This window comes from Culex quinquefasciatus, chromosome 3 (genome assembly GCF_015732765.1).
Source record: "Culex quinquefasciatus strain JHB chromosome 3, VPISU_Cqui_1.0_pri_paternal, whole genome shotgun sequence".
Taxonomy (NCBI): Eukaryota; Metazoa; Arthropoda; class Insecta; order Diptera; family Culicidae; genus Culex; species Culex quinquefasciatus.
The window spans coordinates 101,250,873-101,322,961 of record NC_051863.1 but is presented as its reverse complement, the minus strand read 5'-3'; the positions used below and the strand labels follow the sequence as shown (position 1 = coordinate 101,322,961).

Genomic DNA, 72,089 nt, shown 5'->3' with positions numbered 1-72,089 from the left:
AAGAATGCTTTCAGGCAATTTGAACATCAATCACGTAGAAACATTGAGTAAAAAAAACGGATAGGAATTCCGTAAATCCGGGGCTGCATAATCGGAGTAAAGTTTTTTTTAGGAACCCGGAGTCGAAATCTAAGCCGTTAAATCTGAGAGGATGGAGTCGGAATCGGAGATGCGTCCCTAAACCTGCTTAAGCCGGAGTTTGAGTAGGAGCCAGCTTATTTTTGACAACCTAATATGGGAGTTGTTGTCGAAGTTGAAGTCTGGATGGAATCAGAGTTGATGTCAATGGTGTCGGGTATTTATGGAAAGCTGGTGTCGGAATGGCTGCAAATGCTACCCGACTAAAGCCACCCGGAACCTGCTACAGCTTACTTTGGCCAAATAACCCATATTGCTATGGTTAGTAAAACTTTCCGAATCGGCCAATTCCCCCGGGGCACCCGGAACCTGCTACAGATTACCACTGGCCAATTACAGACTCGTAAATGTGTTTTGAGACTTGCCCATGAAAAAACATGAAGTTTGATACCCATATTGCTATGGTAAGTGGAACTTTTCGAATTGGCCACTTTCCCCGGGGCACCCGGAACCTGCTACAGCTTAGTGAGGCCAATTAAAGAGCCGTAGTTGTGTTTTGAGACTTGCCCATGAAAAAACATGAAGTTTGATACCCATATTGCTGTGGTAAGTGCAACTTCCCGAATTGGCCACTTTCCCCGGGGCACCCGAAACCTGCTACAGATTACCCCTGGCCAATTACAGACTCGTGAATGTGTTTTGAGACTTGCCAATGAAAAAACATGAAGTTTGCCACCCATATTGCAATGGTTCATCGAAGTTGCTATAATAACTGTGGCCAATACGTGTCCTCCCGGTCCGATTTTACGGAAATGGCCATATCTCTGCGGATTTTCAACGGAATTCAATGCTTCCGGTTGCATTCGACTGGTTATTAGTTGTACTTTCAGAAAAAAATATTGATTAAATAAAAAGCTCACCACAACTAAAATGGCACGCCGCAGAAAAACTTGCTTTTTGACATGACCTGGGGAAATCCGGAACATCTCCGGTGGCCACGGACCGTACCCTTAAACGGGTCCATTTTCTAAAACTGGAATAATTTCCCTTTCACCTGCTTCTTGAATCATCAAAATCGGTTAATTTTTCGAAAAGTTATGAGCATTTGAATTTTGACAAAAACTTGCCTGTCCCGACCATTTTGTCCAACCCCTGTAGGTGTAAGGGCAGTGCGTGTTCGTCGGGAACCTGGTGCATAAGATCGGTCAAGGCCCGTTCTTACACTGAAAATTGCGAATTACGAATCTATTGGTAAATTATTCGAAAGAATAATTCTTAATAGAATGATGACGCACATTGATGAAAATTAAATTTTCGCTGATGAGCAGTTTGGATTTCGCCTTGGGCATTCAACTACTCATCAGTTGTTGAGAGTTTCGAATTTAATTCGAAGCAACAAATCTGAGGGCTATTCTACTGGCGCTGCTCTTCTATATATAGAAAAAGCATTTGACAGTGTTTGTCAGAAAGGTTTGATTGCGAAATTGAAAAGGTTTAATTTTTCGATTTATATCGTGAAAATTATTCAAAATTATTTGACGGATCGTACTCTGCAGGTATGTTATCAGAACAGCAAATCTTATCAACTACATACGTGCTGGCGTCCCTCAAGGTAGCATTTTGGGTCCAATTTTATACAATATTTTTACTTCTGACTTGCCTGATTTGCCCCCAGGATGTCAAAAATCACTTTTTGCTGATGATACAAGCATCTCCGCCAAAGGTAGAAGCCTTCGTGTCATCACAAGAAGATTACAAAAAAGCTTGGATATTTTCAATTCTTATTTGAAAAATGGAAAATTACTCCAAATGCTGCAAAAACTTTACTTTTTTTTTCCTCACAAACCAAGGGCTGATTTTCTTAAACCAAAAAGTCATCACATTATAAAGATGAATGAAGTAAATTTAAAGTGGGAGGATCAAGTGAAATATCTTGGACTTGCTTTTGACAAAAACCTTACTTACAAGGATCACATTGAAAGTATACAGGTTAAAGGTAACAAATATATTAAATGTTTGTATCCACACTCGAAATAATGTTCACCACGATGCTGCATGAAAATTCCGGTGGCAGCCAATTTTAAATCTAACACAACGTTTCACTTGAGTCATGCAACTATCACCATGCGTTCATGTCAACTCTGCATGGTTTTCACGCAGCTAACACTCACACAACTGAATGTCACGTGAAATCCATGCCTGAAAATTCGGAGGCGTGGCTTGCGGTCAGCTGGTTTTGTGTTTGCATGACAATCTTGCAACACCCGCATGGAAACTATAGTATGGAAAAAATCGAGGTTGCAAGAAATTCCTGTCTGCAAATTTTGTTGAGCTCGATGACCGGGACTTAGCCGATTTCAATTCAGTTGATTTTTAGTTGTTTGGACGAGCGGATGTGGCAGACAGTCCGTTGTAGCTTTTTTTGCTGGACTAATCGGAGTAAGATTGATAAATAAATTGAAATCAATTCATCGAAGTACTAAAGTTGCCGTGTTTTGCTGGTAAGTTTAAAAAGTTCTTAAAATGTGGCTCAAAAGTAATGAATAATTTGTTTCTATACTTTTTTTTCAGGTGAACGAGAAACCATATTCGATAAGCCAGGAGGCCAAAGGATTTCGAGGGATCTGCAAAGAAAATGAATTTTGGAGTGCGTCTGGGAGGAGAGGACGATTAAAACGAGGCCTGCCCGGAAACTTTCAGCGTTCGCAAATGAGGACATTCCCTTGTGGAACACCAATCAGTGAGGTACTCCTGGATATTAGCTCCTGAAAAGTGCTTAAAAAGTGCAAAAATGCCTCACGGCAAGAAAAAGAGGCGGTCCTCACCAGCAGGATCGGCAGATTTGAAGAAGCTAAAGAATGCCGAAGAGCTACCTGCAAAGCCAGGCAGTTTGAGCAAGGACGCTCAAAAATTGTCTGGAAACCAGTTCGCTACCCTCCCTGTGGACGTGAGCGAGAAGGAAGAATTTGAACGACGGGAAAAGTTGCCAGCCATTTTTGTGAAAACATCGTCATCGGATTCGGTGCGAAAGTGGCTGACCGGGTTTATCAAATCTGGTGCTTTACGAGCTTCCATTCGCTTGTGTGCTGATGGACTCAAAATTCTGCTACCTACCAGAAAGGATTACAACTACGTTCGGGATTTCCTGAACAACACAAAGATTGAATACTACAGCCATGACGATCCAGGTAAAAGCCCCATGAAACAGGTCCTCCGAGGTCTGTACGACATGGATGTGAGTGTGCTGAAAGAAGAGCTCAATACTCTGAAGTTGAACGTAATCGAAGTCTTCAAGATGACGAGACACAACAAGGACATCAAGTATCGTGATCAACTCTTGAGTTTTTTTTTGATAAGGTCCTATAAACAAATGTAAACATTGAGTGTATCCCGCTTACTCCGATGGACTTTGACATAAGGTGTGAAAGGGATACACTCAATGTTTACATTTGTTTATAGGACCTTATCAAAAAAAACTCAAGAACTGTACCTGGTTCATCTCGAGAAAGGATCGACAACGCCGTCTGAGCTGAAGGCAGTTCGGGCAATTTTCAACATCATCGTGACTTGGGAACGTTATCGTCCAGTGCACCGTGACGTGACGCAATGTTCGAACTGCTTGCAGTTTGGACATGGTGGAAGGAACTGTTTCATCAAGAGTCGTTGTGCAACCTGCGGAGGTGAGCACAAAACTCAAGCTTGCGAAACAATCAACGAGAACATCGAAGCGAAATGCTTCAATTGCGGCGGCGACCATTCGACCAAGAATCGAAGCTGCCCAAAACGTGCTGAGTTTGTGAAAATTCGGCAGCAAGCGACGACGAGGCACCAACCAAATCGTCGCAAAACACCACCAACTTTCACGGACGTGGATTTTCCTGCTTTGGCGTCACCTGGAGCGGGATCTGTTCGAGTGGTTCCAAATCTGCAGCCATTGCCGTTGAATCAGCGGCAAAAAGTTGCAGAGAATACAACACCTCCTGGCTTCAGTCAGCAACCGAGGGAAAACCAACCAACATCAACGGGTGAAGGCAGTAGTGACCTGTTTTTACCACAGGAACTTTTGAACATTTTCATCGAGATGACAACAACACTGCGTGGTTGCAAAACTCGCCAGGAACAAGTAAGAACGCTTGGAGCATTCATCTTAAAATACAGTTCGTAGTGAACGGCCCGAGCGGTTTAGGCTTTCAGGATTTTTGTGATATTTACTTGTAGAGTCAAAACAGATCAGTAAACTTCACTTATTTGTGTATTACACTTTTTTAAAAGATTACATTTTTGCGGTAACACTCTCAACTTTTACGCGCACGATAACATCACTTTGCATTAAAATCTTCGTCGAGCCAGTTCTCTATGTTGAAACCAGACATGTCCTCCAGACCTCTGCGCCGAGCCATGCCAGACCCGAACTCCTAAGTCCCGGGTGGACTCTTCACGGCGGCTAAGTCCCGGCGGCTCTTCACAGCGGCTAAGTCCCGGCGGACTCTTCACAGCGGCTAAGTCCCGGCGGACTGCGGCCCCCACCGCTAAGTCCGGATGGACTGGGGCCTCTGCTACTGGTGGCTGCTGGCGGGTCCGGCTGGTCTGGGGCTTCTTCAGGATCTGGAACTGGACTGGGCTTGAGCTGGCTGGAACTGACTGGAACTAACTGGAACTAACTGGAACTAACTGCCCTCCTCAAGAATTTTGGGGTTTTTATAGTCAGTCCCCGAAAACTCTACTAAATTTTGTTCTACTAAAAGTGGTCCGTTTCGATGAGAAGCATCGATGAACCTCATGAATTAAATTATGCAGACCTCTGCAATTCTTCATGACTTTCCGTATGGTGTAGTGAGTACACCTCAAAATCGGAAGTCATAGGTTCGAACCATTGTCGTGAAACTTTAAATTATGTTATTGGAATATCAAAATTATGTTCCTCAAACATTCTCAAAATGTAAGTCAATAATGAGAAGGTCGAATTCTTCATTGAACAAACATGCCAATGAATTTGGTTAAGCCACACCCTCAATTTCCCCTGTGTAATAACATCGCACATTCATAATTGAAAGCTTAACCATTTTTTTGATTGCCTAACAATTGGCGAAATTTAATAAAGGGCTTTTCAGGTGAGGATGACTCATGATCCACACCTGTACATAAGCTCAATTATTTGTCGCGCAACGCGAGTCGACGGGTAGAATTATTTATGCTTGCGTAAGCGCGCATGGTCAGAACTGTGGTGAGGATCGAAAAATGGACAAATTTAATGATTTAAATTTGAGGTCGCTGCAGTAGTTTACTCGTTCTAGTGATTTTGAATATGGACTGGATGGACTGTTTGGGTGAGACTTAGAAAACATCAATTTTCGTGATTCTTTTTCTTTAAGCCGCTGTATCTCAGCAACCAGAGGTCCAATATTCAATGTCTCTTAGACAATTTTATAGCAAATTTTCTGAACTTTTCAAAAAAAATATTTTTAGAAATGGTCACTCATGGTCACTATTTTTAAAAATTGAAAAACTGCAAATATTTCGCTAAAATCAAACTTTCGGTGGCTACATCTTGAAAACGGAGCCCTTTATTAAAAAATCTGTAAAGTACTTTTCGATTGCAAATTCAATTTTGCATTGAAAAGTAATGTCAAACTTGTTTTTGCATGAAACTTCGATTCTTTCCTAAAATCACTATTTTTTCAAAAAATCATAACTCGGCGGCAGATTTTTTGACCATGCTTCTCTATGGCTCAAAAGTTGCGGATTTTTGTCCCCTAAAACATAGCAAAAAATCTCGAAAATCAAAAAATACGTATTTTGGGAAATTGAGTTTTAGTGAAAAAAAGTTCATAAAAAAATCTGCAAATTTTTTTTTCCGTGTACCTATTTTTTTCTCAAAAGTCCTCAACAATACCTACAACTTTGCCGAAGACACCAAATTGATCAGAAAATTCACTCAAAAGTTACAGCTGTTTGAATATTTACATACCATTTTTGTATGGACAGCTGCCAAAATTGTATGGAGACTTGTATGGGTGAACCAATGAAACAAAATAGCATATTTGGTCATAGGGAAGGCCCCCACAAAGTTTGAGCCAAATAAAAAAATACAAATAAAATCCATTTCCGGTTTTGGTAGAGAATTGCTCAAAGACATATTTAATTAAAAAAAAAAAATCGCAAATGAGCGGAAGTGGCAGATAAGTGCGGAGGATTGATCGTAAAAACTGTGTGTGTACCTTAAACTGGGGTGATTTTGATAGCCCGGGGTGACATTGATAGAAATTTGATTTGGCCACTAATTTTGATACATCTGATGTAACAGTCACATTTTGCATATATGTTCGATAATAAGCTATCCCTTAATGCTTACATACTCAAAATTCTCAAAAATGTTTAGATATTAATTTGACGGGCATTTGAAAAACCTATCAAAATCACCCCGGGCTATCAAAGTCACCCCAGTTTACGGTATAATTAGTGTGCTGGTCACTAGCGTGCACAGGGTGGGGCAACATGGGGCAGTCGCCCCAGCATCCTCAGAAATTTGTTTTAAAATTGCCAAGAGGGTGTCCATAAACGACGAAATTTTCAAAACGCTCATATTGTTGCTCCACCTTCCTTGAGGATCTGGGCACGCTAGTGGTGCTCACTAGCGTGCCCAGGTCCTCAAGGAAGGTGGGGCAAAAATATTAGAGTTTTGAAAATTTCGTCGTTTATGGACACCCCCTGCCCAATTTTAGAACAAATTGATAGCCCGGGGTGACATTCGAGGAGGCACGCTAGTGGTGGTGCTGGTTTTAAAATTGTGAATCATATGTGTATGTTTTTTGGTTGTATTAAGTAATTAAGTAATAATAAAAACGTTTCATATTTGCGACTGCAAACTAAAACTCTTTTAATTATTCTTACCATGAAATAATAATGCATCGATCGCATTGAAAGTCCTACGAATAGTTATGTGAATTCCACAATACATTATTGTAAATATTGCATGAGGCGTCAGGCAAATCTGACCTGAAATTCATGCAAACTTGACATGATGTGACAGTGAAAAGCCATCAAGATTCTGTGTGCTGGTGTTGATCATCCACCGGTCGTTCATGTCAATGTTGCATGAAATACACACATATATTTTCATGCAACATTGTGATGAACAGTTTTTTGTTTGAAACACACTCAAAAAATCTTTCACCACAATGCTGCATGAAAATATATGTGATTTTTTTCCATATGGATTTTCATGCCAAATCTACGTGAAACTCAGGAGGCTATGCTGTATTCATTCTAAACAAACCAATACAGTCATATGACACATCGCAAGAATTTCACGTCAATGTTGCAACCAATTCACGCAATCTTTACCTTATCGGAATAGCAAATGTCACATGATGTTCGAATGAGTTTTAAAAGTGTGTGTGGGTGCGGTTGGGTTTTACTTTTTCTTTTTCTGTTATTGATTATTCTTTCGAATGAAAAAAGGTGTTGCTCTTTTAACTTCTTATTTTCAAAATCGCTCTGCTTATTCGCTCAAACACAACCTTATCACATCTCAACATTATAAATCACAAAACACTCGTATTTTCATGTTTATGTTTTACCGATTTATCGTACGGACATCCCACCACAAACACACACGCACGCAACGTTCATGTTTTCGGCTTATCACTTTCTGCTCGCGGGGCTGTTATCAGGGCAGCCCAAACTTCCTCCCGTACGCGGCAGACGCCTTCATCTCTCTAGCTTCCTTGGCTCCCTGGTGAGCTTGATGGGGTGTTTCTGCTGGGCCTTGTCCGCGTACGGCTTCAGGACAAACTTTGCCATGACGGTTGTGCGTAGAAAATTCAGGAGCAGTGGCCTAGAAATATGCATATAACAATTAAACCTTTTTTTACTAAATGATGCGCAAAATACTAACTAAATTTCACTTCGAAAAACAGTCCAAGCAGATTTGAAGAACGAACAGAGTCACTGTTTTTTCATGTTTGTGGTTTTCCGGCACACACAGAAAGAAAGCTGAAACCAAGTGAAGTTGATGGGAATCAGCAGCAAACTGACCGTCTCCAGACCTGCACGCTCAGCTCGAAATTTTCAGACAGGAAATTCATGCAGCTTCCCGACCATCCTAACAAACACCAACAAATTTTTCACCACAAAGTTGCATAAAAAGGTGTATAGAGTTATCTAAGCCCGCTCTCACGCACACTAGCACGCCATTTGTTTTGCTGGACGGTACAAAATTTAACCTCACTTTTTTTCGTGTACGTACACGCAATACATGCGCTAGTAGATAACTCTATGGATTTGTTCCATACATGTTTCCATGCGGATGTTGCAAGATTATCATGCAAACAAAAAACCAGCTGACTGCATGCCACGCCCCCAAATTGTCATGCATGTATTTCATGTGGCATGTGGTTGTGTTAGTGTAATCTTTGGTAATCTGCATGATAATCAAGCAGAGTTGACATGATCGCGTGGTGACAGTTGCATGATTCAAGTAAAACGATATTTTGGGCCAACAATTGGCTGCCACCGGAATTTTCATGCAACTATGTGGTGAAAGATTTTTTGAGTGCAGGAATTCTACACTCAAAAAACCTTTGACCACAACGTCGCATGAAAATTCCGGTGGCAGCTAATTTTTGGTTCAAAACAACGTTTTACATGACTCATGCAACTGTCACAGTGAAATCATGTCAAGACTGCATGATTTTCACGCAGCCTACTCTCACACAATCGACGATGCGTGAAATTCATGCCTGAAAAATTGGAGGCGTGGCCTGGAGTCAGCTGATTTTTTATTTGCATGAAGTTCATGTCACTACTGCATGAAAACTGGTATGGAAAAAATCCATCAACCTTTTCATGCAACATTGAGGTGAGAAGTTTGTTGGTGTAAGTGCACAGTGAGGTTGGTTGGAAGATTGCATGAATTTCCTGTCTGAAAATTTTGAGTTCAGGTTGGCGGTTGGCGCTGCTAAGGATCGTCAGTTTGCTTTTGGTGCTCGTCGCGATGACTTCGTGTTTGGATGGGGGACTCGTGTTTGGATCGGAGACTGATTTTGAAGCGGATTATTTGGTCACTTAAATGGTGAGGATTGCTTTTCAATTTAAATAAAAAATAAACTAATTATCAATGCGTTCGTATTTTGCAGGAGGCGAGCAGTAAATCGATGGAAAATCCTTGTGTAACGATACTGGCTGTTGCTGAAAGGCTCTCAACGAACTACGGTATAGATTATGAAGCGTCTTGCGTGCCTGTGACTGAAGACCATGTAAGGCCGAACGTGATAGTTTTTTTTTGTGAATTTGTGTTCTAGCCAAGTGTTGAATTATGATATGACGTGTGCCATTGTGAGTGCTGTTAAGCTGTTAATGAAGAATTTGTGTTGAAAAATAAAAATACAAGCAAAAATTGGCCTTGCTTTTTTAACAAAAAAGAATCCTAATCCCTTTTTCTAAAAAGTCCAATTAATTTAGAGAACTTTTCCAAAAGTTCTTAATGTCAGTTCTTTGAATATTTGACATTACGAACTTTTAAAAAAGTACTGTAGATTGATCAATTACACTGAAAAAATCCCACAAAGCAAATTCATGTGCTTTTTCACGTGAGCTGCTCCAAAAATCAACACGATAATTTGCCATGCTTTTCCCTTGACTTAGATGTGTTTTTCATGTGACATTTATGTGATAATCATTTGAAATCAGCTGATCGCAAGCGAGATTTTTTTCAATCTTTTTTCGCTTGGTGTTCACTTTGGATTCAATAGAATTTCACTTGGATTTGCCCTATTCGACTTTTCCCTTGATTTCATAGCGAAAATCACGTGAGATTGAAATGTTTTGGTTCTTGAAGGTGTTGGATGAAAAATTTCTTATTCGTAAGATGGCGACGGACGAAGACGGTCCAATTTGCGTCTTGTTTTATTAAATTAATTCTTTTACAAAAGAATTGATATTTTTGTGTGTAAAACTTAAATTAAATCGTACTAGAACTTGTTGGTAAGTATGTAAACAGTGAAAATTGAAAAATTACATAAATGCTAACATTCGGCAATGAAATTTCAGGAATAAAAACTTCGGCTAAAAGTTGGCTCCTGACGCTTAACTTCGAAATCTGGCTGCGGTACGATTCGCGTTCCGGAACACACAACAACCGTCGGCAGTTTCGTGACGCGGTGCTGGGCGACATGGCTTCTCGTCACCGTGCCCAAGGGCACGCGATCGAGTTCATCAAGGTCGAGTCGGTGGAGGCCTCCGAGAACCGCCGTCAAGCAGTTTCACGGCTTCAAGTAACGGTTCCTGCTGGTGCAGCGATACCAACACAAGCGGTACCGGAATCTGCTACCAGTGAACTGTGCCGTCGACGCCGATCTTGTACTGTTTATTCCATTTTTTTTAGGGAAAGTATTAAGTGAAGTGCATACAAAGATCGATGATCTAGTTGTTTTGATTCGAATAATTTGTAATTATTATTTATATCATGTATTAATAAACAAAACGTGTTGAATAAACCTTATAATCGTAGTAAAACTTATTTTAAAATAAATCGAAAATTATATGCAATATTCAGCTCACATGAAAATCACTGGAAAGCCAGTGCATTTATACTACAAAACCATTTGAAATTCATGTGCACACCATTCAAAAGCCATGTGAGCATTCACGTTAAATTCACGTGTTTTGTATTTAGATTTGCCGGTTAAGGCGATGGATTTTTTTCAAGAGAATTACACATGACATTCACATGCTAAGTCGTATGGGGTAGATTCATGTGCAAAACATGTGATATTGCTATGTTCCTTTCTTTCAGTGTACACTGAAAGAAAGGCTCACAGCAATACCACATGTTTTACACGTGAATCTGCCCCATACTACTTTCCATATGAATGTCATGTGTAAATCACTTGAGTACTTTCAATCGCGCGACACGGTAAATTCAAAAGCAAAACACGTTAACTTCACGTGACGATGCACATGAATTTGAAATGCTTTTCTCATTAATGTTAAATTAATTTGTTGTGAAATCAAATGGTTTTCCATTGGTATTTAGGTGTTTCAAAAAATGGGTTTTCTTTATTTTATTTTTTTATAAATGTATTTCACGCTTTTAATCATAATTATGATTTATTTTACGAAATCAAAAACTCTCTTTGGATACATGTAAATTACATAAAATCAAACACTTCACTAAACTGATTAAACTTTCACTGATACGCTGCGTTTAAGAATGCGGACCAGGTTCCAAAATGACAAGTGCCCAAGACTATCTAACACTTCTTGAACCAGCATCTGGAGGATTCGTAGCCCACTCTTGATGTCCAGGGTGAATCTCTAGACACCGCTACACCGCTTGTATTCTTTCGTCGACTAACAGCTCCGGATTGCAGATTCCGAGGAAAACCTCTGGCCGGAACCTGATCCTCTGAAAAATATTGTTAGTTAGTTTAAATTAATTGTTTGGGTTTCTCTTGTTTTTACTTACCACCAGCGCACAAATATTAAAAAAAAACGATGAAAATTTGCTGGCAAAGGAATATTTCCTTCCGAACAGCAAATTTCGCACCACCACCGTCCGTAGCCATCTTAGAAATGAAGAGTTTTTCGCCACACGCTTTCATAATCAAATCATTTCAATCTAACGTGTTTTTCACCTCGAAATCAAAGGAAATGTCAAATGGGGCAATTCCAAGTGGATTTCATTTGAATATGAAGTGAACAGCATGCGAGAAATGAGTGAAAGGTCTTTCGATAGCGATCAGCTGGTTTTTAATGATTTTCACATCCATTTGAAATGTTAAACATGTGTAGGTCAAAGGAAAAACACGTGAATTTATTGTGTTGATTTTTGGAGACACTCACGTGAAAAAACACTTGAGATTGCAATGTTGGTTTCTTTCAGTGTAATGAATACAATGAACCTAGGAGCGTGTGCTTTCCACAACGACATCATGTAAGTGTTGCCTGAAGCATCAGGCTATTCTTACTGGAAATTCATGCAAGCTTGACATGATGCAAAAGTGAACAGCCATCAAGGGCTCATGCGCATGTATTAGTTTGCCACCGGGAGTTCACGTCAAGGTTGCATGAATAACTACATGGAAAAAAACCACATATGTTTTCATGCGACTTTGTGGTGAACAGTTTTTTGAGTGATAGACTTTGTCTCAAGAATAAACCCACTGAGAATTTTGGCTCGAGCCTCGAGTCGATCTGGCTCGAGATCGAGCCTGAATCGAGTCGAGGCTCGAGCCAAAATTCTCAGTGGGAACCTGGGTGCAGAATAGTTGTTCGCAAAGCGGCCTCAATTTAGAACTGTCAAAGTGGAACCAATTTACTGTTCGCAAAATGATACCAAGAAGTGCAAGTATTGTAATCGATCTATGATTTATTTTGTCGGTAGAGTCGAGCTTTTGTGGTATTCAAAGTAAACAAATCTTAAAAAGAGGGAGATTGGGTAAATATTAGTGACGAATTATCAAATACTATGAATGGCACATGCCAAATAATATTGAATAATCTTACTCCAACATTGTTACTGCGCTTCAAAGATACACAATCTCGGAACTTCGATTAGGTTGTTCTTCTGATTCACAAAATTCCACCCACTTCTGACGCAATATTTTGTCACGTGGGAACCAAAAAAGGCCTCTTTTGGCCGCCCATCGATTAGTCTACGAACAAAAAAGTGCAAAGCCAATAATTTTTCAACGAAAATTTAAACATGAAAGATTTAAAAAAAATCAAAACAGCTAATTTCCGCAGCAAAATATATGTCACGCTTGAGCTTGAGCATAGCCTTCCACTTTGTTTATGTTTACAGCTGTAGTGCAGATGCATTAGTGAGGAGCAGTGGGGAGCATTCGAAAATCACGTTACGCATTCTGTCTTTTCAGCACCCAGGAATAAACTGTTAATTTCTAAACAAATTTTCAGATCTGCCATGCTTTATGATGCGCCAATCTGGACAAGCTGTTGCTTATCCAGGAAGAAAAAACTTCAGAGGATTCAGAACAAAATTCTGAAAATGATTTTGAAACTTCCTCCCTGGTTCAGCACAAGTGAACTTCATCAATTAGCCGAAGTTGACACTTTGGATGTTATGTCCAATAAGATAATTGATGCATTTCGACAAAAATCATTGCAGTCTTCAGCTGCATTGATCCGCTCTTTATATAGTTTGTAAATTAGTTTTAAGATATTTAAAATTGAGGTGAAAAGTCATCGATTGTGATTGGACATGATCAGTAGTGCGGTGCCTGTGTGGACGCGCAGTCCTGTTTTTTCGTGTTATTTTCCGTCTCTTTTGTGTCGCTGTTCGAGTGCATGGGGTGATTGGCTATTATAATTAAATAATGGCATCAGTAGTGCGGTGCCTGTGTGGACGCGCAGTCCTGTTTTTTCGTGTTATTTTCCGTCTCTTTTGTGTCGCTGTTCGAGTGCATCAGTAGTGCGGTGCCTGTGTGGACGCGCAGTCCTGTTTTTTCGTGTTATTTTCCGTCTCTTTTGTGTCGCTGTTCGAGTGCATGGGGTGATTGGCTATTATAATTAAATAATGGCATCAGTAGTGCGGTGCCTGTGTGGACGCGCAGTCCTGTTTTTTCGTGTTATTTTCTGTCTCTTTTGTGTCGCTGTTCGAGTGCATGGGGTGATTGGCTATTATAATTTAATAATGGCATCAGTAGTGCGGTGCCTGTGTGGACGCGCAGTCCTGTTTTTTCGTGTTATTTTCCGTCTCTTTTGTGTCGCTGTTCGAGTGCATGGGGTGATTGGCTATTATAATTAAATAATGGCATCAGTAGTGCGGTGCCTGTGTGGACGCGCAGTCCTGTTTTTTTTTTCGTGTTATTTTCCGTCTCTTTTGTGTCGCTGTTCGAGTGCATGGGGTGATTGGCTATTATAATTTAATAATGGCATCAGTAGTGCGGTGCCTGTGTGGACGCGCAGTCCTGTTTTTTTTTTCGTGTTATTTTCCGTCTCTTTTGTGTCGCTGTTCGAGTGCATGGGGTGATTGGCTATTATAATTAAATAATGGCATCAGTAGTGAGGTGCCTGTGTGGACGCGCAGTCCTGTTTTTACGTGTTATTTTCCGTCTCTTTTGTGTCGCTGTTCGAGTGCATGGGGTGATTGGCTATTATAATTAAATAATGGCATCAGTAGTGTGGTGCTTTTCGGGACGCGCAGTTCTGTTTTTTTACCTTCTTTTTTTTTCATTGTTTTTTTTCACTCGCGTTCGCTGGCCGATGAGTTTTTTTGTGTTGTTCTCTATTTATAGTTTGCTATAAAAACGTACCTATTTTTTTTTTTGAGACTAGCAAGTCGTATTGCTGGATTAAGCCCTTTCTATATCATTTCAATAATCATTTCAATATATGAAGCCCTTCCTACATCACCGTTGATCGGAAGGCACGCCGACGGAGAATTTCTGGAGAATCGCGGTCGAATTAATACTATATTTAAATCCCTAGATAGCTATCTTTCCGCAGCCGGCTGCCTAAGATTTAAAAATTTCAACCGATAAACAAATTGCTTATGGTCGCATCACCTACACAGAAAAAAATATGTAAACTTCCACGTCATGTAAACTATGTTCTAAATGTGAATATGCTCGATGTAAAAATTAAATACGATGTAAACGCATAAATCATATGTAAAAACCTGTTATGTAAATTGAAAACAAATGTAATTGATGAATCTCATGTAAACGCATAGTTTTTTTTTGCCGTTTTCAATAATTAAAGATCATGTAAAGGTCAAATTCAATGTAAAATATTGTTCATGTAAATTAAGAATCATGTAAACTCTAGTGAAAATCTTGTTTGACAGCTGTGGATTGTTTTCAATTTTAATGTTTGTTCGGAAGAGAGTGGAAGTGTTTTACATCTTAACAGCTCGTTGTAAATTTGTGAAAGAATTATCTCGTCGACCGAATTGTTGCATCTTCTGCCTGACCTTTGATTGCCTTTGACCGTCCATGTTCCCCCTAGAGGGGAATCGATCACAGATTTGTCAACAGGTGCAACGGAGTCTGGTGGAAATAATAACGATGCAGTTCTCAGAGCTGAAAGCTGAAAGAAATCGAGACAGCCGGTTGCGGTAGGTCCTAAACAAAATTACTAGTTATTTTCTTTTCTCAAAATTATTTAATCCTACTGACAGATACACTTATAGGAACTTGTTTCGCTCGATTATAAACAGCATATTTCGTGTTGATGCCCGGGGGATAACTTCTAGAGCAATATTTGAATCGGGAAAGCTGTAATCATTTTGCAAACTCCGAGCCGACCGAGCCGACAGATAACTATTTGACAAAACCTGCATTGTTAAAAGGAGCTATTGTTTACATTTTGAGATTTGTAAACTTACTAGTTGTTGTGGAATTTGCAAAATATTTCCAGCTGTCTTTTCCCCATTTCTCTTGTTGATTCAGACTTTTCACTCACTCCGAGTTAGGCAACGGACGAATCTTTCCTCCTGCGTCAGGCTAGATCCGGCTTCCGGCGGATGCTGGACGAAGTTCGTTTGAGACAGTGCATCACGCGTTGTCTGACACGGGCAGATGCATCATCCGGCAAGTTGGAACTAATGTGGGCCATCGCCTTTCTCCTCAAAGCACCAACAGAAGAGCTGGAAGACGGTCTGGCACTACACCGATGAACGGCGCCCAGTGTGGGTGACTCCCTTAATCGAACCGCTTTTGTTGATTGTGCCACGAAAAATGGCAAGAAAAACTAGTTTATAGTAACAGTTTCTAAATTACTGCGCAAATCAAAACAATTTTTCCTTGGATGGAAAAGTATTCTTGGGGCCCTAGAACAGTGTGAGACTACTTGTCAAAAAAGAAAGGCGATGTACGATGCAAGGTGCAAAGGGGGTGGAATCGAAAAAAAAAGACATAATCCAAAAGGCATAAATATTTATGTCCGTAAAAAAGGTGAGTATAAATATTTTTCCAACTTGTTTGTTGTTTAATAAATTTAATAAATTTTAAAAATATTTGATTTTTCTTTGTTAAAAAACTCAAATTGATTGTTTACAAATTGTGTATATGTTGATAATGGATTTCGCTAGGTTTTACCACCCTTTTCCTAGATTTGAAGATTTGAAACAAACAATTTCTATGAAACCAAGTCAGTATCTGAAACAGTCATAGTCCAAATCCAAATCTCTATACAAGCACAAATGAAACAAAATTGTAACATGCTATCTCGAAAAATAAAAATTAAATTGAATTGAAAAATATGTTGATAATATTCACGCTACAATCGAAGCTACGATAGTTTTGAATATTGATCTCAATTTGAGATGAGTTCAATTTAATTTAATTTAAAATTCACTCTTTGTTTATGGAGTCACATTGACCCGTTTACATTGTTTTGCTTGAAGTTATCAATAGAGCTTTATGACGTTTCGCGTACGCACACTAGCGCACCTTTTGGTTTTGCTGGCTGACAAAATTTAACCTCACTTTATTTTCGTGTACATACACGCAATACATACGCACAACATACGCACGTAGAATTTTTTTTTCTTATATTTATTTCATATTTTGCCAGCACCACTTTATGATTTTCACACTGCACCTACATCGTTACTTGCATTGCTCCTTTGGCAGGACCGTAATGCAAAACAGAATGTCAACACAGCTCCAACAAAAAGTTGCTGTATTCGTCAGAGGATTAAAATTTAGACTCAGATATTAAATGCAGAATTTTGTCAAAATGTTCAGTGTCCCCGGAGCCGGCTGCATCAAATCGACTATACCATTAAGGTGGCCAAGGTGGGTCTGTTAAACTAGGAAATGCTGCACCCTTCCTACTGAAGATCACCCCGGTCGATTTCGACCGCGGGATCACGGCTGGTGCCCGTACTTTGAGCCCTTGTGATGCAAGGGAAGATTTGACCCAGTGGTGCGACGACCGCTATCCGTCCGTCCGTCCGCTGGTGGCTTATTACGACGGGCAAAGGGCGATCCTACAGCGTGACCAGCGGCATGAAGGCCACCACCGTCGCCGGCAAGGTAGAATGCAAGCCGAGTGTCGTCGCAGGTCATACTAAATCGTTGCCAGATCCGTTTGAATCACACAGACATCCAGACGCTGATGTTCGGAGGTAAGTTAATTTGTTTTTCGCTTCACAAACCAAAACTTAAAAGCTTTTTTCTTTCTTCACTTTTTTAGGTGCATGCGTGAGTATGGCGGAATCGCCAATCTACGCCTCGCGCAAAATCAAAATCAGGCTGTTGACCATCCTTGGAGACAATTTGGACACGTAAACGTGGCGCTCTTAATATTTCTTGATGCTCGACCAAACAACCCCGAGTGATTGTCGTGTGCAAGAATCGAGTTGAGCTCCCATTGCAAAAACCGGCCTTTAAATTTGTAGGAGACAACGGAACTTGTGTCGGGCTAACACAACCTGGGTCGAAAGATGACTTGCTCTCAGTAAGATTATTGAATAGTTGGTATACCGTATACCGTAGCTATATTTGAACGTTAAGCCTTTTATTTTACAATTAATGCTATAAAATTAAGGAGATTCATTAAAATTGTAATTTCATTAGAAATGTTACTGGTATTGCTCCGTTGGATTTAAAATCCAATATAAAAGCGGATTTTAGATCCAGCGGAAAAAAATTTTTTCTTTGGTAAATTTACATTATTTTCATTGGAAATTTACACGATTCTACCATATTTTTATTGGAAACATTTACAATGAAAAGCATGTAAATTTCCAATGTATCTAATGTAAATATACATCACTTATCATGATACCTTTTGGTACATGATAAATGATGTAAATTTACAGGAATATTTTTTTCTGTGTACCACAGTGAATCCTGACCTCATACCCATCTTACTAACCCCTCAAAACTCATGTGATACTTTGTCGGAGACGCAGTCGATTTGGCGGTCCCATCACTCAAGTATCGGACTAACATTCCCATCCACTTCCCCGTGTCTTACCTCTGGTCGTGGCCGGCGTCGGTATTGATCAGCATGATAGGGACCTTTGAAAATTGCGAAGGGGTGATGATTGGTTCCTACTTTTCATCTGTGGTCCACGGAGCAATGTTTGGGGGTCCTGGTCAATAACGAAGTAGCAGCTACGGGTAGACACCAATGCTATGCTATGCTATGCTATTTAAAATTGAGGTGAAAAGTCATCGATTGTGATTGGACACTCAATTATATTTTAACTGAATGAATGTACATGGAAAAGAAAATCAGAATAAATATAAATTTAAAAAAAATGTTCCGCGGCACGTGGATGTACACTCAAAATAATGTTCACCATGATGCTGCATGAAAATTCCGGTGGCAGCCAATTTTTGTTCCAAAACAACGTTTCACATGAGTCGTGCAACTATCACCATGCAATCATGTCAACTCTGCTTGGTTTTCACGCAGCTAACACTCACACAACTGAATGTCACGTGAAATCCATGCCTGAAAATTCGGAGGCGTGGCTTGCGGTCAGCTGGTTTTGTGTTTGCATGACAATCTTGCAACACCCGCATGGAAACTAGTATGGAAAAAATCCATACACCTTTTCATGCAACATTGTGGTGAAAAATTAGTCGAGGTTGCATGAAATTCCTGTCTGAAAATTTTGTTGAGCTCGATGACCGGGACTTAGCCGATTTCAATTCAGTTGATTTTTAGTTGTTTGGACGAGCGGACGTAGCAGACAGTCCGTTGTCGCTTTTTTTGCTGGACTAATCGGAATAAGATTGATACATAAAGTGGTAAACTGGTAAGATTAAAATGTTTTTAAAATTGTGGCTCAAAAGTAATAAACAATTTGTTTTTTTATTTTTTTCAGGTGAACGAGAAATTAGATTCGATAAGCAAGGAGGCTAAAGGATTTCGAGGGATCTGCAAAGAAAATGAATTTTGACGTGAGTCTGGGAGGACGATTAAAACGAGCCCAGTTCGGAAACTTTCAGCGTGCGCAAATGAGCGGAAGTGGCAGATAAGTGCGAGAGGATAGATCGTAAAAACTGTGTGTGTATATTTAGTGTGCTGGTTATAAAATTGTGAATCATATGTGGGTGTTCTTTAGTTGTATTAAGTGATAATAAAAATGTTTCATATTTGTTTCATATAAACTCTTTTAATTATTCTTACCATGAAATAATAATGCATCGATCGCATTGAAAGCCAACAAATAGGCATGTGAATTCCACCATACATTATTGTAAATATTGCATGAGGCGTCAGGCAAATCTGACGTGAAATTCCTGCAAACTTGACATTATGTGACAGTGAAAAGCCATCAAGATTCTGTGTGCTGGTGTTGATCATCCACCGGACGTTCATGTCAATGTTGCATGAGATACTGTTTGGAAAATAATCACATATATTTTCATGCAACATTGTGGTGAACAGTTTTTTGAGTGTACATTATTGTAAATATTGCATGAGGCGTCAGGCAAATCTGACGTGAAATTCCTGCAAACTTGACATTATGTGACAGTGAAAAGCCATCAAGATTCTGTGTGCTGGTGTTGATCATCCACCGGACGTTCATGTCAATGTTGCATGAGATACTGTTTGGAAAATAATCACATATATTTTCATGCAACATTGTGGTGAACAGTTTTTTGAGTGTACCTTTTGAAGGTCCTGTTTCATTATTAATGGAGTAGTAACATCTTGTAGGCACTTATGCCAGTGCTTATGCTGAATGTCGCTCAACCATCAGTGTTTCCATTTGTTATAACCTTTTTTATGTATATTTTTCAGTGTCAAACATGTTGGTTGGAGTTTAACAACAGAAGCAAAATGGATTGGTCAACAGGAGACTTGGTGTGGTTTGACCCATCAATTGGTCACCCTCTACCAGGTGAAATACTGGAGGTTCATCGGGCAGCTCAAGTAATCATTGTCCAAGCTATGATAAATGGAAAGGTAAATTAAATTGTGGTTTAGATGAGCGATTCAATAACTAAAACACAAAAGATACAAATTAACAATTGTTCCTTTTAATTTCACAATAAGGTATTGTGGATTTAGCTCGTAGCTGGATTTTCTGACATCTTCTCACGGTCATTGGAAACGGTCGTGGATAGACCTAGAGGTTCCCAGTTGGAGTGAAAAAAATCAATTTATAGAAAAATTATGGATTAACATTTTGCTTTTTTATCACTTCTCCGACATCAGGAATAATTGTTTGAACATGCTCGCAATTTTTTTATTCGGTCGGAAAAATATTATTTTTCTTGAAAAAACTTTCATTTTTAATCACATGATCACCCCTAATTCTGACTCGATGCCGCCATCATGCGACCGCGTGCTCCGTTTGTTTGTCAACACATCTGCAGCTGGATGGTGAGACGAAGTGAGGGGGAAGAGATTTTGACATTTTTATGCCCGCATCTGGCCCGCCGCCTATTTCGTCGGTCACTGAGTCGCCGGTCGTTTCCAGTGACCGAGTCCAGCTAGGTACTGATCGTACAATAAATAAATCTTGACACATTGTATGCAATACGTACGACAAATGAATCGCGCTGATTGTAATTTGACAGGAATGTGGTAGAGACCCAATAGAGAGAATGGTCAATGTGAATTTGACAGACATGAGTACTGTTAGTGAATTTTCACTGTTTTGCGGACAGCGTGAAATTTCACATTTTCCGCAAAATTCCGTGAAATTCAAGGATTTTCTAGAATCAATGCATAAATTTAACAAGTTTAAGGGTCTCTAATAAGTCCGATGAAAGATTAGAATAGGGCTGATGTAAGGGCGAACGGGGCGTTAAATTTCTCAGTAGGTAGCTTATACGTTAGCTATGACAAAAATAGCAAATAGGTTCAAAAAATTACATTTTTAAGGGATAAATCCATATAAAGTGAAACTAGAAGCAGGCCTCGACTCACGTTTTTGGAAGCACCTTGAAAGGATATACCGTAAATAACAAAAGTTATTTGTGTTGCAGACGAAAGATAGGACGAAAGCATTGCAATAGAGGTACAGTCATCCCACATATTCGGAACACCCACAAATTCGGAACACTTTTGTGATAATTTGTCATTAGCATGCCAAATGCAGCTTTTTTGTCGACCCTACTATTTTTAGGACCTTTATTTGGACATTTTCTTGCTATTTCATTAGTAAAAGTAGTACTTTTTGAACAAAAACCTTCATTTCAAGACTCTTTTATCCTGAGCAGCAAAACACTGCCTCCAAATTGCCTGTTTCGTGATTGTGGAATGTTATTGTGCCTCCCACAATTGTGGAACACCTGAATTTAACTGATATTTTCACAAAAAAAGTTATCAGACCATGGATAAAACATCACTAAGCTTGAGTTTCACTGGTTGCAGTGTGAGAAGTCATTATTTTGTTACAAATATGTACTCCTGGAGAGATCTAAAGTTTGTTTACATCCGTAAGAAAAAAGTGTTCCGAATTTGTGGATTTCAAGGGTCAAAGTTGTTCTTCAAAAACTTGATATAAAAGTTAAAATTTGCAGTTGTTCGATACAGTATTCGAAAGATCGCATGAAAAGCTTTCAAATGAAGGTAAAAGCGAATCATTAAGTTCAATTACCAATTTTCTATGATTTTTGGAACATTGGCCGTTCTGTAAACCGTTCCGAATATGTGGGATGACTGTACTTACGTGCGCATGTGTTGGGTGCAGCCTTGAATCCGACTCTATCGACACCGGAGCAACTCTACCTGTTTCATCGGGAGCAACTCTCGGAGCAACTCTTTAAAATGCTCTGAGTCTGTTTTCGACCAGAAATATAAGAGTTAGAAACTTGGAATCTTCTGCAAAGTTGCAGGTACAAGAAAATTGAATTTGGCTTGATTCAGTTTTTCAATTTCATCCGAGGTGTTGCGCAAAAATGAAATAAACGTTTTATCTTCGAAATGGTTTGAGATAGAAATTTACAATATTCTACAAAATTGTTCTTATCTTATTGCTATCTACAACATTGCTGAACATTGCAAATTCCTATTTCACCGTTTTGCCATAAAAAAATCGCTTTTTCAATTTTTGACCTTCAAATTGCGCCATCTATCGGGTAAATTCGGATGATATGTTTTCACGAATTTTTTGGCATTAATTGTGTCTATACATATAATGCACGTGTTTTAGAGGAGCTTAAAATATCCGACCACGAAACCATCAGTATCAGCACCACAATAAGCAGCGTACATCTCGCCGAGCGGAAAAAGACACGTCTTAGCTGGAGTCGGTATTCTAAAGCGAAGCTGCAAGAGGCCCTGCGTTCAAACCGGAGTCGATCGGATCCAACGGTATCAGTGAACGAAGCGGGAGAGCAGTTTGATACAGTAATGGTAGCAGCAGCTGGAAGCCTCGTTGACGTCCGCGTTGACGAACGTGCAAACCCGAACGACTGGTATGGTGATCACCTTAGAACGCTGAAAATATTGAGAGATAAGATTAGCAGAAACCGCTACGTTAAACAAATTCGCACATCAAAGAACTCATCGGTCAACGAAGAAATAAGAAGCTGCGGCGGAGATTCAAAGAAGCTTTGGCGGTGTTTGAAATCGCTGATCTAGCCAGGCGGACAATCGCCGATGGAGATAGTGTTTGGAAAGCCACGGGGAGATGCAGAAACGGCAAGGCTTCTCAATAACTTCTTTGTGCGGAGTGTGGAGGAGATAAATGCAGGGATTCCAGCAACGACGTTTACGCCTGAAGAAGGAGGGACGGAACCGGAGGAGCTGTTGTGTGAGTTTCACCCAATATCAATGAGCAAGCTTAAGGAAACGGTACGATCACTGAAGGATTGTGCTGGTGTTGAAAACCTCACAAAACGGGTAATGGTGGACGCTTTGGACGTTGTTGCTGTGGACTTACTGGACATCGTCAACAAATCGTTGTCACGAGGTGAATTCCCGGACGCATGGAAAAAGACCTTGGTAATTCCCATCCCGAAAATTGCAAAATCCAAGAAACCTGAAGATCACAGACCTATCAACATGCTGCCGCTGTATGAGAAGGTAATGGAAACGATCGTGAAGGAACAACTGGCGGCGTTCATAGACCGAACGGGTGTTCTGCTGAAAGAGCAATCCGGCTTCCGAAAACATCATTCGTGCGAGTCGGCCCTGAATCTCCTGTTGCTGAAGTGGAAGCAGTGTATCGAAAAAGGAAACATTGTTCTGTCAGTCTTTGTAGACTTGAAGCGGGCGTTCGAAACCATTGACCGGACTAAATTGATAAGTGTGCTGAGGAAAAGCGGGATTCGCGGAACGGTCTTGAAATGGTTCGCCAGTTACCTAGAAAACCGGAAGCAGGTCACGAGGTACAACGACGCAGTCTCAGCGGAAACAGCAGTGGACCTCGGTGTTCCGCAAGGAAGCGTGCTAGGGCCACTATTATTTATCCTCTACATAAACGACATCAAACAAGCGCTGAAGAGAGTACAGGTGAACCTGTTCGCCGATGACACGGTCCTGTTTGTGGTTGGTGACAGTTTCGATGAATGTTTTGATGTCATGAACGAAGAGTTGGGCCGGTTCTCAGAATGGTTGAAGTGGAAGAAGCTGCAGCTGAACATTGCAAAGACAAAGTGCATGGTGATGACGACACGGCAGACCAACGAGTGTAGAAGGTGTGTACAGATGGATGGTGGAAGCGTGGAGCGGGTAACTACGATGAAATACCTCGGGGTCATGCTGGATGAAAAGCTGAATTTCAACGAGCACATTGACTACACCATACGGAAGGCAGCGCGGAAGTTTGGCGTCTTGTGTCGGATTAATCGTTACTTGACAGCAGAGACAAAGGTTCAGTTGTACAACTCGCTGATCGCCCCGCACTTCGACTACTGCTCATCGATCTTGTTCTTGGCAACACAGCGGCAACTGAAGAGGATGCAAGTTCTCCAGAGCAAAATCATGTGGCTCATGCTTAGATGTGATAGACTGACACCGAGATGGAGCATGCTGGAATGTTTGCAGTGGATGTCGGTGAAGCAACGGATCGAATACAACACATTTGTCTTTGTTTTTCGTGTAAAGGAAAGGATGGCACCACAATACTTGACGGAAGCCATGGTATACTTACTTACTTATGCGTCCTGCTCCCCAGTGGAGCATAGGGCCGCGTTGAAGGATTTCCACTGTTGACGGTTCTCAGCTTTCGCCTTCACTTGGCGCCAGCTCAACGAAGCGTCCACAGCACTGATTTCTTGGTGGAGGCTTCTCCGCCAGGAGCCTCTTGGTCTGCCCCGACCACGTTGTCCTTGCGGGTTCCAATCTAGGGCTTCTCTGCAGATCTCGTGCGCATCCTTCCGTAGCGTGTGGCCAACCCATCTCCACTTCCGCTCCCGGATCTCGATGTGTATCGGCCTTTGCTGACACCGCCGGTGCAACTCTGAATTCGACACCCAGTTGTCGGGCCACCAAGCACGAATGATGTTGCGTAGGCAGCGGTTCACAAAGACTTGTAGTTTCGACGTATTCTGGCTCGATACGCACCAAGTCTCACTCCCGTAGAGTAACACCGACTTGACGTTCGAGTTGAAGATCCGTAATTTTGTGCGCAAGCGGATTTGGTTTGATCGCCACAGGTTGCGAAGACCCGCAAAAGCACCCCTGGCCTTCTTGATCCGTGTGGATATGTCGATCTTGGTGCCACCATCAGGCGCAATCTGACTACCAAGGTACTGGAAAGTGTCGACCTTCTCAACTTGTTCACCAGCTACAGTGAAGCTTTGTGCGCGTTCCGTGTTCACTGCCATCGACTTGGTCTTAGAGACATTGACTTTTAGACCTGCCGCAGAGGAGCACGCCGCTAGGTCGTCCAGCTTGTTCTGCATGTCGTTTCCTCTCTGCGAGAACAGCACAATGTCATCGGCAAAGTCGAGATCGTTGAGGTGCTCCATTCTTATCGGCTGCCACAGCAGCCCTCGGTTTTGCACACGGTCTAGCGCTCCAGTTAACACCTCATCGATGACGATGAGAAATAGCAAAGGTGCAGGATACATCCTTGCCTCACCCCGGCTACCACCCGGATTGGGTCAGACAAAACTACGTTGTGTAAAACACGGCAAACGAAAGCTTCGTACTGCGCCTTGATGAGGTTGACAATCCTCTCTGGGACGCCCTTGCGCCCAAGAGCTTCCCAAAGGTTTTCGTGGTTGAGACGATCGAACGCTTTTTCATAATCGACGAACACCAGGTGAAGAGAATCCTGGAATTCGTTGACTTGTTCGAGGATGACACGAAGTGTCACAATGTGATCCACACATGACCGGCCACTCCGGAACCCTGCTTGCTGCCGTCGAAGAGTCTCGTCTATCTTCGACTTGATCCTGCACAAGATCACCTTGCAGAGAACCTTCAGAATTATGCACAGCAGCATGATGCCACGCCAGTTATCGCAGATGGCGAGATCCCCCTTCTTGGGAACCTTCACCAAGATGCCCTGCATCCAGTCGGCCGGAAATGTCACGGTGTCCCAGATTTTGCTAAATAGCCGATGCAGCATCCGAGCTGACAGTTGGGCGTCAGCTTTAAGCATTTCTGCGGTGATCCGATCTATCCCTGGCGCTTTTCCGGACTTCATACACCTCACAGCTTCCTCAATCTCTCTCAGCGTAGGTGGATTAGAATTCACCCGGTTGATACGCCTCACGTTAGGCGGTTGATACTGAGCGGTTGGACGTGGATTCGAGACTTGTAGCAGCTGCTCAAAATGCTCGAACCATCGTCTCAGCTGGTCAGCTGGATCGGTTATCAGCTGGCCGCTCCTGTCTTTCACCGGAATTTGTGTATTCGTCCTGGCACCACACAAGCGTCGCGATACGTCATAGAGGAGGCGCATGTCACCATTGTTGGCAGCTTTCTCTCCCTCGTCGGCAAGGGAATCTGTCCAGGCTCTCTTGTCCCGCCTACAAGAGCGTTTAACTTCCTCTGGGTCCGCAGCACCCCCAGAGTATTCTCGCTTGTAGCGATGAAGGCGTCCTTGATGCACTGCCATTCCTCCTCACAGTGCTGTCCGGGATATCCGAAGCTCGGGCTTGAAGCACTTCGGGATTCGCCAAACGTTGCACGTTGAACCTACAGCCGACTTTCTCCTCCTGCCGTACGACACGCGCTACCCGTAGTCGTATTTCGCCGACGAGAAGATGATGGTCGGATGCGATGTCAGCGCTCCGCATATTCCTCACATCAAGGAGACTCCTTCTCCACTTGTGGCTGACACAGATGTGGTCTATCTGATTTTCAGTTCGCCCATCACGTGAAACCCACGTGACTTTATGTACTGATCGGTGGGGAAAGAGCGATCCCCCGATCACCATATCGTAATTTCCACAAAACTCTGTGAACAGCTCACCGTTCTCGCTCATCTCTCCGAGACCATGGCGCCCCATAATACGCTCAAGGTCCGTGTTGTCAGAGCCGATCTTCGCATTGAAGTCGCCCGCGAAGATCCGGATGTCACCTTTCGGGATCTTGTCGACTGTACCGCTCAGCTGACTGTAAAACCCCTCCTTCTCCTGCAAGTCGGCAGCGTCGGTTGGCGCGTAAACTTGGACAAAAGTCAGGTTCCTGACTCTCGTCCTAAATCTGGCTACACTTATTCGCTCGCTTATTGGTTCCCACGTTAAGAGCGCCGATCGTGCATTCGGGCTCAGTAGGAATCCTACCCCTCGCACCCGATGGGCGCGTTGGCTGTCTTCGGCTTGCATACCAGAATACAGCAGAACTTGCCCGGTGGGCAACTTGTGTTCTGCTGAGTTCGGCCAACGGACTTCGCTAAGCCCCAAGAACTCAAGCTTCAGCCGAGTTGCCTCCCTCCCTAGCGTTGCTAACTTACCCTTCTGGGCAAGCGTCAATACGTTCCATGTTCCGATTCGTGTCCGTGTTTTCATGCTAAGGGTCGTTCCATTCCTCCAGTCTGGTTTCCTTCTCGCAGATTCAGTAGCCATCGTTTTGCTTTTGGACTCCATAGGTGGCTAGCCTAAGGAGCCCTAGCCTCGCGGTGGGACTACCACCTACGCTGCAAGGCCAGCGGTAGCCTCGTCGTTACGGTCGGTGAACACTCTAGCACTTTTACACCCATTTCAGTTTTTCTCAAAACTTCCACAACATTTCCGACGACACGCGATTTTGGGCTCGCGTTGCGTCTAGAAAGCTGGTCTATGCAACACACTCAACGCGCGCCGCGAACGAGCACTTTGCTGTGTGGCTTCTTCCTAGCACAAAGGGTGATGACGATGACGATGACACTCTTCGCGCTGATCGATGCCTTCTTCGCTGTTGACTCTGTTTACACTCGCGGCGATCCGGATTTTCGCGATCACTTTTCTGGCCTGGCCACGACTCCCGCGCATGGATAACACATGGAAACGGTTCTTCAGTTGCAAAGTAACCGCCGACCTTACAAGTCGCATTCTCAACGCCAGTCCGCAGTTTGTGTGCGCGTCGCCGCTTTTTTTAAAATGTGCACCGTAGACAAAAACAGTGTTGTTCTGGATTTTTGTCAACTCCAAAACCAACCAAGCCCAAAGCTTGTAAAAAAATTTCTCGCAGACCTTCAAGTAAACCAAGAAAACTTGCGAGCATTGCAATTATGCAATAGAGAAGAAAAATAGCCGTGTTGCAGTTCGCCGACTCAGCAATGGCCTCGTCCATCATCGACAAACCTCTGGTTTATCAGGGTTGCAAAATCCCGATTTACCTGGACAACAACGCTACGGAAGTTCGTGTGCTTGACCTACCTCTAGGCATAAGCAATGATGACGTAGTCAAAGTGATGAGTAAATACGGCGAAGTTTTGACCATCACCAACGACCGCTGGATTAACTTCTTCCCAGGAATCCCAAATGGAGTTCGGACCCTGCGGATGTTGCTGAAACAGCCAACGCCGAAATCAATCACTGTAAACAATGCTGCTGCAACAGTGACGAGTATAGGCAAAAAATCGCTTTGCAAACTCAAAGCAAAGAACAAAAAATGTGCGGATTCGAGTAAAAAGGTGGGCCAAAAAAGCAGTACACAACCGATTGAACCCGAGCCAAGCAGCAGCAGCAGTAAAAGCAACAACAGTAAACCAGAACAAAATGCAATGGAAACAAGTGAAATTGACGAAGAAGACAACGATGGATTCGAGACCGTGCTTCTAAGCACACCCGCCGCCGAAAGCGCTTACAGGCATATTTGGACGCGGAAGACGAGCTAACAAAAACGAAGAGAGATGGCTGCAGAAGAAACAGATGAAGAAGATGAAGATGTCATAAAGGCAAAATATTATAAGAAAAATGTTATGAGATAACTTCTAAATCCCTGGAAGAAGAGGACGAAGAAAAACTTGAAGAACTTGATAATTCATTCTTTAAATATTCCGCTAAATATTTGAAACATAGACAGAAATCGTTAGAAAAAAGGCATGGTAATAATTATTGAAGTGATTTTAAACTCTGTAATCTTTCCTCTTTCACTATCCACCTTGAAGAGATGAATGCACAATGGTGTAAAGTCTCTATAATAATAATAATAAAAAAAAAAAAAAGAAACGGTTCTTGGTCGTGTCCTGAACCGGCGGGTGACACACACGGGCGCGATCGAAAAGATTTTCGTCGGTTTTTTGGCACTAGAACAGAGACGCACGGGAACGCGATATGCACCACCACTACGACGCTCTACTACAAGCCATGGTATGCGGAAGGGATATCCATGAGCACGACACTAGAGGAGCTGACGATATCAGATTGCAGATTTGGAGGAAGGCGTGTACGCAGAACTCGCTGTTTTACAAAGGTTTTAAACTTTACAACCAGCTTCCAGAGGCAGCAAAGATGAGCAATATAAACGAGTTCAAACGGAGCTGCAAGGAGTTTGTACGGCAACGGCCGTTGGAGTAGAAGTGACCCACGATGGTACTGTGAGGAAGAGCACGTTATGACAGTCGGCCATCTTCATTATCGGTACGCATTCGCATGGGATCACTTTGGGCCGCATATGATAAACCTGATCAAAAGTAACGCGAATCTGGGCGCGGTTTAACCCTATGTGCTCATATGCGTGTGGAATAGCAAATGGTTCCAATACCCTAAATGGATAAAGTGCTGCAATCTGATTGATAAAAAGACTCGACATAGGATTTGTAAGAGCGCCTTGAGATAAGATACGAGAGATAACTATGGGCATACGCGGAAGTAGAGTTAAGATTAAAGGACACTCTCAAAACACGAACGACGAATTATCGAAAGATATCTGCTCGTAAATCTTCCATGCTACAAAAACTGTGTATGGGTAAGAGGTGGGCCATCCAAGATAAAAAAAAACGTCAATTCCCCACGAAAACAGCATTCGAAAAAAAAGTTCTCCGATCGGGCTCATCATTATTCTGGGGGTTCCTTGGTCGAAATAATTAGACCCGTATTTTTTGTTTGGCCATTAGGACGACCTACGCCGTGTTAGGGTGGTCCAAAAAATGGCAATCTTCGTCGATTTTTGCAAAAGCCACTTTTTGCCTTTCTTACAAAAGAAAGGTTTAAGGTTTGCTTTTGGAAAAACGCTTTTTTCAGAAATCTAAAAAAAATCGTGCACGGCGAGGATTCGTCCCAGGAAAAAATCCTATTACTAAATTGAAGGTTTAGATGCGCTCTTTCGATTGAATTTTGGCCCGAAACCCGGAACTCAAAGTCTGATTTTTGAGAGCTCTTTTTCTGAAATACATGGCCGATGTCTGTATCCGCTCTTAAAAATTTGTGTCTTCCATCACTGGAAAACCGCTCGTAAAACCCACAATTTTTAAAAGCCAGATCTGTAGCCGTGGGGTCAAGTCGAAGCTTCAACGCCAGCGCTTTTACGCTTGCGCGTTTTACGCTGGGCGTGAAAGTGTTCTTTCTGGCTTCTCATAATTGATCGACAAAGTGCAATAGCGATACATATTTTTTTAAGTTAATCATAGACTAACATTATAGACTGAGTACCCTTTATTTTTTTTCTTATAATGTCAATCCAATATGTTTTTCTTAATTAAATTTAAATGTCTTTCGACAAATAATGTACTTCTGAAATAGAAAAAATGGCATTTGAGGTTTAGCCTTAAAAGATTCGAAGCTTTAGGTAAAATTCTCACTGGATGGTATCATTATGTTTTTGAAAAAATAATTGCACCAATATATTTCTCGGAGTTTCATCATTTTGTAAGAAAGGCTCTATTTCACCTCTGGTGATATTAAATCGGGTTTTTCAAAAAATCATAACTCCGCACCATTTTAACCGGTTTTAGCTGTTGTTTGGGACTTTTTTTTTCGTTGGGACTAAGGCAGTGGATATTTGGGTCCAATTCAGGTCACTTAACCGCACAAAAGAATTTGTGCGTATTGGTCATTGCAGCACTGTTGCCCACTGTGCTCGTGATCTTTAGCCCCTTTAAACCAACGCAATCTACTTAACCCTCTACTGCCCAAATTTTTTTCTCGAAGATTTTTATTTTTCCCGTGTTCAGGAGGTCATTTTGAGCAACTTTTGTTCTACGAAAAACTTCACTTCTCTTGTTTTATGTTTTTCTTGTTTTATTTTTAGTATTTTAATTTTCATTTATCTTGTTTAGTTTATGTTTGTTTTTGGTAGTATTTGGCTTATTCTAACACCTCCTATCATTACATTTTGCCTATCTAATTTTTTCATGTTTTTATAGTCACTTTTTCAATTTTTTACTTGTTTTTCACTTTTTCTGCTATAGAATGACACCATTATCATTTATATTGTAAACAAATGCGTAGAGGCATAGTCTGGGACACTACAAAAATTACTGCATACTTATTTTTACTTAAAATATAGGAAATAATAGTAAAAAACACAGCCAAAGTTGACCCCTAAAAAAATTACATTTTTAAAAACAATGGCAAAGTCACATAAAACAAGTAAAACTTCCAACCCTAAAATTTTCTAAAATTTCAAGAGTTCTTCTTTCCAATGCATTTTAAAGATTAAAAATTGGTTGAAAAATTGATTTTTGGCGATTTTTCAGATCGAAGCCCGTCTAAAGGCGGGGTTAGGTTGTAGAGGGTTAACCTAACGAATAATGTGGACGAGATACTACAATAAGGGAGAGTGAGTACTCTCGAGAGAAGGGCTCGGGATGAACCTTCTTGAGGGTCATCTCCAAATGGAGGCATCATTTTACTATTTGACCCACTTTTAGTTTAGTTAGGTCCAGGGGACCGGCCTGGAAGGCCACGGGCTCTGCCCGTACACTTTTGTATTCAGCAATTCCCCACGAAAACAGCATGGAAAAAAACAAAAGTCCTCGGATCGGGCTCAAATTTTTTCTGGGGGTTCCCTGGCTGAAATAATTAGACCCGTATTTTTTTGTTTGGCCATTAGGGTGACCTACGCCGTGTTAGGGTGGTCTGAAAAATGGCCATTTTCGTCGATTTTCGCAAAAACCACTTTTTTCGAAAAATCATAACTCCTCGCCATTTCAACCGATTTCAATTATCTTATACGCAAATGAAAGGTGATAAGTTGGCCTTTCAAAGAAAAATAGTTAGAAGTTTCAAAAATTTAGCCTAACATATGAAAAGGGCGTATGAAACTTTAAAATGCCGTTTTGACGGTGTCTGGACCAAAGAGCCTATGTCTGGAAATATTTTTATCAGATTCCCCGGACATTTTTACATAACATACTAAAAAATGGAAGGGGTTCATTAACAGGATTCCGAGATATGATTTTTTGAAAATAAAATCCGTGTTTTTTGACGCGCCGCGCGCAAAAACCGGAGAATGACAAAATTGGCAAAAAATCAACATTTTTCACTAAAACTGCGATAACTTAAAAATTTCAGCGATGACCTTTACATGTCTGGGTACCAAAAGTTGCGTCTTTTAATTACGAAAATTTTGGTACCATAACATCTATAGGTCATCGCTGAAATTTTTAAGTTATCGCAGTTTTAGTGAAAAAAGTTGATTTTTTGCCGATTTTGTCATTTTCCGGTTTTTGCGCGCGGAGCATCGAAAAACACGGATTTTATTTTCAAAAAATCATATCTCGGAATCCTGTTAATGAACTCCTCCCATTTTTTAGTATGTTATGTAAAAATGTCCGGGGAATCCGATAAAAATATTTCCAGACATAGGCTCTTTGGTCCAGACACCGTCAAAACGGCATTTTAATGTTTCATATGCCTTTTTCATATGTTAGGCAAGATTTTTGAAAAAAAAATCAAATTATTCGCTCTACAGCATTGCCTTGGCGGTCTCGATTGCGAGATTCCTACTCGAAACTAGGTGTTCGAAGGCTTGATTGTTGAGGCAATTGCAAACCTCTTTTTACACCTTAGCTTCCATCCACCCCGGGATTCGAACTGACGACCTTTGGATTGTTAGTCCAACTGCCTACCAGCGACTCCACCGAGACAGGACCCAGGAGACGACTCCTACACCTGGACTGAGCTAACGACCTAACCTTTTTAGGTTAGTCCGGGGCCAACATTTACTTCCCGTCCGACGGAAGGCGTGATCAGACAAATCTCGTCTCGAAAAATGCCACCGGGACCGTCTGGGATCGAACCCAGGCCGACTGGGTGAGAGGCAACCACGCTTACCCCTACACCACGGTCCCGGCAATTGCCATTTTCGTCGATTTTCGCAAAAACCACTTTTTTTGAAAAATCATTACTCCTCGTCATTTCAACCGATTTCAATTGTCTTATACGCAAATGAAAGGTGATAAGTTGGCCTTTCAAAGAAAAATATTAAGAAGTTTCAAAAATCTTGCCTAACCTTTTCAAATGGTCAAATGAAAACTTTTGAAGGTCTCGGGACCAAAGAGTCTATGTCTGAAAATATTTTTATCAGATGCCGGGTCCGGTGGTTTAGTGGTTAGCGTGGTAGCCTCTCACCCCAGTATGGCCTAGGTTCAATCCCAGACGGACCCGGTGGCATTTTTCGAGACGAGATTTGCCTGACCGCGCCTTCTATCGGATGGGGAAGTAAAACGTCGGTCCATTTGCGTAAAAGAGGTTTTGAGTGACTCATCACACACAAACTTCGGACGCCTAGAAATGAGTAGAAACTTACAACAGAGACCACAAAAGACCCGGGGTCGTTAAAGTGGATTGCTTTGCTTTGCGGAAAGTTTTACATAACATATCAAAAATTGGTGAAGTAATGTTTTAAATTTTCCGAGTTACGATTTTTTGAAAATAAAAACTGGGTTTTTCGACGCGCCGCGCGCAAAAACCGGAAAATGTCGAAAACAGCAATAAAAACGACTTTTTCACTGAAACTGCGATAACTTAAAAATTTCAGCGATACATATACATGTTAGGGTACCAAAATTTTCGTAATTGAAATACGCAACTTTTGGTATCCTAACATGTATTTTTTGATATGTTATGTAGGGTAGGGAAGTCATCAATGAGACATTTTTGGTTTTCAACTTTCATCGATTTTTCTAATTTCTTCATCAGCATGTTTTAATGAGCTTTTTGTTGCATTTTCTTTCTTTTCATGTTTTCTAACATTGACCAAAATATGAGATCGATCCGACCTCTATAGCCAGAGTTATGGCACTGTCTCATTGTAGACGCACTTGGCAGGAAGAATGAGACAGGTGGGGAACAATGAGACACTCTACGAAAATCAATACTTTTCTAGTAAAACATCATGTTTTTGTATTGTGCCATTGCAGGTGACATACCTTGAACATTTTAGAGCAATTTTGCCAACGTGAAACTTTAAATAACAAAAGTTTTACTTAAAAGTATTTAAATTTTGTAAAATCCATATATTTATCCCAAATAACTTTGTATTTTTGGTTAAATGAAGTTTAAACTCTATAAATATGGCAAAAATCACTTACAAATCATGTTTTTAAAGATTTCCATAGATTTAAAAAAAAATAATGAAGAAAAATCGAAGTGTCTCATTGTTACCCAGGGGCTGAAATGAGTGGGGAACAATGAGACAGCCGTGGATTCTGGGTATATTCTAAATTTTGGCCAAACCTAATTCAAAAACATTGTAGCCCAGCTTAATCCCTATAGAGCGTTGAAAGAAATTTGAAGAAATAAAAGTTTTGGTGTAAATGGCTGCCTACGAGAGAAAAAGTATTTTTTGTCCATAATTTACTTTTACACCCCAGAATCAAACATATATGAATAACTTGTCAAGGGCTCGTCCATAACCAAAGCCACTATTATGGTGGACGTGTATCCAGTAGACACAACTTTCACCCAAATATGAGCCTGATTAGTTGATGTCTTATTGATGACTACTCTACCCTATGTAAATTTTCCGAGGAATCTGATACAAATATTTTCAGACAAAGACTCTTTGGTCCCGAGACCTTCAATAAAGCATTTTAAGTCTTCATTTGACCTTTTCAAATGCTAGGCTAGATATTTGAAACTTTTAACTTACTTACTTAACTTTATCAGCAACAGGTCTATCGACCCAACGCTGAACTAATCGAAGATTTCCAGGATGCTCGATCTTGTGCCGCTCGTCTCCAGTCGCCCATAATGTTGGCCGCAAAATAAATCGTTCTTCCATTCGGGTTCTGCGACCCCATTTTAGTCAAATTTGAATAGTAATTTGCCTATTAAATATCAAAATGCATTTTTTCAATATGTTATCACCGAATGACTTTAGCGTAGTTTAGGCGTCATACTTAAGCCCGACAATTCAAAATAAGACCGAATAAGAATATCCGAAGTGAAATCTTTCCGAGGCCTTCGGATAATCGAGTCTGAACTGTGTCTGGTTTAATAATGTATACAACTTGTAACCTGGAATTTTTTTCTGTTTTGTGATTCGAACTTATTTTCCTTGAGAAAAACTTGACACTTAGAGAGTATTTAAATAATCCTATTCATCAATGTTTTCAAAATAATAATTAACGATTTTTATAAATATTAAAAAATATGTGGAGTCAGAGTCGGAGCCAACAATTTGTTGAAAGCTGGAGTCGGAGTCGGAGTCGGAGTCGGCTAGAGTTGGTAGGCCGGAGTTGGAGTCGGAGTCGGAGTCGTTTGTAGCTGAAAGCCGGAGCCAGAGTCGGAGTCGGCTAAACTTAGAAAGCCTGAGTCGGAGTCGGAGTCGCTTGAAATATGACCCGACTCCGCAGCCCTGGGTAAAATTTTCATAATAAGAATTTTTTGATTTTTTTAAAGTCGTAGGGGGGCATTCATTAAATTTTTCATATCGAAAATTGGCCTGATTTTTTTTAAGTCGTTGCTGTATTGTGATACGAGGGAATAAAAGACACTTTGTATGAAATACTTTACCAGACTTGTATTTCCGACGACTTCTTGGTTAATCCGACTCGTCCAGAGTCCGTTGACGAAAGAGGACGAACTACTAGCGCAGGGCGCTTTTATAAGGTAGTTTTACAATTGTTAACGTTGGTATAACTACTACTTCCTGACAGCTTAAGGCGTTGACTTACAATGCACTGTCAACGTTACAGCAACGACTCAAATAGGGTTTGATACACATCAACTCTCCCGGCTTTAATATTTGTTTGAACTGCTACTTAAGAACTCTGACTGACCTGACCTTTTGTTCGACTTGACGACGTTTTTTTGTTTCACCGGCTTTTCGACTTATTTCATGGAATGCGAAGGACTAGCCTGACTTTATTGTTGACTCGACACTGTCAACAATGATTAGCTTCAAGCACTAACCGAATTCATGTTCTGGAAACATTTTTCTACGAATGTTGATCAACACGTGACCAACGACTGACTGACTAAAAGTTCAAAGACTGGCTTGATGAACTTTTCACTGACTGACTGCAAAATGGCTGACTGCCGACTTCTAAACACTGAATTTCAAACACCGTGACTTACCACGTGGAAACTCTTAAAGACTGTACTCAGCTGACATGGCTGAGGCTCTTACGACAAGGATGACCTTGACACCAGATTCGATGGCGGCGGATCGAAGCGACTGCCGACGACCACAAAAAACTAACCGACAGCATGCATGTTAGAATTTACCTGAATCCGCTCTGGACCACTGGCCACCATTCTCCTCCACTAACCTTGATCTTTCCAGGACCATCCTTGACCACGTGTTCACTGGCTGACAATCGAGACATTTCACTGACCGCTTAGTTTGATCTGAGCTAGATCTCCGAACTTTCTCCACCAACAAACAATGACCCACCGAGCACATGTTCGTTTGAGGTTATGTTCTTCCACTACGATGGTAACAACTCACTTTCTTCTCGATTATCAAATTAGCACTCATTATTCCACTCGCATCGATATCTACGCGTTTTCCTTTTCACCTCGTCGCCATTGCTCTATTGTGATACGAGGGAATAAAAGACACTTTGTATGAAATACTTTACCAGACTTGTATTTCCGACGACTTCTTGGTTAATCCGACTCGTCCAGAGTCCGTTGACGAAAGAGGACGAACTACTAGCGCAGGGCGCTTTTATAAGGTAGTTTTACAATTGTTAACGTTGGTATGACTACTACTTCCTGACAGCTTAAGGCGTTGACTTACAATGCACTGTCAACGTTACAGCAACGACTCAAATAGGGTTTGATACACATCAGTCGTTAGGACGTCTCCAGTCATTTTTTTATATTGAGAATTTGTATTAGAAAAAAATAAATCGTAGGGCGCCTCCAGTTAAATTTTCATAATTTTCATAAAAAATTTTTAGTCATAGAGGTGCTTCCAGTCAAATTTTTCATATCGAGAATTTGCATGATTTTTTTTAAGTCGTTGGGGCGCCTCCATTCAATTTTCATATCGAGAATTTGCATCTTTTTTTTAAGTCGTAGGGGCGCCTCCAATTAAATTTTTATATCTAGAATTTTCATAAAAATGTTTCAGTCGAGAATGTTCATGTTTTTTCACGTTATAAGGGCGCCTCCAGTCAATTTTTATAATAAAATTTGCATGATTTTTTTTAAAGTCGTAGGGGCGCCTCCATTCCATTTTTCATATCCAGAATTTGAATGATTTTTTTAAGTCGTAGGGGCGCCTCCAAATAAATTTTCTTATTGCATGATTTTTGAAGTCATAAGAGCGCCTCCAGTCAAATTTTCATATCGAGAATTTGCTTGATTTTTTTAAGTCGTAGGAGCACCTCCAATTAAATTTTCATATCGAGAATTTTAATAAAAATATTTCAGTCATAGGGGAGCCTCCAATCAAATATTTAATATTTTCATGATTTTTTCAAGTCATAAGGGTTTTCAAAATTTTCAAAATAAAATGTGTATGATTTTTTTATGTCGTAGGGGCGCATCCATTAAATTTTTCATATCGAGAATTTGCATTATATTTTTAAAGTGTGGGTGCTTTTCCTCGTAGGGCGCCTATATTTGTTCAAGGGGCGCCAAGTGATGCGCGGGGGGAGGGGGGATATGCTGTTCGTTTTTTGATTACACAAAAAATAACAGCTACGTTAGCAAATGAAAAAGTGAGTTTCAGAAAGACACATAAATTTTATTCATTTGCCCTTTATCCTTTAATAACCCTCCGCGAAAGCTGACTTCGTCCGAACTAGGTCCCTGCACTAATCATAAAATGTTGTCTGCAACAGTTATACAGCAACAGTACGAGTATGAATCCCCTATTCGGAAAAGTAATCAATTTTCATACAAACATATTTCATTTAAAATCGACATTATTCTATCTGAAAATTACATTGAAAATTGTATCAAGTTAACATTACTGTACCGTCAGTTTGTGTGACTATGGGTCAAAAAACGATTCACTTCTCATTACTTCTAATGAACAAAAACAATTTAAATGATAGCGAAAAAGCGAAGGATTGATCTTAGATAGTTTACCAACATTTTCCAAAAATATGATGGAATTTGATGAATCGTTTAAAAATTGAAACTAAAATAATGCTCTAATACAGGGGTGCCCAAAGTATGGCCCGCGGGCCAAACGAATCTGATTGACTATCAACTGATTCAGGCAGACAAAATGTGGAAATCTGAGAATCAAGTTTGCAGCAAATATTTTACAAAGCTTTCGTCGATCAACCCACCCCTCCACCATTATTACAAAATTGACTCGAAAACCAGGAGCAAAAATATATTTTCAAAAAACTTAAAAAATGAAATTTAAGTGCATTTAGCTGAAATTCATTAAATAAGCATTCCTTTGCATTTAAAATCATTTGAGCATGTTTGGTTTTATTAAAAATAATGTGAATTTTAGTAAATTTTCGATGAAATAAATAAATGTTTTTTCGCTTTTTTTTTTGAAAATAATGATTGCAGGTTAACTATACGGAAGCTTAAATCATTTTCTAAAAGATTTTTTTCATTGAAATGTTGAAATTCTGGATCTCAACGATTTTTCATTAGCCACACTTAACTTATAGATGAATTGTTCAACATGTAATGTAACTACCATTTTCGAATTATAAGAACAAAACTTAATTTTTTTTTTTTGAAAAACAAGTACATTCAGCTAAAAACTTTTTTTTTTCAAATACCAGAAAAAACAAAATCAACAATACCGATAGAAACCAGTTATTTTGTGGTTTCTATTATTTTGAATACACTTTTTTTATAAATAACAGAAATGTAATCTTTTACATTAAAATAACGTAATTTATTTTTTTAAACAACCTTTTTTGTAAATTTGGCCCGCAAGCTCATTTGAGCTTTAAATTTGGCCCGGCCTCCAAAAACTTTGAGCACCCCTGCTCTAATACGAAGCAATGATCAAAACAAGTAACTCAGCAGTGTTTCTCTTTCAAAGGAATCGACCCATTTCAAAGAACATATTAAAAGGTTGATTTTTTGAAAAGTCATTTTTGGTGAAAACTGTACCCTACATATATAAAGCTGCCAAAATCGCAGGTTTTGTTCTTAGAATGTGACATTTTCAGCAAACGTTTTTTAGATGTATCCTACTCAACCCTTTAAACATAATTAAGTTTCATTGAAAAGACTGAGGAATTGCAAATTCCATAAAAAAAATCATTTTGACCCGATTGTACCCCTACTTAAGGTAATTTTATAAATGATTTGGCAAAAAATAGCCACCAGCCGCAATAAATTAAATCATCGCAGCGAACAAAAATGTATATTTCAAACACTGATCATGCTAGCGATGCATAAAACGAACAGTGTGAACAGAGCGGACAGCAACGTAGCAGCATCTAGAAAAAGGAAAGAATCATCAAAACGGAACACGTTGAAGAGCACTGCTAGTTGATTCAAAACAAACGCGGCGCAACTTGGCAACCAGTCGACGACTAACCTCGACTAACCTACAGCTCAGCCCTGGGCGCCTCCAATCAAATTTTACTATCGAGAATTTTCATGATTTTTAAGTCATAAGGGCGCCTCCAGTCAATTTTCATATTAAAATTTGTATGTTTTTTTAAGTCGGAGGGGCGCCTCCAGTCGAACTTTTATATTTCAAATTCGTATTAAATAAAATTAAGTCTTAGGGGCGCCTCCAGTTCAATTTTCATAATTTTCATAAAAATGTTTTAGTCATAGGGGCGCCTCCAGTCAAATTTTTCATATCGATTTTTTTTTTCATTTTTATGGTACATTTGGGGCGCCGATAGTCAAACTTTTTTTTAAAGTATTTTAATTTTATCATCAGGGCGCGTAACAAGTTTTTTGTGAGTTGTTTTCCTGTTTTTTGCTTCAACAAACTTTATTTGCATCCATTCCAGGCATTTATTTCAATGGATGCAAATAAAGTTAACTCTGTAAACTCTGTACTGCACTTACAAAACTATTTTTAGTTGATAAACTAAAGAAATAAACAGAATTGAATCATGAGGGCGCCTCTAGTGAAATCTTATTTTCAAAATATAAAATTTAAATAATAAAAATTCTGTTTGGCATTTTAGGAACATAGCTAAAAAAAATCGCCCCTTCGGGCCGAGGGGCGCGTGGGTGTAACTAACTTAATTTGCCAGGGGCGGTTAAACCCTTAAAGCCCTTGTACATGGCCCTGCTTTAACTCGAAAGATTGCATGCCTTTGTCCTATTTTGTGTCGATAAAGTTCAAATTTGGAATTTGGGCTTAGTACACCCACGCCAAGCCCCTTTATTCCCTCAAAAATTATATTTTGTTACAAGCTGAAAAATAAAAAAAATAATGCATTTATTTTTGCTCCATACCTTTAAAACAATTTTGATAATTTCAGTGTTTATTTAATGATAAGTGTGTGAGTGAAAAAAATACTTATACATTTTCTTTTAACTCTAATCATTTTTCAGAATCAAACGTTTACTCTTGGACCCGGTGAAGGAAATCTTCGTTCTCGCCAGGATCTCGGTAAAACAGGAGTGGAAGATATGACGCAATTGGAAGATTTGCATGAGGCGTCCCTCCTTTGGAATCTTAAACTACGATATGATAATGGATTGATTTATACCTATGCAGGAAGTATCTTAATAGCTGTAAATCCATACAAAATGGTTGCAGATGCTTATGGAATTGAAATGGCTAAAACATACTCTGGAAAACCTTTGGGGGCGTTACCCCCACACTTATTTGCCATTGGATCCGCCGCTCATGCAGCTTTACCATCCTCACAGGTTGTCGTAATTTCGGGTGAATCTGGATCGGGTAAAACTGAATCCACCAAGTTGGTAATGCAATATTTGGCCGCCGTTGTGCCCGGAGGAGGATCAGCAGTTCAGCAGGCAGTTATTACCGAACAGATTCTGGAAGCAGCTCCGTTGTTGGAAGCGTTTGGAAATGCTCGGACTTCTCGGAACGACAATAGTTCTCGTTTTGGAAAATATTTGGAAGTATTTTTCAAGTCTGGAGCAATTATTGGTGCTAAAATTACTCAATATTTATTGGAAAAATCAAGAATAGTGACCCAAGCACCGGGTGAACGGAATTATCATGTATTTTATGAGCTGCTAGGTGGATTGTCTGAAGCAGAAAGAACCAAATATGGTTTGCTAGAAGCTGACAAATATTTTTATCTCAATCAAGGAGCTTCAGACTGTTCGCCGGGACGTGTAGATTGGATTTCCCTGCAAGGCGCGATGCAAGTGCTTGGAGTATCAGAAAGTGAACGAGAAGGCATTGTTAACGTACTTGCATCCGTTTTACACCTAGGCAATATTTATTTTCATAGACGACAGCTGCGGCACGGACAAGAAGGTGTAGAAATTGGTTCAGAAGCAGAGATCAAATGGGCAGCACATCTCTTGCAAATCCCATCCGAAGGAATTTTAAGATCGCTCACATCAAGAATTACAGAAACAAGATCAGAACGTTTGTACACTCCATTAAGCATCGACCAAGCATTAGATGCAAGAGATGCCTTAGCCAAAGCACTGTATTCAGGATTATTTAACTGGTTTGTAGCATATTTTTTGATTGTTTTATTGCACAGTGTTTGGAATAGCAAAATTAAGTGGAACCCTTTATTTGACGTCCTAGCCAAATATTGTCTTCGGTAGAGTTGTTGTATTTACATCGTCGTGATTGTGTTATCTTGTCGCACGTTTATGTTGAGCCAAATTGCGCTTCCCACACCCAAAGGAAAAATATATATCAAATTCTGCAACAGTGGATTTTCTGCAGAAAATGTTACAAAATGTTAACCGTTTTTGCAATAATCTCATAGCTTTTTTTTTTCTGCAATACAATCGATCAGCCGTCTGTAATGTCGATAATTGTCGGTAACGGGCAAAAATGTCATACATACATAGATTTCATGCAGATTCTGATATACTTTCATGCCGCCATGCATAACAATCATGCGACCGCCGTTTGGGTGCAGCCTAGGATGGGTACGTTTTTCAAAAAGTTCTCCGATCAAGTTTTAGTATGGTTTCTCTTGTAGGGCATGCCCATAGGGACTTCCATGCCAAATATCAGCTCATTTGGTTGTAAACTGGCTGCGCGCATCAGGGTTGAAGTTTACATGGGAATTACCATGGAAAATTTTGACTATTTGTTCAGGAGCGTTTGGTCTTGGAAAATCACGCGCCAACTTCTTGTATGGTCCGGCCTATGGGGAATGGTCTGGAGAACACTTTTCCCGAAGAGAGCACACGGATTCGTTGTACCTAGAGCTGGCGCATCGGTTAACAATCCGATGTCTCCGGAATCAACGGTTTTCCCAGAAAAAGCATCACATTTTCCTTAGCTTGATGCACTCCGCGACGCCATATGTCAGGTAGCAACCAAGTGGTTGAAATATTATCAACAAAACACAAATTTGTTATGCAAAGATTCTGAATTCGGCTAAATAATATCAGGATTGCTCGAAATGATCATTTTCTAGTTGAAAGAACGTTTGCAATTGAATATTCCAGCCGTTTTTCACCCACGTGGTAGGGGAAATAAACCCATTTTAAGCCTAATAAGCGGTCTTGTTTGAATGATGCTGGATAATCTGGAGTGTTCCTTGAAATTCAGTAAAACCAAGTACACCAACGAGTAGAGCAACTTTTTGTGAACATTTCTGTTTATTTTCAGTTTTATTGAAAGTTATGCTATTCCTTTTACAAGCATTTGAAAAAAATATTTCAAAAACGCATTCTAATCAGTCGTGTGCATTGGGCCACGCCCATTTTTCTATTTTCAGCTTAGTTTTTTTTTTTCTTCCAACGTTCGTTTGGGTCTGCTTCGTGCTGCCAGAATTGATGAAATTTTGAGCGAACACTCACGAAAAGTAGCATTTATAGAGAAAGTTTCCTGGCAACACCACAAGCGCTGCTGGTGGTGTTGGTGGCCACCCTTTGTTCTTTATTTGCCTTTGCCTCTCGCTCGGTTTTCTTCAGGCTTCGCTTGGAATGTGTCATCAAGATTGAAACGTCAAAAGACTTGGCGCGTTTGTTTTTTTGATGGCGCTTGCTAATTATTTATATGTTTCGGGATTAATTTTCAAGTGAGTGACTAAGTAACGGTCAAAAGAACATGTTGCCGGTAGTTGGAAGCAATTTTATATCTTAAGCGCTTTGAAATCGTTAGCGCAAGTGAAAAGATATTGATGGCGACTTTAGTTAAGCAGTTAATCTCTGATCTTGCGTGTGGATGTGTGTGCCACCAAAATGATGAGAAATGGTCTCGCAAAATAGAAATTATGATCAAAAGTGCATTAAATTTGATCTTTTTGGCCAGTAAGTGGCATACATTTGCGTGCTTACTCGAGGCGGTGCTGTTGCTGGTAAGTTTATAGCCTAAATAGTATTTTTGGAGCTTTAATCGAGCATCAAACCACGGGTATGAATCTTCAAGCAATTTCAATATGGCGACTTGTATCAGAAGAAAGTGAGGCATTTTCGCTAGTTCTCACTGTTCTGTGTTCTACGTGCACGACCTCAAATTTCAACGACACACATACTAACACAAAGCGCCACCAAGAGGCAAAAGGTACACAGAAAAAAAAAAAATCGGGTAAATATACATAATTTATGATGTACCAAAAGTGCACGTCATTAATGATGCGAATTTACATCAGTTTCATTGTAAATTTAAGTGCCTTCCGATGTAATCGTGCGGAACAAAAAGCGCTTTGAAAACATGTAAATTTCCGATGAAATCTACGTAAATTTACCCAAGTTAAAATTTTTTTTGCTCCGTTGAATCTGAAATCCGATGTAATTTTCATTTTCATGTTTTTCATGCTGTGCTCAAATGCTGCTTCAGATGAAATGTTTTTTTTTTGTTTTAATAAAAAAACAATCTTACATTTCAACGAAAATACTTTAAATCAAAGCATAAAAATCAAATATTTTGAAAACAACATCAAACTCCACATCCAACAGAGCGACTCAAAACCAGTAGGTATTCTTTGAAAATAACCGTATTTTTCTCTGAATCAATCATGGAAATGCCCAAACAATTGTGAATTCCCTTACCACTGGATCGCCCAACGCATGTCCAACTTACACGGACGCCCAAGCCTCCCAAAAAAGTTGGAACGGTAACTTCAACTCGCTGGTTCTCGGGCATTACTCAACCAATCGGGACGATTCTTGTTTCCACTGATTTGTAAGAATGTCTAGATGATTCTAGAACTTTGCAGAACTTAATTTGATCAAATCTGTAATTTCTGTGATCGAAAACATCGTTCCAACTTTTTTTAAACGACTGCCTCCGCGGAATTTTTGGCGAATTTTTTTTTACACGCGAAAAAAAAAGTTGGAACGATGTTTTTGATCGCAAAAATTACAGATTTGATCAAAGAAAGGGACACTTTCTAGGCTTGTGACAACTGCTGATAAAAGTTGAATTTTCCTTCTAAAGTTGAATTTTCTTCATTAAAATGGGGATAATGCGCTTCAGCGGTGGTCACAACTCAAGCGAGTTTTCCCTTCTGTTACGTACATAATTAAACGTCTTGTGGTACTGATCGGCGGAATTTAATCAAATTCAAACACTCGCGGTAGAGGATCAAAAAGCACACTTTATTTGACTCGAATTAAACAAAGTTGTCGCTTTATTTCAAAGTGCTCGCGATCGCGGTTTATTGCAGACTGCCTGTTCTACCCTTCCTAGCACAGCTAGGGACCGGTACGAGCAGCTCAAGTTGAACTGTCGATCGGCTCATCTTCGGCTACTATCAGTCGCGGAGTACAGCGCACTGATCTTATCTACGCGGTAGAACGAGAAAACAGATAACACAAAAAGTGTGGATCGCGTGGTGGTCCTAAAAGGATTGGAAACAAATATTCTGATACAACGCGTGAACATAGCCGGCCGCCTTGAAACCGGCACGATTTCAAAATAAATCAAAAAGAACCACCCTTATACATCTACAATTACTACTACACTACAACTTCTACTGGACTACTACATCTACTACATTCTTCAAAACAAATTACATCACAACAGAGTGACCAAGGTCACTTGTTCTTCTTTTGCTTCTTCTTTGCATTTTTCTTCTTCTTTTTCTTCTCGGTATTCAGCTTAGCTGATCTTTTGTTGTTCAATTTCTTCGTGCTGCTACTGCTGTTGCATTGTTCTGCTACTACTGCTTCTCGCTGCTACTGCTGGACATCGGAAACTGCTGACTCATCAAAACAGCATTCGAACGGGTTAGCACGTATCACGTACTGTGGCTTGTTCAGCATCGCTTGAGTAGGATCGTACGCAGCTTGGCAGGATACGGATCGTCCGGTGTACTACGTCGAGTTGGTGTTCAGGTCTCGTAGGCGAGTTCGGCATTCGCGGGACTTCATGGACTGTCCCGGTCCGGGCCCGTCGCCGTCGCCGACGACGTCGATGCAGCATCATCCGACCTAATAAGATGAGAGACGGCTTTTTCAAATGTAAAACACAACTTACAAAAGACTTCCTGGATGCGGAGGCCAGGTGGCCTCCGCGACCGCTCCGGCGGCGCTGATGATGTCCATTGGATGGTGTCATTTTGCTACAGCGGTGAGCTCTTACCGCTTCCTTGGGTGTCATCGAATCCAGTTGCGTCGCGCAAACCCTGAGCTGGCCATGCTCGGTGGGAAAGCGCTGCTGCTGGGTGTGAGGGTGATCAATCCTCCTGGTTGACTTGGAAAATGGTTGGTAGCAAATTTGGTAGCACCTCGACGAAAAGGACTGGATTAGTTCAATTCAAACATGGTTTTGCGTCAACTTTGCAACGCAGCGGATGGGTTTACAAGCTCCACATCTGGGGGAACTTGTTCCGGTTCGATTGAACAGGACATTACAGTTGACATTCATGCTCAATTTCCGACCTTCACCAACATGCACGTAGTATACCTCGGATAAGGCGAGACAAGGACGGGATTGTGGGCTGAGCATCTGATTCGGCGTGGACTTCACGGAGGGACGGTTCCACGTCCCCGGGACGGGCGAACGGCAGCTATGGAGGATGAACATAGGGTGACTTTTTGGAAACCCGGATAAACGAAAACTATATGAATTCTAGTGAGGACCTTAAAACAACCTTATGAGTTATGGTCACCATTTGTAATAATGTTATTTGGTGGACCTTGATAACTATTTGTCAAATGGTCACCATAAGTAATAGAGTTATTTTAATGTTTGATGACTTTAAAAAACTATTTCAGGATGTTTACTCAAATGGTTACCCTAAATCATAAGGTGATTTTTAAGTTCAAATGGTTTATATTTATTCACGATTACCATATAGAAACATTAAATACCCATTTGAAAAATAGTTAGAATTTGCAAAAAGCGTTTACCAAGTTTGACTAAGTTTTGTTTTCAAATGAAAGAATCAAACTTTTTTGTCTGTAGCTTCATAAGGGGTTGGGTTTGTGCTGGAGTCGGATTTGGGCAACTTCCGGAACAAGATTTTGTCTGACTAAGTTGCCGGAAAAGTGTACGATCTACTCAACGATGGTGGGGCTGGTAAAAGCGAAGAATTACAACTTTGGCGGAGAGTTTGTGAACCATATGGTGAAGACATTCACTTTACGGTGAAGTGTTCGTCGTGCAGCTGCACCAGTAGTACCAAGTTATGTGGACATCATTTGGCTTACTTGGCCCTGGATTTTACACACATTTGAGCTGCCAAAGAAAGCCAATCCGAAGTTTACCAATTTTAATTGACAGAATCTAAACCAACAAAAAGAGAAAACAAACTGAGGAGCTCAAGAACAAAAAGGCTCGAAAATGTCGGTTCCTTTTGATGCGCTACAATTCCTTTGAGTTTCGCTGACGATTCAATTTTAAGCATATCATGTTTGTGATAATTGTTACTGTTATGAGGCGAAGCCGGATGTGAAATAATCACTCGAAAGTACTTTTTAACTAGCGTTTATTAATGCACGACTTTACTGTACGGCGTACTGAGCGAGACTCTCTCCTCTGAGCGTGTGCGAGTGTGTGTGTGAGTGTGGTCAAGCTTGTGTAAGATAGGTGAACATACAACATCCTCCCCACTTTAAACTAAACGTTACAAAACAAAATTCTTCAGCTTCTCCGGGATTTTTGTTTGTCGCTTTGGTCGCGACGCTGGAACTACAGGCAGCGTTGAACGTCGATCACGTGTTGTCTCAGACGGCGTTGCATTCGACGATCCTGGCGGTGGCATCACAGCAATCGTTGGTTCTAACGTGCTAGCTGCGGGCAGTTGACAATCAAGTTCAACCGAAGTCGAACGGCGAGTGGCATCAGTTTCGGGGTGATCCGGTTGGACAGCTCTTGGTTCTGGAACAGTTGGCGACAGACGGGCAGGCGATGTGGAATGTTCTTTACGTGGCTTCAGGTGAACCAGGCTGCGACGGTAGTCCTTTCCGTTCACTTCCACTGTGTACGAGCGCTCGCTGAGGCGGTTGGAGATGACGGCAGGTGTCCACAGCTTCGACGTTTGCGGTGTCAGCTGCACGAAAACCGGAGACCCAGTTTCCAGCTCAGGTAGGTTACGAGCTTTCTTGTCGTACTGGTACTTGATCCGCTTACGATTCTCCTCGATTGACGCAGGCACATTCTCCACCACCTTCGGAACCAAGTTCGCCGCCGTGCTCGGAACGCCACATCGTGTTGAGCGTGAAAACAGACGGGCGACGGGACTGGACCCAATCTTGTTTGGGATGTTCCTCCAGTGCAACAGGGCGAACCAGAAGTCCGTTCCCGTTTCGTTCGCTTTCGCAAGCAGGCGCTTGGCAATCTTGACGGCGGCTTCGGACGTACCGTTTGCTTGCTGGTGGTGTGGCGCTGATGTTACTAGCTCGAAGTCCCAGTCCTCAGCAAACTTCATCATGTGCTTGTTTACGAAGTTCGTAGCGTTGTCGGTTAGCACCCTCTGCGGCTTTCCATGTCGAGCAAAGTTTTCCTGACATGCTGCAATGACCGACTGTGGCGTCAAATCCTTCAAGATGTCGACCTCGAAGAAGTCTGAATAGTGGTCCACAGTAACCAGGAAGTTGCGTCGGTGTCCACGGTACTCAGCGAAGAAGACGTCCATCGAGACCATTTGAAACGGGTGTACCGGGATGCTGTGGCTGATCATCGGTGGGTGTGGCTGTGAAGCCGCAAACTTGGCGCAGACACTGCAGCTCTTTACGACGTCCGTGATCTGCGAACTCATGCCCGGCCAGAAAAGGTTGGCCCTGGCCAGCTTCAGCGTTGCTTCGATTCCGTTGTGGCTAATGTGGCAACAATCAATCAGCTTGCGTCGAAGAGCCTGCGGCACCAAGATGCGATCGCCTCGAAAGACGATGCCGTTCTGCGTCGAGAGTTCGTTCCGGTATCCAAAATAAATCCTCACGCTGTCCGGAACCCGTTCGGCCGACGCCGGCCAGCCACGCTGCACGTACTCGATGACTCGCTGCATCGTTTGATCCTTTTCTGTCTCCTTCATTACTTCATCCAAGCGGCTATCCGAAATGCTTAGAAAGTTCTTCAGCTTCACGTCTTCCAGCTCCTCGAACACTTTGTAGATGTGCAGTTTCTTGTACTGGTCCCACGGCTGGTCGTCTCTGGTCGGGGCCCGAGAGAGAGCGTCGGCCACAACGTTGTCCTTTCCAGTTACGTATTCGACCGTCAGCCGATAGCGTTGGAGGTTCAGCAGCATGTGCTGCAGCCGGCGAGGAGCAGCAAGGAGGGGCTTGTTGAAGATGTTCAGGAGCGGCTTATGGTCGGTCTTGATGACTGCTTTCGGGTTGCCGACGATAAGTTGATCGAAGCGAATGCATGCGAACAAGATCGCAAGAAGCTCCTTCTCGATCTGCGCGTAATTTTGTTCTGTCGGTGTCAACGTTCGAGAAGCGTACCCAACTACTCCGTCCCCTTGGTACACAGCTACGCCCAATCCAAAGCAACTGGCGTCGCACTCCACGGTAATTGGCTGGTTAACATCGTAGTAACGGAGTGTGTCGGTGTCCGAGACAAGAGATTTGACCCGTTCGAACTCCTCTGCTTCAACTTTCGTCCACTGCCACGGCTGGGATTCCACGATGAGCTTTCGCAGACTCGTGAGGTTCGCACTCAAGTTTGGGATGAATCTGCTCAGGTAGTTGACCATTCCGATAAAACGGTGCACAGCTTTGCGGTCCGTGGGAGTAGGATAGTTACGGATGGTTGAGATTTTCGTCTCGTCTGGCTGGAGTCCCTTGTTCGTCAGTACGTGACCGTAGAATTTCACGGAGGTCTCGCAAAGTTTCAGCTTTTCCTTGTTCAGCTTGATGTTGTGCTCCTTAAGGCGACAGAGCAGCTTCTCGAGACAGACGTTGTGGTTTGCTAGCGCGTCTTCAAAGGTATCTCCGACTCCGAACACGAGCAGATCATCGGCGATGCACTCGACACCGGGCAAGCCTTGAATAACCCCCTGCAGCTTCATCTGGAATATTTCCGGAGCCGGTGCAATACCAAAGGGTAGACGTACCCAGCGGTATCTGCCAAATGGAGTCCAGAACGTCGTCAGCTGGCTGCTCGGTTCATCCAGGACCACATGCCAAAATCCTTTCTTGGCATCGACGGTAGAGAAGACCTTGGCCTTCCCCAACTCTGGCAGGATTTCGTCGAGGGTCACAAACTGAAGGTTGGGTCGCTTCAGTGCCTTGTTGAGGGGAACTGGATCGAGGCACACACGAAGGCTCTTCTTGGACTGGTCACCTCGCTGGACGATGACGATATTACTGACCCAGTCAGTGTGTCTCGGCTCCTTCACAACGATTCCTTCCTTTTCCAGCACTTCCAACTCCTTCTTCAGCTGACCGCGCAGGGCAATCGGTACACGCCGTGGTGGCTGAATCGACGGTGGCACGGTGTGGTCAACCTCCAACGAGACTTCACCGTCGAGCTTTCCGTACCCATCGAAGAGGCTTTGGTGTTTGTCGACTATCTTCTGGGCCTCCACACGGTATACCTTGAGCAGCATTTCTGGCGAGGTTGAATCGGGTCCACCGAAGCAAACCGATTTGCAGAACTTGACAAATCCGAGCACACGGGACACTTTTGCCGATAGAAGAGGTCGGTGAGCGCCTTCCACCACTTGAAGCACCAATCGATACTTCTTTCCGGACCGACGGCACGGAATCTTAACCTCGCCCAACACCTTGATCGGATTTCCGCCGAAGCTCTGGAGTCGCATCTTCGACGGAAAAATAATTGGACACTTTCCTCCGTACAGCTTCACGAGACACTCTTGGCCAATCAGGCTTGTGTTGGCACCTGTGTCCAACTCACTAATCACTTTTCTCCACTTGTCACTGATTTTCAGCTCCAACTCTGCTGACACACTTCCGCCCTTGTCGGAGTTGTCGATGATCTTCCCGATTTCAAATTCCTCACTACTGTCTTCCGCCGACGCATCGACGTCGGACTCTTCCTCCGATTCACTTTCGTCCTTCACTTCTTTCACTTTCCGCGAACTCTTCTTGCTGGACCCGCGCTTCACTCGGCACGCTTTCTCGAAGTGGTTTTTACCGTTGCACCGACGGCATCTCTTCCCGAGTGCAGGGCAGCTTCCTTTTGTGAAGTCGTGTTCGTCTCCGCAAAATTTGCAGAGAGGCAGCTGCTGCGACTTCCGGCGAAACTTCGACTTGGCCACCTTGTTGACCTCTGCATCCGGTACAGCCAGGTCTTGGCTGCGTTTGGCCGTTATCTCCTCGGCCCTGCACATGTCCACGACCTTCTCCAGGGTGAGATCCGTCATGGCCAACATCTTCGATCTCAGCTGAGGCCACTTGTTTGAGGTTATCAGCTTGTAGGTTATGAGCTCCTCATTCAACGTTCCGAGTTTGGCGACTCTCGCCAGGGTCTTCAGCCGGGTTGAGTATTCGTCGACCGATTCGCGGCTAGATTGCGTGGCAGAGAAAAACTCTAGGCGATCCACGATCACGTTCCTCTTGGGAACCACCTTCTCACGAATCGCCTTCAAGGCCAGTGCCGGCGTGGCACGCTCGGCCTCGGTTAGTTCGAAATTGAAAAATTTCTTCCTGGCCGGTTCTCCGATTACGGAGAGCAGGTAGCTGACTTTTTGTTTGTCCGCTGTGGCTGGCCACGTGTCCATGCTTGTGGCCTTGACGTACTCTTCCCAACTTCTCTCGAAGAAGTCAAAATTTTCTTCCATATCACCGTCCACCATCAGCGGTGACGGCGTCGGAACCGGTAGAACCGGTGCTCCGGCCGGTGCTTCCCGCACACGGATTTTCTCGATCATTTTGTCCATCATGGTCGCTTGTTGCGCCATGAACTGCTTAAACTGGTTGGCATCCATTTCTATGAGGACAGGCCTAAGGGCAGATCACTTCTGATACTGAGGTGTGTATGGAGTGTGTATGTAGCGAGTATCATACTAGATATCGTGCGTATGATACGCGACCCAGTATTGACCATTATCTATGAAGATTTATTTCAGTGTTGAAACTTTTGACATTTCTCAACGTCAAACTTTTGTGCTGCTTTTGCTGATAGCTGGATACAGTTGGCTGGATGTGGAAATGAAGCTAGAGGAAGGAATTTTTCCTCAATTGATTAAAATTCGTCTTTGACGAGAAAGCGCTTACCCCGAGGCTTGCCCCCACTTGTTGGCTGAGGGAATTCATTAGCGAGCTGTAAGATGATGTTGCAAAATTCGTCGGAGCTTCCACACGCATAGAGCTGTACAGTTGGGGCAGATTCTTGATCGGGGAAGCGGTTCTGAGAGGGTTCCTAACAACCGGAAGGTCAATTTCGAGGAGGTGTTTCTTAAACAGCACGGAATGTTTTGGAACACAATCGGTTCCTGATTCTGCAGGGCGAGATTGAGTCGATTTTGACTTTATCTTCGTCAAACCCGAGGTCAAAACGATGAACGACGCTAATTTCCCGGATCTTTGCGTCCAGATCAAGATTCCCTCTACTTATTCATTTTAAATAATAAAATTATAACCATTTGGCCGCCGCTGCTCGATTCCGTCCCCAAATGTGGATGAATTTCTAACAGATCTAACATTCTTTTCCAGAACCTGGTCTAGAACTCAAAATATCCAAATTTATTTTTCTCATGTTGCCGAATAAACATGTGTTGTGTATGCAATCTACTCTGTTTATTATTTTGACCGATTTTGACAACTACACTGATATAAATCGTATCAAAAAGTTGACCATACCATGCCAGTATTATGCGCGTATGGTACGCTGCCATACACAGTATGCGGTATACTCGAAGTGCTTAACCCTTAGGGACAGGCAAAAATTTTCACACGAGAAACAAAATGGCGGACCGTTGCGTCCTTTCACTTTTTCACAGAGTCCGTTTTTTCCGAGTTTTCCGCGGTTTTACGACCGAATGACGCCAGAAAACACTCAAGAAGCCACGGCAACTTCTGACACCATGTTATGAGGCGAAGCCGGATGTGAAATTATCACTCGAAAGTACTTTTTAACTAGCGTTTATTAATGCACGACTTTACTGTACGGCGTACTGAGCGAGACTCTCTCCTCTGAGCGTGTGCGAGTGTGTGTGTGAGTGTGGTCAAGCTTGTGTAAGATAGGTGAACATACAACAGTTACTTTATTTCAATTGTATGAGCGAATCATTTTTCAACAGTTGATAATTTTGGATTTACGGTATATTTGCGAGAGCAGGTAACGAGCGTAGCGAGAGAAGAGAAACGAAAGAGCGCACCAGGCAGAATATTATTACTCTGCTTTTCGCGCTCTCTCGTTTCTCTTCTCTCGCTATGCTCGTTACCTGCACTCGTTGCAGGCTGGCGCAGGCAAAAACAGTCTGAAGTGAAACGTTTGTGCGGCTGGTTGTTGTCTACGTTTTGTGCGCAGGTATAATTTTCAAACAAATCATTTGATTTACCAGACTTTGTTTACATTTTTCTTGTTAATCATTTCAGCGCTGTGGAGAACTTGAAACAACGGAACAGCTGGTGCTGGAGGATTCGGCGGCAGCCGACCGACAAAACAAAATCGAAGCGAACGCACGATTGGCACTAATCAAGGAAATCATTTGAATCATCAGATAAGTACACATATTTGAATGTTACATTCTACTCGATACTTTGTGATTTTTTTCTTCTTTTTTCAGATTTGGACGACTTTGGCAGTATGATCAACCGAACAGAATCGGCAATCAACTAGAATTAAAGCCAAAAAAGTTTTAATATTATTGTTGTGAACTATCCGTCAAAAAGTGAACAATTCTGAAAAATTAGGTAGGTAAAAAATGCTAGAAAAACTATTAAAAACCATTTGAAAACTATTTCTCAAATAGTGGAACTGGGAGAAAATTATAGAATTAACCTTAAATAACCATGTGAAAACTATTTCTATAATAGTAGCGCTCGGTAAAAATAGCAAGAAAAACCCTAAACAATCATTTACGAACCATTTGTAAAACAGTAGCAGCAAGGTTAAAAATTGTAAGAAAAACCTTAAAATACCATTTGAAAACCATTTCTGAAACAGTAAAAACCGGAGGAAAAAGGTCGCTTCCACGCGAAAATTAACTTTATTTTTACCATTACACAAATGGTAATCTGACGAAACGTTGTTCGGAGATTTTTAAGGTTACCGTTGCTAACCACCCTCATCTCAGATGGTCGAACTTTATGAAAAATGGTAGGGTAGCATTTCCGATATGGTATTTTAAAGGTTTTCCTACCATTTTTCAAATAGTGGTTACGATTTCTGAAATGGTGAGTAAACCATTTTACAAAAAGTTTTTTTAAGGTTCTCGTTTATGCGGGAATTCAATGAAAAACAAAGACTTAACTGGAATGCGGAGGCCGGTCCGACCTCCGCGGGTGCCGAAGCACCACCGGTGGAGAAAAACTAGTTCTCTTGGCTGGCAAGCTCTACGTTGTCCCGGATTGGGAGCACGCAGATCTTTGAAATCGCTCGCAGGTATTCACCGTTCTGTGTGCGAACAGTCACGACTCGCACGTTGTTGTCTGGTCCGCGGAACACCTTCGTAACGCGACCAAGCGGCCACCGCAGTGGCGGCAGGCGTTCATCCTTGGAGAGAACCATTGTTCCAACTACAATGTTATCCCGTGCCTTCGTCCATTTCGTCCTGTTGTGCAAATCGGACAGGTAGAGTGACGTCCATTTCTTCCACAGCATCTGCACGTAGTTTTGGGCGCGCTGCCAAACGGAAAGACGATTCGTAGGCACTGCCTCAAGGTTCGGTTCAGCGATTGCTGTCAGAGGCCGTTGCACGAGGAAATGACCTGGGGTTAAGGCCTCGAAGTCTCCAGGGTCGTTGCTTATCGGGGTGAGTGGTCTCGAGTTCAAGACGGCTTCGACTTGTGTCAGCACAGTAATCATCTCGTCGTACTGCAGAGTTTTCGTTCCGATGGTCCGCTTGAAGGCACCTTTAAACGACTTTACAGCAGCTTCCCATAAGCCTCCAAAGTTGGGAGATCTGGCCGGAATGAACTTGAAGTCAATTCGCTCGTTTACGGCGTGCGCAGTCACGGTGTACTGGAACTGCTGGTCGAGGAACAAGCGAAGCAATTCTTTCAACTCTCGCTTAGCCCCAACAAAGTTCTTCGCGTTGTCGCACATGATGACCTCCGGGCGTCCACGGCGTGCCACAAAGCGTTTGAGTGCGGCGAGGAAAGCTTCAGTTGTTAAATCAGCCACGAGTTCTAAATGAACCGCTTTGGTAACGAGGCAAACGAACACCGCTACGAAGCATTTCTTGGGACTACTGCGGCGGTTCGGGTAGGTCACCAGGAACGGCCCACAGTAGTCTAATCCAACCTTGAGGAATGGGGGTGCGGGGTTGACTCTCTCGAGAGGAAGATCTGCCATCAGCTGCTGTAGAACGGAGGGCTTTGCTCGGAAACAGTCTACGCATTCAAATATCACCTTTCGCGCCAGGGTGCGAATCGAGGTGATCCAGAACTCTCCTCTGACACTGGCGACCAGCAACTGTTGGCCAGCGTGGTAGAATTTCTCGTGGTAATGCGTCAGAACTAGCTTGGATAGCGGATGGCGATGGTGGAGTATGATCGGATGTTTTCTACTCTCGGCCACAGGTGCGTTTCTCAGCCGGCCGCCGACCCGAATTATCCCATCGACCAGCTGCGGATGCAAAGCATGCAGCACCGACGAGTCTTTTACCTCTCTTCCTCTCTCGAGATCCGTCAGTTCTTGTGGAAAGCTTTCTTTCTGGGCGAGAATGATCAGCTGCTTGTAGCTCTCCTCAAACTCCTCCTTGGTGATTGGTCCGAATTTCCAACAGGTTCTGTGCACAGCTTGGGCATTGTATCGGTAACGACGACAAAGGGTAGCAAGTCGAACCGTTTTGGTGAGCGACGAATGGATCGAGAACATGTCGCTCGGTTGTGCCGCTGCAACGGGTAGCGCGGCAACATTTCTCACTTCCAGCACCTCTGCGTCGAATTGATCTTCGTCGACCTGAGCGCCTTCTTCCCAGGTACCGTGGTACATCTGAAGCCAGTATGGACCATTCCACCATAGAGTTTGGTAACACAGCTGAGCAGGGTTCATTCCGCGGGACACGATGTCCGCGGGGTTCTCGGTACCAGCGATGTGGCACCATTGGCAGTCTCGGGTCAGATGCTGTATCTCCGAAACTCTATTCGCAACGAACGTCTGCCATCGCGACGGAATGGACGCCAACCAGCATCGCACGATCATGGAATCGGTCCACAGGAATACCTTCATCGGGATGTCAACACTCGCACGGAAAGCTTCCAACAGATGACTCAGCAAGAGTGCCGACGTGAGCTCCAGGCGCGGTATGGATTGCTTCCGGTTCTTCTTCGAGAGATCTTCCAACGGAGCAACTCTCGATTTGGACGTTACCAAATGCACGGTCACAGATCGGTCACGATGCGTGCATCGCAAGTATAATGCAGCACCGTACGCCAATTCCGAGGCGTCACAAAATCCGTGCAATTGTATTTCAACGCAATCCTTGAGGTAGCCAACCCAGCGTGGAACGGAAAGGGATTCTATTGCAAGGAGGTTTCTTCTGTACTCGCGCCAATACTCCTGCAGTTCCTCTGGCAGTGGCTCGTCCCAAGTGTAGCCGTTTTTCCACAAGGTCTGCATGAATATTTTTGCTTGGACTACGACCGGACTTATGAGCCCAAGCGGATCGAAAAGCAGGACGCATCCGAGGCAACGATTCGTTTGGTGATAGTGGAAGAGGTGTTCCACTTCGGTACAGAGAAGCAAAACGAATCTGTTTGAGGATTCCAGACCATGCCCAAAGTTTTGATCGTCGACCTTGAAGAATCAAGCTCACGAACATCTCGAACATCACGCAGGTGATCTGGTAGACCTTCCAGTATCTTCTCGTGGCTTGAGTTCCACTTGCGCAGCGTCATTCCAGCGGAACTCATCAACTCGATCATCTCGTTGACCAACAGTTTGCCCTCTTCTTCGTTCTGAGCTCCGGTGATCATGTCGTCAACATAGAAGTCCTTCTTCAAGATCTTCGCTGCTGTGGGATGGGAAACCTCGCCTTCCTCGGCCAACTGCTGCAAGCATCTTGTTGCCAAGTAGGGCGCCGAGGCGGTACCGTACGTAACGGTCGTTAACTGGAACTCGCGAAGCTCGTCGGTCGGGGACTCACGCCTGATAATGCGCTGATACATTCAACCCATCAACCCATCGTTCAGCGACACTCCAGTTGTACTCCGACAGGAAGCGTCGAAGACGACGCACAGCTTCGTGGTTGTACTCTCCGGTCTCAGGACGGCGCGGTGTGGAAGATAGTAAGCAGGAACCTCGGTTTGCGTATCTTCCAGCTCCTCCATGTGTCCCAGCGACTGATACTCATGGATAAACGCAGCGTACATCGCCTTGAGTTCCGGGTTGAAAGCGAACCGTCGTTCCAAGCTCAGGAACCGCTTGACTGCACTGCTTCGTGTGTCTCCCAGCTGTTGTATCACGTCGGTCTTCTTCGCTAGCGTGACAACATAGCGTCCGCTCTCGTCTCGGATGGTGGTTTTCCGATAAATATCCTCGCACAAGAACTCTTCAACGGAGTAGGTACTTTTCTCGTGACAGGTTTCAAGTTCCCAGAATTTTGCGAGCTGATCGTTCAATTCCACTAGCGAACACAGAAACACTGCTGCTTGCGGACCGCGGTTGGGCTCTTCTGGGATCCGTCCAGCAACAATCCAACCGAACACGGTGTTCTGGAGAGTCGGACCACCATCGCACAGTTTCATTGTCCCGTCTTGCAGCAAGTCCAGGAAATACTCCGCTCCAATCAACATATCGATCTCGTTGTTCTCGTGGAAGTTCGGATCTGCCAGCACAATGTCCTCCGGAATCTCCCAACGACTGATGTCGAAGCTTTCAGCTGGTAAGGACACAGTGAGTCTGGGCAGAACGTTGAACTGGATGTCTTCTTCAAAGTCCGAGATCAGGAACGTTCGAGGACTGACTGTCGCCAAAACTGCATTCTTGGACACGCCTCCAGAACTTCCAATACCTTGGATGGCCAGAAAATCCTGGAATTCCTCGAGATTCAGCTTTCGACAAAATTTGGAGGTCACAAAGCAGTATTGAGAACATGAATCGAGCAGGGCACGAGCGAGCTTGTAGTTCCCGAACCGATCTTTAACTCGCACGATCGCAGTCGAGAGCAAAACTTGTTGTTTGGACGAGTGTGCATGGGAGTGTAGGGACACAGTGTTCTGGCTCGTGGAGGGAGGAAGTGCATTTGGGTCTGTGGCGGATTGTGGGAGTGTACTTTGCGACTGTGGTGTGAATGTGGGTGGTGCGGTCTGGTTTGTGTTGTGTGTTCTAGCTGGGATCAGGTTTTGAGGTCTCGTTTGTTGATTTTGGTGGTCGTTTGGGTTTCTTCTTGCCGTCGGTGGAACGGAGGATTTTGTAGCACTGTTCGCCGACTCGTACGACGGATGCAGCAACGTGTTGTGTCTCCTTCCACACTTCAGGCAGGAACCTCTGGAACAGCTGCGCGATAGATGACCCTGTGATAAGCAGTTGAAACACAATCCGTTCCGCTTCACAGCATCGTATCGTTCCGACAGCTTCATTTTCTGGAACTTCTTGCAGAAGACAGCTTGGTGAAACGGTTCAGAGCAAAAACAACAACGACCTGATAGAGTTGGATGGCTAACTCCCAGCTTCGGCTTCCGGTACTCATTCTGGATTGGTTTGCTCGTCTGTGGAAGGGATTGTAGGACACCGCTCTGCTTCCTCAGGAACTTCATCAAATCGGTATACTTCGGGACTTCTTTGGAGTTGTGTTCGGTTTCCCAAAGTCTCAGAGTTCCAGTATCGAGTTTCAAGCAAATCATGTAGACGAGCAAAGTGCTCCAGCCGTCGGTTTGTTCACCAATCTTTTTCAACATTTGGAGGTTGTTGTCGAACTCACAGATCAATTTGTTGAGCGACTCGAAGCTTTCACGTCTCATGGGTTCCACAGCAAAAATGGCATCCAAATGTGCTTTGACGATGAGCTTCTTATGCTGGAACTGGCTCACAAGCGCATCCCAAGCCACGGTGTAGTTCAAAGCGGATTCATCAATGTTGTCAATGTGCCGCAGTGCCTCAGGTGCCAGCGACGACCTTAAGTACTTGAACTTGTCCATGTCGCTGATCGTCTCGTTCTTGTGAATCACGCTAAGAAATGAGTCTCTGAACGGAATCCAGTCATGGATCATACCGGAAAACTTGGGAAGTGTAATTTCCGGGAGCTTCACGGTAGACAGAACAGGAACAGGAACTGGTGCTGGATCAACCTTCTTTTCGGGCATCAAACGAAGTAGACTGGCCTTAATTTTGCAATACAGATTCTCCACCTTACTGTACACAGCACAATTCTCCGCCTCCTTCTGCTTTGCTTCAGCCTCCAGCCGTGAAGCATGATCCTGCGCTGTTTCACCTTCTAGAGGATCACTTTCTTCCGCAATCACTTCCATCATCACTTCGATCTTCTGGCGCACTTCTTTAAACTCGCTGAACGCCTCTTCTAGCAATTGCAAACGAATTCCCAACTCATCTTTATGTAGTTCAGGTTTGTAGTCAATCGTGAACTGAAACACTGTTTTAATGGAGTTGCGAATCTGTCTCTCCTTCTTGGTAAGGTCTCTCAGATCGCTATCCATGCTTATGCAGTTTGTATTACACTAGTTAGCACTTAGAACACACTTAGCATGGGACAATTCGAATGCAATGCACACAACACTTTTTCAGCTTATCCACTAATCACTGGTGACTGTTGAATCGACTCTACGTTCCACGCGCCGCGAGACGGACTTGACGACCCAATTGACAGCAGCGAGGGGATTTCGACCACGGACAAACCGAGACAACCAAAGATCAACCAGCGAATTCCAAGACCGACCAGATTTCAGCGAACCCACAGGGACTTAGCAGTTGAAGAAAGTCAACACCACGTATTCCATGCAAATCTTTATTTTCAGCTCTCAATCGTCGCAATAGCACAAATTACTCAACCACATCCAGAAAAGACAAGCAACAGACCTTAATTCTAATCATGCACCCTACAACCTGTACTTCCTCAATTTCTCGCTTTCAGCATGCAGCGAAAATCAGCAACCGCAATCTGCTCCGACAGCCGCTTCCGGCTGCTTCAGGTCCAGCTTGATTCCAATTTCTCCTTGGGTACAGCAGATCACGATCAGGAACCCACGCGGTACAGTCCGCGTGGCCGGCGCACAAAATGGTGTTCTTCGCCTTTTTGGAAGGCACACAATCGACAATTGTTCGCACTGGCACAATGCACGAATTGTTCTTGCACTGGCGTCACCCTTTTAACGCGGGTTTCACACGCGATCGCAAATGTTCAAAATCCCGCACAATCCGGTTCGAAGGACCACTTTATGTTACGTACATAATTAAACGTCTTGTGGTACTGATCGGCGGAATTTAATCAAATTCAAACACTCGCGGTAGAGGATCAAAAGCACACTTTATTTGACTCGAATTAAACAAAGTTGTCGCTTTATTTCAAAGTGCTCGCGATCGCGGTTTATTGCAGACTGCCTGTTCTACCCTTCCTAGCACAGCTAGGGACCGGTACGAGCAGCTCAAGTTGAACTGTCGATCGGCTCATCTTCGGCTACTATCAGTCGCGGAGTACAGCGCACTGATCTTATCTACGCGGTAGAACGAGAAAACAGATAACACAAAAAGTGTGGATCGCGTGGTGGTCCTAAAAGGATTGGAAACAAATATTCTGATAAAACGCGTGAACACCTTCCTTTAAAAATATTCACCTATATCAGCAGTCAAAGAGTTTTCCCTTCTTTAAAGAAGGGAAAATTCAACTTGTATCAGCTGTCTAGAGAGTTTTCCCTTCATTAAAGAAGGGAAAACTCTCTTGACTGCTGATATGGGTGAATATTTTTTAATAAGAAGGGAAAACTCGCTTGAGTTGTGGCCACAGCTGAAGCGCATTTTCCTCTGTTTTATGAAGAAAATTCAGTTTTAAAAGGAAAATTCAACTTTTTTTTAGCACACAGAAAATAATAGATGGTAATATTCATCAGGAAATGGTGACAGATTTTGTGTAAAAAAAAAAGATTAATTTTGCATAAGAAATTGGTGAATAAACTTCAGTTTCTGATGAATATTCATCAGGTTCACATTTTTTACAATTATTTTAGGTAATATTACTCAAAAAAAGAGGTAATATTCAACCAAACAAATTTTCAACCAACCAAATTTTCAACCTTCCAAAATTCAACTTATTTTCTGTGCAGTTATGGCAAGCCTAGAAAGTGTCGTTTTCTTTAAAGGAAATATTAACCACAGAATAATCCAGAGTCCGAAGTCCGAAGAAAAGTCATTTCAATTCTTGGCTCCACAAATGTCGAACATATTTGGCTCAATCTAGGGCTCAATGGCTTAAAATATCCCTGGGAACAATATTCAGCATGTGGAGCAACGTTTTGAATAAACGTTCCAAGTTCTGGGCACCTATAGCCAGCAGTTTTTAAATCAAGAAAAAAAAATCTTAAGGTATGAAAAAATCAGCTTTCGCCGGCACAACCTAATGTGGTCTTCTTAAAGCAATACTTTATTTTGAATTTTGAATTTTGACTTTATTTTGAAATTTTAACATCATTATGCCAAATGACCATTATGCCAAATGACCGTTATGCCAAACGTCCATTATGCCAAACGGCATTATGCCAAACGGCGTTATGCCAAACGGCATTATGCCAAATGGCTTTATGCCAAATGGGATACACCCTTTATAAGCAAACCCCTCATGTTTATATATCAACATCTTTGGAATTGTCTGCTCTACAACTTTGTAGAATATTGTTACACTCGAAAAAATAACCCTGCAAAGTTAGAAAAAACACGAAATTTTAAAATGAAAAATTTAGTTCTAAATGAAAAAATGACCCTTCTGGGTCAATGTACATTCGAAAAGTACATTAAATTTTCCATAAAATGGCATGTTCCAAAATTTCCAAACCATTAGAAAGTTTCAAGCTCTAACTAATCTCAATGATATTTTTTTTACATTTTGTCATCTTTTTCAAATAAAATAAGAAATTGAAATTAAATAGCAAAAACCATTTTTTCTTTATTTCTCAAGCAAGGAAATCAGTGAAGAGTTTTTTCTTGTTTTGCACAACTAAAATCAATCAAATTGTGATGACGTCTGAGACAATAATATAAAACCTTTTGGTACCAGCAACTTTCTAGAACATGTCAACTTTCTAAAACTTATCGTTTTTGAGATAAATGCAAATCAATATTATTTTTCCCCATACAAAAGGTTTTATATTATTGTCTCAGACGTCATCACAATTTGATTGATTTTAGTTGTGCAAAACAAGAAAAAACTATTTATTTTTCAAGATACAAGGCATAGAATATTTTTGTTTTCGACAAAGTTGCTCAACTACCAAAAATGAACAACTCTCTCGAAGGAACCAAAGCTCTATCTTCAATAGATACCGAAATAAAAAATAAAAACTATTTTTATAATAAATACTGCTTGCGACAAACACAAAGCGACCGCGTCGTAGGCACAGGTAATATGAGGCATGTTTGGTAGAGATCGTCTGAAGTGAAAACTAGTATAGCAGAGTGTTCATAGAGAGTTTTTATGTTAAATGCTCTCGTCTGGATGGTTGAAAGAAATTTCAGATAAAATTATACAAATTTATAAAATTATATTTTTTTATTGTACTGGTAAGTAATTAAGATGAGAAACAATAAAATTATTTTACAGCTATTTTTATGTTTGTCTTGACAAAACAAATGTTTATCAAAATAACAAGTTTCGTACAACAAATTAAGATAAAAAACAATTTCAAATACACAAGTTAAAAAATAAAAACAATTAATTCTAACAATTAGGGTATTTTAACCATTAGTGGACCCCCTAGTAGAGCCGAAGCACATTTTTTACAAATTTTTAATATTTTAAGCACTTTTTCATAACCCTCTGTACAAAACAATGAAAACTGAAGTCTTTTGAACAATTTTGACTATTTGTTTCATCAGTTATTCGTTCGTGAGCAGAAAAATAGCCATTTGAAAAAAAAGTTTTTTTTGCCTGTTATGGACCCCCTTTTCCTATAGTGGACCCGGGTCCATAATCCGATTGTGGACCCGGGTCCACTATAGGCAAACTGTTATTTTTATACCAAATTTAAACGATTTTGGATGTTTTGATGCATGGTGTAGGTCTAATGATAGATATAATGAATAAAAGATGGATTTTGCTTACTTTTCATCATAAGAAAATATGTTTTGTTAACAAATTTGGTTTTAAACAACGAAAAAATCTAACAGACATTTAAACACATTTATTTCCGAAAAAGATCAGAGAAAACTTTTCAAAAACTACTGTTAAAATAAAAATAAATTTAAAAATGTTATTTTGATTCAAATTTTTCCATATTTATTACATAAATGGTGGACCGAAACTAAACAATACAGTTGCTTTACAGTTGCTGATAAAACCACTCACGTTTATTTAAAAAAAAATTGTTATTGATTTATTATTATAAAATATCATTTCAAACGACAATTATGATGCTTCAGTTAAGTACAACTAACTATAGTTTCGATTAATTTTAAATTCTTGCGGTTTCAGAATTGTTGGTACTTTTAACATGAAATCAGCTATATTTATACTCGTAATTGAAAAAATATGCGTTTGGGTTGATTACAACAAGCATTTATTGTATGTTTAAGACAAACTTTTGCTTAAATACAACGTTTTCTTCATTTTTGAAGGTTAAATTTACAAGAGTCCACTTTTGGAAAAGTTTGGATTTTCGTTGTCCTATATTGGACCCCCCTAATTTTTGCTCAAAAATGAGCAGTTCTTCGCTTTATTTTAGTAAAGTTCCTTAAACTTACATTATTTCGACTTGCTGAAGTTAAATGATCAGTCAAAAATGATTGGATAGTTAATTCAATAATAAAATATAAATGCTGTTTTGTTGTGAAAATGCTAGTGGCCATGGCTGATTTCAGATGTCGAACTCAAAACAATTATTTTGATGAAAAGGACGATTCAATGTCAGTCAACATTGTTTTAAATGATGCTGAACATGCCAAATAAAAGATTTGTAGACAACAACACGCTTGAAATTGTGATTTTATTGAATTTTTCATCAAAAACCCCTCAGAGGGTCCACTATAGGAAAGGGGTCCACTAATGGTTAACATACCCTATTTTAATTTTATAAAAAAAAAATTAGTTAACATATGTTTAACCTTATAAAGATTTCAGGAAACTTTGCCATTTTATTTAATTCAACAGAAAAAAAAACTATATTATCCTTATTTTTCAAGCAAGATGACCATTAGAAAGTTTCAAGCTCTAACTAATCTCAATGATATTTTTTACATTTTGTCATCTTTTTCAAATAAAATAAGAAATTGAAATTAAATAGCAAAAACCATTTTTTCTTTATTTCTCAAGCAAGGAAATCAGTGAAGAGTTTTTAGCTCTAATTGCTCTCTATGGAAATGTGTCATTTTATTACCTCTATTCTAAATATTTTTTTATTTTTCAAACAAAGGAAATCAGTGAAGACTTTTTAGCTCTAAATGCTCTCTATGGAAATTTGCCATTTTATTACCTCACAATAATATAGAACCTTTTGGTACCAGCAACTTTCTAGAACATGTCAACTTTCTAATACTTATCGTTTTTGAGATAAGTTCAAATCAATATTATTTTTCCCCATAGAGCTGGCTCTGTTCGCTGCATACAGAGCTTAGCTCTGTTCTACCATACAGAGCAGGTAAGGAGTTTTTATTGAACCTGTAGAGCTCGATGCTTCTCTGTCTCTAATGAGCATATACGAACAACTGGTTGTAATGCTTGGAAAAACGAACAAACCCTGTTCAGTTGCTTCAATTTTTTAAATGAGCCTAAGCCAAGGCTAAGCTGTCTTTTATTCAAATTATTTTTTTTCCGAGCATTTTTCTTTTTTTTTGACATAATTAAAGAATTTATATGCTAAATATATCTCAAAACAAACCGGCTATTTTAGATGAAAATTGTAATAAACATGCCAGGAACGCAGCGCAGCGGATAGCAAACGAAAACGACGACGACGACAAATGTCCAAGCAGAGAAACAGCGCGCGCTTGTAGGTAAACAGGCAGGCAGGCAGGCGAGCAAGCTCGTGAGAGAGTTTGAACCTGAGAGAGAGCACGTGCGTGTACGAATTGGAAATAAACCTCGTTGTTAGGTAGCCCCTTACAGCTAGCCGCCCAAAAATGGTCAGTTTTGGGCGCTAATAACTTCGCGGGAAAAAATCCTAAAAATATGGTGTCTTCGGGAAAGTTGTTCTAAATTTAATGAAGGTTCTACATTTGAGAAATGGTAAGAATCGGATAACTATGGCGCCTTTCACAGGTAAAAAAGTAAAACAGTTGCTTTTGCTCCATACATTTTGACGATTTTTCCCATACAAACTTTGGGCGAAGTCCGGATTTGGACCACCCTAATGTAACCCCTTAACGGCCTAACAACAACCAAGGCCGGGACTGACATTTTACTTCCTCATCCGATGGAAGCTTGAAGCAGATGGGAATCGAACCCAGAATCATCCGCTTACAAAGCGGACAGCGTAACCATTCGGCCACGCACTGCTCACAGGCAAACATGTGCACTCATTTGAAAAAATGAAAAACTGCGACTATTTTCAAAAAAGTCACTGAAAAATTGATTTAACTTGAAAACGGTGCAGTTTATCAAAATTTCACTAAAGTACTTTTTGATTGCAAATTTGATTTTACATCGAAAAATTAAGTTGAAAATTTTTTGAGATATATATTTCAATTTTTGAAAAAATCAATATTAATTCAAAAATTCATAACTCGCTTAAAGATTTTTTGCACAAACTGGAAATTTCTGAAAAGTTGGCATTTAATGTCCTCTAAAACATATCAAAAAACGAAAAAAATAAAAATAGTTTTTTTTTGCAAATCAATTTTTAGTGATAAAAACAGGGTGGTTAAATCTTCGCGATTTTCGCGATTTTCGCGGATTTCGCGGAAATCTAAATTGCTCTCACCGAGCAGGATTTAGATAAATTTGCGTTCTTTCTTCTGGAAATACTAGATTTAGACAAACATTTTCACTAGCCATCGAAATCTACGTTGTATTCTTAAAGATAGACCCACAGGAACATTCAACAGAAATCCGCGAAATCCGCGCCGCGAAAATCGCGAAATCCGCGAAGATTTTTAACCACCCTGTAAAAAGTTAAATAAAAAATCACCATTTTTTTACCGTGTATCATTTTTTCCAGTGTAGTCCGTATCTATACCTACAACTTTGCAGAAGGCACCAAATCGATCAAAAGATTCCTTCAAAAGATACAGATTTTTGAATTTTCATACATCATTTTTGTATGGACAGCCGCAAAGTTTGTATGGAAAATTATATGGACAAACTAATGATGCAAAATGGCTTCTTTGGGCATACCGAAAGCACCAAAAAAGTTTCAGCCGAATTCAGTAACAACTTTTCAATAGGGCGAAACCCTCAGATGTAAACAAACTGAGTTTTTGTCAGAATCATATAAAGCGAACAAAACTGATCCTAAAACACCCTCCATCATCACAAAATTCCGAAAATACGTAGTTTTACAAGCAAAAAACAAAAGGGCTAATCAACAACATCAATCAAAACAAACCAAATTGAGTTTCCGCCCTTGTGTTTTCATCCAATCACGAGGGGCGAATGTAGTTTTTTCTGCAAGTTCCGACGTATATTTAGAAACACCAAATTTTCGTTATAATTTAGTGAATTTTATCCAGACAATCCTCAAAATGGATCAAAATGTATGTTTCTGATGTCTCTGACCACAATTCCACAACAAACACAGATTTGTATGATCCTAAATACATAACTTTTTAATTTCAATTATTGTAGTATCGGATCTGGTCTGGATTCACAATCTAGATATGAAGGTCCAGATTTTACCGGTTCTTGGAACATCCGGGGATTCTGGGTCTAGCAGTTGCAGGACAAAAAGTTAGTGTAGGGAGGTTTAGGAGAAATGCCGTACAAAATCATCGCCTCCGTAACCATTGAAGCTATGCAAAGATAGAGAAGGCAGGATGGTGTCGCGGGGTGGCCTAGTCGTCAGGTGCCATGTCTCCCACTTCCGGCGGGGACACCCCCAGGAACGTCACTTCAATATAGACCACATTGTCAAACCAACTTGCTACTTACGGTGTATCCTGGCTCAACGATTCTTGGCCTGAATCGGACTCCTTCTGAAGGCTTTCTAGACCAATTTGTTTATAACTGAGGTTGCAAATATCACTGTATTATCACTGACTGTAACGTTTCACATTGATAAAATAGTTGTTTCACCACTTTTTTTTTCTTTAAAAACCCGAAAAATGAACAAAAAACAAAAGGGCGAATCTGTTGTTTACTTTTGCTTTGCGGCGTAACCTGACGGGCTAAACCGTTGTTTTGGTTGAGTGGGTGGCGAATACGGTGGGGCGAAAATTGAGGCACGCTCTTCAAAAAGGCGTAATTTGTTTTTCTCAATTTTTAATAGCAAAAACACCTTAATTAATTTCAAATTGCTCTCTATGATGAAATTATTGCTATTTTCTATCACGTTTTGACAAAATTGATGATTTTCATGCTTAGAAAATATCAAGCCAAATCAGCTAAAGGCTCGTGCCAACATTTTCATTGGGGAGATGCAAATGATTTGGGCCAACCGCTAAATAGTTTTGAATCCAATAAGGTTGGTACATTCCATGGGTTCAAGGCTCTTAACACCCAATACAACCAAATGTATTTTTTAACGGGACGGATCATTCAAGATTTAAGAAATCTACGAGATCTGAACATGACAACTTGTTTCCCGTCCATTAAATCTAATTAAAAGTAGATCTCAAAAAATCATTTCCTTTCCAAAACAAAACAGAAAATTTCTGACAAGGACTTTACCCAGAAACCACCAGTTTGCTGCGATTTGTTTGGCGGGTTTTAAAAATCCTACATGTCAAACGGCGGGATATAAAAGTCATTGTATTTGTTTTTGACATTAGTTTACATGAAGAATAGATTGTTATAATCGTTGATTATTTGTTGGATGAGTTATACTGCCAGTGACTTTTCTTCAAAAAGACCCGGCTCCACCGACTCCTGCTCCGACTCCGACTCCGACTCCACAGCCCTGCCTCTATCTGAACACCACAAAATTTACCCCCGAGGGGTTAAACCACAGAGTACTACTGTGGTTAAACCGGTTCCGGGACAATCCGGTTTGTTTAACGGTTTTGTTCCGAAACAGTATTTTTGGTCGAAAAATATCAATAAAAAAGATGAAATAAATCAATGTATTTTTAAAACAAATATAAAATAGCATTTTTTAAAATAGTTCCGAGTCCCGAGTTATAATTACAAATATTTACGGTAGTCTAACTTGTACGTGCGTCAAACGCGTTCTGACCTGAAATCCTTTTGCCCTTTGTCGCACTTACATCAATTTTCAGGGAGTGACAAGCTAGCACGACAAGATTGAAACTACTTTTATATGAAAAGTGACAAAAAATTTCGGAGCTTTTTTGGTTTTCATTGAAATCGAATGAGGATTGAAATCGAATTTTGAGGATCTGTGAAGGTCAAAAGATGAGGCATTGTGAGCTGCACAAAATGGCGTTCTTAACTCAATTTGGCCCAAAATGCACGTACGACAAGTTAGCACGACGGCGACGAAATATTGTTATTCCGGACTTTTTGTATTGTCGTATTTTAAGCCTTTTTTTTTTTCAAGGTTGGTTCTGCGGATAAATTCAATCGTCTACAAAGGTGGTGCACACGACGCTCATCGCATATCAATTTTAGATATTTTTGGATTTGAGAATTTGGATGAAAATTCATTTGAACAACTGTGTATTAACTATGCAAATGAGAGCTTGCAACTTTATTTTAATAAACACGTTTTCAAACTCGAACAGGCGGAATATTTGAAGGAACGACTTGAATGGAGTGCATTGGAATGGGAAGATAACTTGCCCGTAATTCATTTACTTGCTAAAAAGCCAGTCGGTATCTTTCATTTGTTGGATGATGAGTCCAATTTTCCAAGAGCCAATGATTTGAGTTTTCTGGAAAAGTGTCATTACAATCATGCATTAAACGAGTTATACTCAAGGCCTAGGATCGGTGCTCAAGAATTTGGAATTACGCATTATGCTGGTCAGGTTTGGTACAGCGTTGAAGGATTCCTTGAGAAGAATCGGGATGCGCTCAGAATGGATGTGATAGAACTGTTGAGTTCAAGCTCCGATCCACTTGTTGGAGAGATGACAAAACAGTTGAAAGCTCAGCGAGACATAGGAAAAACACTTCCACGAGGTGTCAACGGTAGATTTGTAACAATGAAACCAAGAACACCGACGGTAGCGGCACGTTTTTCGGATTCGTTACAGCAACTACTGCAGTCAATGGCAAAATGTAATCCATGGTTTGTCCGGTGTGTCAAGCCTAATAATGACAAGCAAGCACTTCGAATGGATATGCCTTGCGTTCTACAGCAACTAAGATATTTAGGAATGCTGGACACAATTAAAATTCGTCAATGTGGTTACCCGGTTCGATTGAGGTTCCAGCATTTCGTAGAGAGATATAAGCACATGCTAAGAACTCCGCTACCAAGGGGAACGCCATACAGAGAGTTGAGTCGATTTGTACTGGAGTCATTACCTGGAACCAATACTGAAGGGCCAGATTTTCAATTAGGAGCCACAAGGGTATTCCTGCGTGAATCTTTACATCGTGTTTTAGAAGCCAGTCGATCGGAAAAGCTCCGTTTGGCAGCTGTAATTATTCAGAAAAATGTCCGTGGTATGCTTGCAAGGAAACGTATGTACCGTCAGCAGCGTGGTGCAACCGCAATACAAAAACAATGGCGAGGATATCGAGAGAGGAAGAAATACGTTTCTCTTAAAACCGGCATTGTTAAAGCGCAAGCTATCGTAAGGGGCCGCATTCAAAGAGTTCGTTATTCAAAATTGAAAACAGAGTTGAAGCGACGGCGGGAGGCAGAGCAGAGAATTCAAAAAGAAACAGCACAAAAAATCGCAAAAGAACAGATGGGAGCTACTTCTTCCTCCCTGCTGGATATACCTGCTGAACTTGCCTTTATTTTTTCCAAATCCGAAAATTTGACAGGACAACAAAACGATCGTCATTTAGTCAAAGTTGTTGGTACTGTTCCAGGTCCACCAACTGCATCTGACTTACCGTCAGATTTAGATCAATTTTCATTTGGAAAATTCAGTTCTGTGTACTGTAATGGGGTTCAAATTTCGTCCCGATACGATGTCATATCAATGCCGTTTTTGTCTAGGGCAGCAGCACGTGATCAAGATTTCAAAGATGCAATCATGATATACAAACTAATACTGAAATGGACTAATGATTCTACGATCAACCAAAATAAGCAAAAAATAATGGCAGATTATATTGTTCATAAGGGACTGTCTTCCAAAGGACTGCGTGATGAAATATTGGTCCAAATTTGCAATCAAATACATCGCTCCAACCAAGGAAGTGCTGAGCGACTTTGGCTACTTATGTCCCATTGTTTGTCTGCTTTTCTGCCAGGAACTGTGTTTAACAAATATCTTATTAAATTCATTGTTGATACTGCACCTCAAAACACTAAGGAACAATTGTTAAAAAAGCTTTTGAGAAGCGAAAATGGAAGCCGTTCAACTCATTATCGTGTATTTCCTCCGTCGTGGCTAGAGTGGAGGGCTTCTTCGCGCCTTTCTGACACAGCTTTGGTTCTGCAGTTGGCTGATGGCGTAATGCAGACTGTTGCAGTCGATTCATGGACAACGTGTGAAGAGGCCGCTGCGCTAGCAATTTCTTCGCTGGGAATCCCAAATTTAGGCTGGACTGTAGTTATAGACGATAACGGGATTTTTACTGATTCCAGTGGATTAGACTATGTGTTGGACCTAGTGTCTGAAAAAGAACTATGCCCGGCGTTTCCATTAGCACGACTGACTAGTGATCAGTTGAAGTGCGACACTAAAAATATTAATTTATCACCACTTGAACCAGATGGAAGTCCAAAACGACCACAGGTACCTCCGCCTGAGCCACCTTCAGCTAAACGCCTATCCGACACGCAGGTTCAAACGTTACAAGGCATCTTAACGCATAGCGATAGTAAAGTAGAAAGAAATGAAATAGACCCCGAGTATACGCGACACATGGAATCTTTAGCTAGAAAAAGCTCGCATGATGCAATGTCCAGGAATAAAATTCACAGTGAATATTTTGAATCTGATAAATCTTCTCGGTCACGGTCTCTGGATGACCTGCTAGTATCGGACACAAACGAGCACATGAATGTATTAACCGAGCCAGTATCACTTAAACATCGAATGGCAAATCATTATCAATCGAATGATGAGATTACTCCTCTGAAAGAGCCACAGCCAAGATATGTAAAATCACAATATGCTGGAAAACGGTCAGCCGGTTCGCATTCCAGTAAATACATGGATAGATCTGAAATGAGTATTCGTTCGTCGGCAATGTCAGATACGAGTGAAGCTCCATCACTAGCAAGTCACGTTAGAAGGGTTAGAGTTCCGTCACAAGCATCGGACGTCGATCAGTTCTTGGATGATTTGTTCAGCCCTGTTCTGGACGGCTCTTTGGACGAATTGTCTGATGCTAGATCTTTGGCCGCAAGTATCAGAGGCTCTACCAAGTGTACTGTTGAAACTGCAACGCAGGACTACGTAGGAATGGTTTTATCATCAATACAACCATGCGCCACCTTGTCAAGCTTAAATTATGGCACAGGAATCTACACAGCAATCAAGGGAGGTGGAACTGCCCATCAACCTAAAAACAATAGCGTCTCCAGTTTCAACTCCCCTCCTGCAGTTCCCCCGGCAAATCCCAACTCATTATTAATGATGACTAGCCCAAGTAGCTCTGACGTAACTATACCAACATACCATAGTAATGTTCAAGTCGACAATGCAGCCCGTCAACAACAAGTTCAGCGTGCTTTTTTGCAGTCAGCAATGGCTCAAAATATACAAATCCAACAACAACTTATAGCTCAAAACCAGGCACTACAGACATTACTTATACAACAAGAAGCGCCAACATCTTCTACGATAAACAATTCGTCGTCGAAACACAACGCTTCTGTTTCTCCATCTACACCACAGATATTCAATCGGAAATCAAGTATGAAAAAAAACGAAATGATAAAAAATCGTAAAGATTCATCTTCAGCAAGTTTGATTCCACCACCACCACCTCCTCCTTTGCCACCTCCATTAGAGCTGAAAGATCCTTTAGAAGTCCGACCATTCCTTGATCCTTATGGAAGAGCCAAGACAGTACGCATAGGAAAATGGCGCTGGCCACCACCGCAGGACGCCGCGGGAGGAGAAGTCGATGAAAATTTTATTCAATTCAAAATGCGTTATGCCAATCGAAAAAATACACCGCAGTCCCAAAGCAATAGTAACATAGAATCCCCAATAGGATCTCCAACTGGAATTGATTGGGATGAGTTCGAGATTGATTCACAGATAATGAATCCCACTATTAACGCACAAAACACTCCAGATCAAAAATCTAATCAAAGAGTCGCAAAGCGAAGTTTTGACATTGGAGCGGATAGACCAACCCCTAATAGTGTTGGAAAATTGAAATTAAGCAATGAAATGAGACAACGTTTGGA

At 41.5% G+C, this 72,089-nt stretch overlaps 4 protein-coding genes across 4 annotated transcripts; 1 reads left to right on the top strand and 3 right to left on the bottom strand.

Annotated features, from left to right (window-relative positions):
• Positions 1–47,048: 47,048 nt before the first annotated feature.
• LOC119769163 lies at positions 47,049–47,762 on the top strand. The gene is made up of 2 exons (XM_038261067.1): positions 47,049–47,340; positions 47,407–47,762. Exons 1-2 carry the CDS (start codon positions 47,265–47,267, stop codon positions 47,760–47,762), a joined length of 432 nt encoding a protein of 143 aa, XP_038116995.1. The 5' UTR covers positions 47,049–47,264.
• A 34-nt stretch (positions 47,763–47,796) lies between these two features.
• On the bottom strand, positions 47,797–51,145 carry LOC119769162 (uncharacterized protein K02A2.6-like). Its single transcript, XM_038261066.1, has 2 exons — positions 47,915–51,145; positions 47,797–47,820 (listed from the first exon to the last, which is right to left on the bottom strand). Exons 1-2 carry the CDS (start codon positions 51,143–51,145, stop codon positions 47,797–47,799), a joined length of 3,255 nt encoding a protein of 1,084 aa, XP_038116994.1.
• Positions 51,146–53,694: 2,549 nt separating this feature from the next.
• Positions 53,695–56,495, bottom strand: LOC119769161. Its single transcript, XM_038261064.1, has 2 exons — positions 56,144–56,495; positions 53,695–56,054 (listed from the first exon to the last, which is right to left on the bottom strand). The coding sequence occupies exons 1-2, from the start codon at positions 56,493–56,495 to the stop codon at positions 53,695–53,697; spliced, it is 2,712 nt and encodes a 903-aa protein (XP_038116992.1).
• Positions 56,496–58,982, bottom strand: LOC119769160. Its single transcript, XM_038261063.1, has one exon. It carries the CDS (start codon positions 58,980–58,982, stop codon positions 56,496–56,498), a length of 2,487 nt encoding a protein of 828 aa, XP_038116991.1.
• Between the last annotated feature and the right edge of the window lie 13,107 nt (positions 58,983–72,089).

What these genes read in the sequence shown, in the direction of transcription:
- LOC119769163 (XM_038261067.1), top strand. Translation starts at nt 47,265, where the DNA reads ATGACGGCAGGTGTCCACAGCTTCGACGTTTGCGGTGTCAGCTGCACG. An exon ending in AGACCCAGTTTCCAGCTCAG is followed by an intron (nt 47,341 to 47,406) that starts GTAGGTTACGAG and finishes CGATTGACGCAG; the next exon opens with GCACATTCTCCACCACCTTC.
- LOC119769161 (XM_038261064.1), bottom strand. Translation starts at nt 56,495, where the DNA reads ATGTATCAGCGCATTATCAGGCGTGAGTCCCCGACCGACGAGCTTCGC. An exon ending in GCGTGATGTTCGAGATGTTC is followed by an intron (nt 56,055 to 56,143) that starts GTGAGCTTGATT and finishes TCTGTACCGAAG; the next exon opens with TGGAACACCTCTTCCACTAT.
- LOC119769162 (XM_038261066.1), bottom strand. Translation starts at nt 51,145, where the DNA reads ATGGATGCCAACCAGTTTAAGCAGTTCATGGCGCAACAAGCGACCATG. An exon ending in TGATCAGCCACAGCATCCCG is followed by an intron (nt 47,821 to 47,914) that starts GTACACCCGTTT and finishes ACCACTATTCAG; the next exon opens with ACTTCTTCGAGGTCGACATC.
- LOC119769160 (XM_038261063.1), bottom strand. Translation starts at nt 58,982, where the DNA reads ATGGATAGCGATCTGAGAGACCTTACCAAGAAGGAGAGACAGATTCGC.